The following is a 60,948-nucleotide window of genomic DNA, read 5'->3' as shown; positions in this document are numbered from 1 at the left end:
CGTTCACTCCTCGCCCTCTCCCACAGCGCTCCCCGTCACCCCCCCCACAGTGTTTCCTCCTCACCCCCTCCCACAGCGTTCACCCCTCACCCCCTCCCACAGCGTTCCCTCCTCACCCCCTCCCACAGAGTTCCCTCCACGCCCCCTCCCACAGCCTTCACTCCTCGCCCCCCCCACAGCGTTCCCTCCTCGCCCCCTCCCACAGCGTCCCCTCCTCACCCCCCACAGCTCCTTGCCCCCTCCCACATCCTCAACCCCTCCGCACTCCTCCCACAGCGTTCACTCCTCGCCCTCTCCCACAGCGCTCCCCGTCACCCCCCCCACAGTGTTTCCTCCTCACCCCCTCCCACAGCGTTCACTCCTCGCCCCCTCCCAGCGTTCCCCCCTCACCCCCTCCCTCAGCGTTCCCTCCTCGCCCCCTCCCACAGCGTTCCTTCCTCACTCCCTCCCACAGCGTCCCCTCCTCACCCCCACAGCGTTCCCTCCTCGCCCCCTCCCACAGTGTTCCATCCTCAACCCCTCCGCACTCCTCCCACAGTGTTCCCTCTTCACCCCCTCCCACAGCATTCCCCTCCTCGCCCCCTCCCACAGCGTTCCCCCGTCATCTCCTCCCACAGCGTTCCCTCTTCACCCCCTCCCACATCATTCCCTCCTCACCCCCTCCCACAGCGTTCCCTCCTCGCCCCCTCCCACAGCATTCCCCTCCTTTCCCCCTCCCACAGCGTTCCCTCTTCACCCCCTCCCACAGCGTTCCCTCCTCGCCCCCTCCCACAGCGTTCCGTCTTCACCCCCTCCCACAGCGTTCCCTCCTCGCCCCCTCCCACAGCATTCCCCTCTTCACCCCCTCCCGCAGCACTCTCTCCTGATTGCCCCTCCTGCAGCACTCCATCCTTGCCCCCTCACACTCCCTAACATGAAACTCAGTGTCCTGGAGGCCCTAATTCTGCGCTGGATATCCCGGCAGATACACGGATGGTGATGCCTTCAGCGAGGATAAATATTCCCGAAGATTGACCCCTAGAATCACTCCTCAAACCCATTCCTTCCACACGGGAGGCTCTGGATTTGACCGTTCTTGTTCCCTGTTTAGATTTGGAGTTCCCAGGATTTTATGTCACCGCTGACCCCGAACCTTTGAACTTCCACTCAGTGACGCTCCCCGCAATTCCCTGCGGATGCGCTGGGAATCTGTCAGCGTTCCAAGATCATCTCTCCCCTGCAGGGAGAGCAGGAAGAGGCTTTTTGCCAAAAGCATGGAGGGCAGCTGGAGGCAGGGAGTCTGGTAATTATCGAGTAGAGCAAGCGTTCCCACCATTGTGTCCGATTCTCATCTGCGGAGAAGGACCGTCCCGTCACGCGTTCCCGGGGTCAGACACAGAGTGAAGCTCCCTCTACACCGTCCCATCACACACTCCCGGGGTCAGACACAGAGTGAATCTCCCTCTACACTGTCCCATCACACTCTCCCGGGGTCAGACACAGAGTGAAGCTCCCTCCACACCGTCCCATCACACACTCCCGGGGTCAGACACAGAGTGAAACTCCCTCCACACCGTCCCATCACACTCTCCCGGGGTCAGACACAGAGTGAAACTCCCTCTACACCGTCCCATCACACTCTCCCGGGGTCAGACACAGAGTGAAACTCCCTCCACACCGTCCCATCACACACTCCAGGGGTCAGCCACAGAGTGAAACTCCCTCTACACCGTCCCATCACAGACTCCCGGGGTCAGACACAGAGTGAAGCTCCCTCCACACCGTCCCATCACACTCTCCCGGGGTCAGACACAGAGTGAAACTCCCTCCACACTGTCCCATCACACACTCCCGGGGTCAGACACAGAGTGAAGCTCCCTCTACACCGTCCCATCACACTCTCCCGGGGTCAGACACAGAGTGAAACTCCCTCCACACCACCCCATCACAAACTCCCAGGATGGGAATAACTCCTTAGATTAATATCATACTTCTGTGCATAAGCAATATCTAATTTCGTGAATGCTGTCTACTCCCTCCCTACCCGTTCCTCAACTACTTTCAACCTCCACTCTTCCGAAACTCCTGTGACCCTCCGCATTCTTTCCACTCCTCGAATTCCAGCCCCTGTTCCTCTGATCCCCTCCCCCGCCAATTGACGGCCAATGCCTTGTTCTACCTGGCCCCCACATTATGGGACCCCTTCCCTCTCCTACCGAGCTTCTCTTCTTTTGTACCCTCTTTTTTTCTCGCCATTATCTCCCTGTTTTCTCTATCCTCTCTCTCCCACTCCCTCCTCTAGTTTCTCCCTCACTCTCTCTATCTGTTCACCTTCCTCTCTTCTCTCTCATTCCTCTGCCTCCCTCCCCTTCCTCCCTCTGCCCGTCTTGCCCCCTCTCCCTTTCTCCCTCTCTCTATCTCTCCTTCCCTAATCTCTAGCTCCTCTGTCACTTTTTTTTATTTCTCTCCCCTCTCCATCCCACTGTCTCCTTTCTCCATCTCTTTCTTCCCTCTCTCTCCACTTTCTCCCTGTCCCCTTCCCCTTCCTCCCTCTCTCCTGTATCTCTTTCCTTCCCTCCCATCTCTCCTGTTCCTTACTTCTTTCCTCCCCCTGTCTCCCTCCCTCCCTCCCGCGATCCCAGTGCATGGTGCCAGTCCCTGTGAGAGGGGCGGGGTCTCTTTGCAAACTCCAGGCAGCGGGAGGTGAATTTTCCGCCTGCCGATGAAGTTGGGCTGAATGGTGCGGGGTGAGGGCGGCCGGTGTGTACTGTATTGCGCCTGATTCCGAACTCCGGCAGAAAGCCTTTTCTCCAGGCTCTGCAATTGCCTGTCCCCTCTCGCTCGGATTACAACTTTCCCTTCGAATCGGACGGCGATTCTCTCCGCGCCGGGAGCAGCGCCCAGCCGGGAGGTGAGGGAGACGGGAGCGGCGGTCGTCCCCGAGTCCCGACGCGAGTGTTCGGGTTCGGTTTAACCTGTGGATCCGGCTGGAGAGCCGGGGAGCCGGGAGCGTCAGCGAGCCGGGGTGAGCGGCGGAGGGTCGGAAAGGCGATCACACCAAGGGGGGGGGGGGGGGGTAGGCACGGGAGAGAGGGAATGAGAGAGCACATGTAGATTGAGACAGAGGGGACGGAGATATATCGGGAAAAGGAGACGGGAGAGACTGGCAGAGAGGCACGGGTGGAAAAAGAAAGAGCGAGGGAGAGAGGGGAGTGGGGTGAGAGAGGGGGGGTCACACAGAGCGACAGACACACACGCACAGAGCGGTGCCAAGACCTATTCACAGAGAGACAGGGAGAGGCGAATCTGGGGATTGGGCGCTGACCATGTGGGACACAGAGAGAACCGGGTCGGTGAGAGCGGGGGGAGACGGGGACGGGGACGCGGACGGGCGGTGCCCCGGGGTCACGTCTGGACGGAGGAGCTACCGAGCGGGTCAGCGGGACCAAGGTCCCGGAGAGAGGCAGACCGGATTTGAGGGCGGAGGGTGGAAGAGGGAGGCGACAGGGGACGTCCCGGGAATGAATGGATCCGGGTTACACAGTGTACCTGAGAGGTGGGGGCAATGTGTCGCTGTGTTTGTTGGGGGGTGGGGGGTGGAGCTCAGATTGTGTGTGTTAGTGTTTGTGTGTGAGAAAGAGAGACTCTTACAGTCGTCCACACCTGTTATCCAGAGTTGGGAGCTGGTGTGGGGGTGAGACGGTAGCTGGGGAGGGGGGGGCGGGTTTGCTGGTCAGCTGGAAATGGTGGACGGGGTCACCGTGTCGTTGATGCCTCGCCCCCCCCCACCTCAACCCCCACGGGTCACTGGGGCGGTTGAGAGGGAGAGGTGTGGGGGGGAGTATGGACGGTAGGAGGGAGAGTGGGGAGAAAGGGAGCGAGAGAGATGCTGGGGGGGCGGAAGGAAGAGAGAGGGAGGGTGGAATGACAGGGAGGGAGGACACAGACAGAGATACACAGGTACAGAGAGTGAATGATGGAGACGGGGAGGGATGTGGTGAAAGAGGGTCAGGAGCGGGGGGGGAGACAGTGACGGAGGGAGGTGAAAAGGCATTGAGAGATGGAGGGACTGAGGGAGACGCTGGGGCGGTGAGTGAGGGAAGGACTGGACGGGACTGGGAGTTATAAGATCATGAGGTGCATAAACAGGGTGAAAGCACAGTCTTTTTTTCTGCCAGAGGTGAGAGATTTAAAAGGTATATTAGGGGTAGAGTCTTCATTCAGAGGGTGGTGAGTATTTGGAACGAGCTGCCAGAAATAGTGGTAGGGGAGGTGCACATTAGCAATGTCTAAAAGCATTTGGTTAAATACATGGAGAGGTTTAGAGGGATGTGCTTGCTGGGCAACAGGGTTAGTATGGATGAGTTGGGCTGAAGGGCCTGTTTCTGTGCTGTAAGTCTCTGTGGGTGAGCTGGTGTGGGGTGGGGGAGGGTGGAAACTCCCATAGCTCAGAGAGAGTCTGATCCCAACTCTGTCAATCCTGATTCCCACTCCTGCCCCTCCCCTCGCCAACCCGGACCCAGCGAGTGAACCCTGCCCACCCCAGACCAGCAGACCCGGCCCTTCAGGTCCCACAGGACGGGATGGGGGGGGGGGTTTGCGCGTCTGGGGGGAATCATGGGTGGGACAGGGGCAATAGACAATAGGTGCAGGAGTAGGCCATTCGGCCCTTTGAGCCAGCACCGCCATTCACTGTGATCATGGCTGATCATCCACTATCAGTACCCTTTTCCTGCCTTCTCCCCATATCCCTTCACTCTGTTGTCTTTAAGAGCTCTATCTAACTCTTTCTTGAAAGAATCCAGAGAACTGGCCTCTACTGCCCTCTGAGGCAGAGCATTCCACAGATCCACAACCCTCTGTGTGAAAAAGTTTTTCCTCAACACCGTTCTAAATGGCCTACCCCTTATTCTCAAATTGTGGCCTCTGGTTCTGGACTCCCCCAACATCAGGAACATGTTTCCTGCCTCTAGCGTGTCCAATCCCTTAATAATCTTATATGTTTCAATCAGATCCCCTCTCATCCTTATAAATTCCAGTGTATACAAGCCCAGTTGCTCCAATCTTTCAACATATGACAGACCCACCATCCCGGGAATTAACCTTGTGAATGTACGCTGCACTCCCTCAATAGCAAGAATGTCCTTCCTCAAATTTGGAGACCAAAACTGCACACAGTACTCCAGGTGTGGTCTCACCAGGGCCCTGTACAGCTGCAGAAGGACCTCCTTACTCTAAATCTCGTTGTACTTCCCCTTTTCCTAGCTTGACACCATTCAAATAGTAATCTGCCTTCCTGTTCTTTCCACCAAAGTGGATAACCTCACATTTATCCACATTAAACTGCATCTGCCATGCATCTGCCCACTCACCCAGCCTGTCCAAGTCACCCTGCATTCTCATGACATCCTCCTCACATTTCACACTGCCACCCAGCTTTGTGTCTTAGGGCTTGACGCACTAGGCCCAAAGCCTGGGACTCGTCTGCGCCCTAGTGCTGCCATCAGCTGGGGAAGTGATTCAGAGTTGTGGAGCAGTACAGCACAGAAACAGGCCTTTTGGCCCATCACTAATTTGCTTGTCCACACTTACTCTCTATCCTTCTCTACTGTGTGTCTGTCGAAACGCAGTGAGTGCATCAGATTCCACCACCTCAGAGGGAGATGTCACCCCCCCAATGTGAAACACCCACCCCTCAGATCCCCTTTCATTCTCCTCCCTCCCCTCTTCAAACCACACCCTCTTGCTTTTGATGGCCCCACCAGGGCGAAAAAACAGGCTGTCCACCCGATTGTACCTTTGTCAGCCTCCTTCACTCCAGGGAAAACCCGGAGGGTTGTATATTTACCCAGAGCATTGTATATTTACCAGGAACGCTGTGCAGTTTACCAGAAGCGTTGTATATTTGCTGGGAGTGAAGGGTGTGAAGAATTGTTGAGGATCCCTGCCACCCAGCCTATAATTCCCCCTCTGGGAGGAGGTACAGGAGCATCAGGACTAGGACTGTCAGACTGGGGAACAGCTTCTTCCCTCGGGCTGGGAGACTAATGAATACCCTGCCACCACCGAGGTCTCGTCACTGGGACAGCGAGCTGCTTACTGTCTACCTGTGCTGTGCTGTAAATGCAATTTGAATTATACTTTATTAACTTATTTACGGTAATATTATGTGCTGTGTGTGATGTATGTTTTGTGGGTGCACCGTGGTCCAGAGGAACATTGCTTTGTTTGTTTGTATGTACAGGCAGATGACCATAAACTTGAATTTGAACCGTCCCCAGCCTGTCCGATCTCCTCCCATAGCCAGAGCCCTGCAATCCAGGCGCTGTCCTGGTGAATCTCCTTGGCACAGTCCAGCACGGTCACGTCTTTCTCACAGTGTGATGACCAGAACTGCACACAGCGCTTCAAGTACAGTTTAACCAGTGTTTTATAAAGTTGCAAAATAACATCCAAAGTCTTATTCTCTCTCTATGCCCTGACCCACGAAGACACGCGTGCTCTATGCCCCCTCCAACGCCCTGTCTGCCAGTGCTGCCACTTTCAGGGGAGTGTAGGCTTAAATGCCCAGGTTTCCCTGTTCACCACCCACCACTCACTGTATATGTCTGACATTCCAGAATGTCTCCTCACGTTTGGAATAAATTCCATCTGCAAACACTCCACCCAACTTTCTACCTGGTCCGTATTCTGTTGTCACCTTGGACAACCTTCCTCACGATCCACAAGACCAACAACCTTTGTGTCATTTACAAACTTACCAATCCTACCTCCTACGTTCACACCCGAGTTGTTAATATATATCACAAACAACAAGCGTCCCAGCACTGATTCATTCAAAAAAGCAACTTTCCACCCACCACCCCCTGCCTCCCAGTTTTGGATCCCATTAGCCAGCTCCCTCTCCATGGATACCAGGTGCCTTTAGCTGCTGGGATAGTTGGTAGGGAGGTAGGAAGAGGGGGAGAGGGAGGGGAGGCAAAACTGTGTCACAATCTGTGGTGTCAGGCCCTCCCCATTTCTGTGAGCCTACACCACTCCCATCTCTACCCCCTCTGACCCCTTCACCCCTCCTGTCTCTATAACCCTCTCTGGCCCCTACACTCCTCACTGCCTGTGACCCTCCCCCATCCCTGGCTCCAACACCTCTTCCCATCTCTGTCACCCCTCCAGCCCCTACACCCCTCCCTGTCTCTGTATCCATCTCCAGCCCCTACACCCCTCCCCGTCTCTGAGACCTCCTCCAGCCCCTACACCCCTCCCTGTCTCTGTAACCCCCTCCAGCCCCTACACCCCTCCCTGTCTCTGTAACCCCCTCCAGCCCCTACACCCCTCCCTGTCTCTGTAACCCCCGCCAGCCCCTACACCCCTCCCTGTCTCTGTAACCCCCGCCAGCACCTACACCCCTCCCTGTCTCTGTAACCCCTCCCTCCCCTACACCCCTCCCTGTCTCTGTAACCCCGCCAGCCCCTACACCCCTCCCTGTCTCTGAGACCCCCTCCAGCCCCTACACCCTCCCTGTCTCTCTAACCCCCTCCAGCCCCTACACCCCTCCCCATCACTTGCAGGCTGCCCCCAGCACATCCTCAGACTGTGCTGGTAGTTGCTGGAAAGATACATTTCACTGTGTGAGTCGGCGTGCTTGTGACAAATAAAGCTCACCTTCATTAATCTCTCGTCTTTAACTGAATTCGGCTCTGTGCCAGCAGGTCAGGCAGTGTTAGTGGAGAGTGGGGAAGCTGATTACAGGAGGAAGTAGCTGATCTGATTCAGGGAGAAGGAGAGCAAGTTACCTTGGAGCCGGGAGATCTGTAGACTTTCCCACGGAGAGAAACACCCTCCCACACCCACTGCTCAGGATCGCCTATACCTCAATGCCAGCCTCTCTCACCCCCCCACCCCCAATGGATACAAGCCGAGCCTGTCCAATCTTCACAGGGATTAGTCATTGAGTCGCCCAGAGGCCCTTCAGCCCACCCTGTTACTGCTGACCCATCAAGGTCCATCCTATTTCCCAGTACCTGATCCATATCGTTCTCTGTCTTGGCAATTCAATAGCTCGCCCAGATGCTTCACAAATGCTGTGAGGTAGTGCATTCCTGATTCCAACACCCTCTCAGGTGTGTGTGTGTGTATGTGGGATGGGGGGAGTATTCCCCTTCAAAACCCCCTCTAAACCTCTTTCCCCCTCCCCCCCACCCACCATAGATGTGTGCCTTCTATTTTTTAGACACCTTTTCTCTGGGGAGATGTTCCTGTTGGGCTTCACTAATTGGGAGGTTGAATTCAAGGGCTGTGAGGTAATGTGGCAGCTCTGTAAAACCCTGGTTAGACCTCCCTTGGAATATTGTGTTCAGTTCTGGTCGCCTCATTATAGGAAGCATGTGGAAGCTTTAGAGAGAATGACAGAGGAGGTTTACCAGGATGCTGTCTGGTTTACCAGGATGCTGTCTGGATTAGAGAACTGTCTGGTTTACCAGGATGCTGTCTGGATTGGAGAGCTGTCTGGTTTACCAGGATGCTGTCTGGATTATGGAACTGTCTGGTTTACCAGGATGCTGTCTGGATTGGAGAGCTGTCTGGTTTACCAGGATGCTGTCTGGATTGGAGAGCTGTCTGGTTTACCAGGATGCTGTCTGGATTAGAGAACTGTCTGGTTTACCAGGATGCTGTCTGGATTGGAGAGCTGTCTGGTTTACCAGGATGCTGTCTGGATTAGAGAACTGTCTGGTTTACCAGGATGCTGTCTGGATTGGAGAGCTGTCTGGTTTACCAGGATGCTGTCTGGATTAGAGAACTGTCTGGTTTACCAGGATGCTGTCTGGATTGGAGAGCTGTCTGGTTTACCAGGATGCTGTCTGGATTGGAGAGCTGTCTGGTTTACCAGGATGCTGTCTGGATTAGAGAACTGTCTGGTTTACCAGGATGCTGTCTGGATTGGAGAGCTGTCTGGTTTACCAGGATGCTGTCTGGATTAGAGAACTGTCTGGTTTACCAGGATGCTGTCTGGATTGGAGAGCTGTCTGGTTTACCAGGATGCTGTCTGGATTAGAGAACTGTCTGGTTTACCAGGATGCTGTCTGGATTATGGAACTGTCTGATTTACCAGGATCCTGTCTGGATTGGAGAGCTGTCTGGTTTACCAGGATGCTGTCTGGATTAGAGAACTGTCTGGTTTACCAGGATGCTGTCTGGATTAGAGAGCTGTCTGGTTTACCAGGATGCTGTCTGGATTAGAGAACTGTCTGGTTTACTAGGATGCTGTCTGGATTAGAGAGCTGTCTGATTTACCAGGGTGCTGTCTGGATTATGGAACTGTCTGGATTAGAGAGCAGGTTTTATGATGGTAGGTTGAGTGAGCTAGGGCTTTTCTCTTGGGAAGAAAGAGGATGAGGGTGGCTTGATAAAGGTGTAGAAGATGACGAGAGGCATGGATCGAGCGGAAAGCAAGAGTGGCAATAGCTAATATGAGGGGACATAAATTTAAGGAGTTGGACTGAAGTACGGAGCAGAGGTTCCCACCTTCTTTTTCAGGGACCCCCACTGAGCGGTCCGTTGACCCTAGGCTGGGAACACCTGGTACAGAGGTAAGTTTTTTTACACAGAGAGTGGTGGGTATGTGGGACGTGCTGCCGGGGGTGGTGGGACGAGACTCTTAGAAAAGCAAGAAGATGATAGAAAATAGAGGGGCTATGTGGGAGGGGGGGGTTAAATTGATCTTAAAGTAGGTTACAAGGTTGGCATAACATCGTGGGCCAAAGGCTGTGGGCAGTTCGATGTTCTTGTTCTATGATTATCTCCCTTGTCGTTGTCCCTCATCACTTTCCCCACCTCTGACAGGTCTCCCTCAGCCTCCTCTGCGCCAGGGAGAATGGACCCAGCCTCTCCTGTCTCTCTGTTAGTAAGTCAATGCATTAACTTCATAAACCAATATATTAAACGAGGGATTGGTGGAAGGGATAAGGAGCTGAAGAAGGTGATGGGGGGGGCGTAATGGGTAACTGAGGAGAAGGGAAGGGGGTGAGACGGGATCCAGTAGGGGAAATGGAAAAAAGAGAGAAGGTGGGAAGGGAAGGGGGAGAGATTACTCGAAGGAGAAATCGATGTTCATGTCATCAGGTTGGAGGCTACCCAGATGGAATGTGAGGCAGTGTCTTCTGTAAATACAGCTGATGGTGGGGAAGGATGTGCCCATGATGTGTTGGGCTAGTCAGTGACACCCTGAATCCTCTTACGTCCCTGCGTGATGGAATCACTGTACCAGACCGCGATGTAACCAGTCAGGATACTTTCAAGAGCACTGCTGTAGAAGTTTGTCAGAGGGTTCAGTGACGAGCTGAACCACCGAGGAACATGGACTTCGACTCTGACACTGTCCACCTCGGTCAGGTTCCCCCCGCAACCCTCCTCAGCTTCAGGGACAAGAGAGCCAGCCTCTCCCGACTTTCCACGTAACTGAAGCACTCCGTCCCAGGCTGCACCCTGCGGAATCTCCTCTGTTCCTCCTCCAGCATAAAAACATCCTTAGTGCAGAGAAGATAGTGTAAACTTCCCTGAACGCATGAATATCTGTCCTCACATCAGGAAGCCGTGTTAGTTTGGTTTGGCTTACTGCTGTCAGTGGAAGCAACTTTCGCATACCGTTCACACAGACCAGTTCATCACAGAGGGCACAGCACTGAGCTGGAGTAGTCCAACACAATCACAATGCTACAAACAGTGGGGTTCAAAGGATTTAATTGGATTTTATTGTGTGATGGGTTAATTAAGGACATGGGTCTTTCACCAAAATGAATTCCCTTCACTGTTCACCAGGAATAGTCACTGAGATGAGACTGTACACTGCACAGAGCACAGCAAAGTGGTCTCCACACAGGCAGGACAGTCCAGACACAGAGGGAAACTCCCTCCACACTGTCCCATCACACACTCCCGGGGTCAGACACAGAGTGAAGCTCCGTCCACACCATCCCATCACACACTCCCGGGGTCAGACACAGAGTGAAACTCCCTCCACACCATCCCATCACACACTCCCGGGGTCAGACACAGAGTGAACCTCCCTCCACACCATCCCATCACACACTCCCGGGGTCAGACACAGAGTGAACCTCCCTCCACACCATCCCATCACACACTCCCGGGGTCAGACACAGAGTGAAACTCCCTCTACACCGTCCCATCACACACTCCCGGGGTCAGACACAGAGTGAAGCTCCCTCTACACCGTCCCATCACACACTCCCGGGGTCAGACACAGAGTGAAGCTCCCTCTACACCGTCCCATCACACACTCCCGGGGTCAGACACAGAGTGAAACTCCCTCTACACCGTCCCATCACACACTCCCGGGGTCAGACACAGAGTGAAACTCCCTCTACACCGTCCCATCACACACTCCCAGGGTCAGACACAGAGTGAAGCTCCCTCTACACCGTCCCATCACACACTCCCGGGGTCAGACACAGAGTGAAACTCCCTCCACACCGTCCCATCACACACTCCCAGGGTCAGAGACAGAGTGAAACTCCCTCTACACTGTCCCATCACACACTCCTGGGGTCAGACACAGAGTGAAGCTCCCTCTGCACCGTCCCATCACACACTCCCGGGGTCAGACACAGAGTGAAACTCCCTCCACACCATCCCATCACACACTCCCAGGGTCAGAGACAGAGTGAAACTCCCTCTACACTGTCCCATCACACACTCCCGGGGTCAGACACAGAGTGAAACTCCCTCCACACCATCCCATCACACACTCCTGGGGTCAGACACAGAGTGAAGCTCCCTCTACACTGTCCCATCACACACTCCCGGGGTCAGACACAGAGTGAAGCTCAGAATCAGATTCCGGTTTAATATCACCGGCATATGTAGTGAAATTTGTAAACTTTTCGGCAGCAGTTAAATGCCATATATAATAATAGATTAATAATAGCTGTGAATTACGGTAAGGAGATATATATAAATAAATAAATGGTTAATTTGAATAAGTAGTGCAAAAATAGAAATTAAAGAACAGTAGTGAGGTAGTGTTCATGGGTTCAATGCCCATTTAGAAATCGGATGGCAGAGGGGAAGAAGCTGTTCCTGAATTACTGAGTGTGTCCCTTCAGGCTTCTGTGCCTCCTTCCTGATGGCAGCAGTGGGAAGAGGATATGTTCAGGGTGATGGGGTCCTTAAGGATGAATGCCGCCTTTTTGAGGTGTTGTTCCCTGAGGATGTCCTGGATGCTGGGGAGACCGGTTCCCGGTGCCCGTGATGGAGCTGACTGAGTTTACAACTCTCCGTAGCTTGCTGTGATCCTGTGCAGTAGCCCCCCCAGTTCCCCATACCGGACGGTGATGCAGCCAGTCAGAATGCTCTCCACGGCACATCTGTAAAATTTCACAACTGTTTTTGGTGACGAACCAAATCTCCTCAAACATCTAGTGAAATGTCGTGCCTTCTTTGTAGCTGCATCGATATGTTGGGACCAGGTTAGATCCTCAGAGATCTTGACACCCAGGAACTTGAATCTGCTCACTCTCTCCACTTCTGATCCCTCTCTGAGGATTGGTATGTGTTCCTTCGTCTTACCCTTCCTGAAGTCCACAATCAGCTCTTTCGTCTTACTGACCTTGAGGGCCAGGTTGTTGCTGTGGCACCACTCCGCTAACTAGTATATCTCGCACCCGTACACCCTTCCATCGCCATCGGAAATTCTGCCAATGGTAGTTGTGTTGTCGGCAAATTTATAGGTGCCCTTTGGGTTGTGCCTAGCCACACAGTCATGGGTGTAGAGAGAGTAGAGCAGTGGGCTAAGCACACACCCCTGGGGTGCGCTAGTGTTGATCGTCAGCGGGGAGAAGATGTTATTTCCAATCTGCACAGACTGTGGTCTTTCTGGTGAGGAAGCTGAGGATCCAGTTGCAGAGGGAGGTACAGAGGCCCAGGTTCTGTAGCTTTTCAATCAGGACTATGGGAATGATGGTGTTAAACACTGAGCTATGGTCAATAAACAACATCCTGACAGAGGTTACTTGTATCGTCCATGTGATCCAAGGGCGCATGGGGAGCCATTGAGATCACGTCTGCTGTAGACCTATTGTGGGGTTAGGCAATTTGCAGAGAGTCAAGGTCTGTCCCGAGACAGGTGTTGATTCTAGGCATGACCAACCTCTCAAAGTATTTCTTCACTGTAGACGTGAGCGCTGCTGGACGATAGACATTAAGGCAGCTCACACTGCTCTTCTCGGACACTGGTATAATTGTTGCCCGTTTGAAGCAGGTGGGAACTTCTGACTGTAGCAATGAGAGATTAAAAATATCTTTGAGCACTGCCGCCAGTTGGTTGGCACAGGTTTTCAGAGCCTCACCGGGTACTCCATCAGGACTTGTTATCTTGCGAGGGTTCACCCCCTCGAAAGACAGCCTGACGTCGGCCTCCATGACAGAGATCACGGGGTCACCTGGTGCTGCAGGGACCCTTGTAGATCTAGTTGTATTCTCCCTGTCAAAGTGAGCATGGAAGGCATTGGGCTCGTCTGGGAGTGCAGCATCATGATGTTGGGTTTCGCTTTGTAGGAAGTAATGTCCTGCAGGCCTGCCCAGAGTGGACGTGCATCCAATGTCGCCTCCAGCCTCGCTCAGAATTGTTTCCTCCCTCTTGATTTAGCCCTCTGGAAATCCTACCTGGTTTGCTGGTACAGACCTGGGTCACCAGACATAAATCCCACAGATCTAGCTCTCAGCAGACGCCGAGTCTCCCGGTTCATCCACGGCTTTTGGTTTGGGAATGCACAGCAAGTTTTCGAAGGCACACACTCATCCACACAGGTTTTAATGAAGTCAATCACTTCTGCGGGGTATTCATTCAGACCCTCTGAATACAGTCCAGTCCACCAGTTCAAAGCGTTCCTGTGCTTCCCTTGTCCGTACTGTCTTGGTCCTCACTTCTGGTGCTGCAGTCTTCAGTCTCTGCCCGTACTCAGGGAGTAGAAGTACAGCCAGGTGATCAGGCTCTCCGAAGTGGGTGTGGGATAGCATGGTAGGCACTCTTGATTGTGGTGTAGCAATGGTCCAGTGGGTTGGTTTCTCTGGTACTACAGGTGATTTGTTGGTAATAATTATTTGGAGATTTTCCAAGCTGGCCTGGTTAAAAACCCCCAAAGTGATGAGGAAGGCATCAGGGTGTGCTGTTTCAGGCTGTATAACACATCGCTTAGCACGTCTAGAGCCTGTTTGACATTAGCCTGAGATGCGATGATTACTGTTACCGCGATGATTGTTGAAATCTCATGTGGTAGGTAAAATGTACGACACTTGTTTGCGAGGTGTTCCAGTTCTGGTGAACAGAACTGGGACAGCACCACCATGTTTATAAACTCCCTCTACACTGTCCCAGCACAGAGTGAAACTCCCTCTACACTGTCGCATCACACACAGAGTGAAGCTCCCTCTACACCGTCCCACCACACACACAGAGTGAAACTCCCTCTACACCGTCCCATCACACACAGAGTGAAACTCCCTCTACACCGTCCCATCACACACTCCCAGGGTCGGACACAGAGTGAAGCTCCGTCTACACTGTCCCATCACACACTCCTGGGGTCAGACACAGAGTGAAACTCCCTCTACACTGTCCCATCACACACTCCCGGGGTCAGACACAGAGTGAAACTCCCTCCCCACCGTCCCATCACACACTCCCGGGGTCAGACACAGAGTGAAACTCCCTCCCCACCGTCCCATCACACACTCCCGGGGTCAGACACAGAGTGAAACTCCCTCTACACCGTCCCATCACACACTCCCAGGGTCAGACACAGAGTGAAGCTCCCTCTACACTGTCCCATCACACACTCCCGGGCTCAGACATAGAGTGAAACCCCCTTCTCCCTACCCTAGTCGGTGCTGGGCTTCAGACTGGGGGACATTCAACGCCTTTTCGGTGAGTGTGAAGAACACATTTTTTTGTTATTTTATAGAATATTTTACGACCTACTTGCTACTTCACATTCATATTAAAAATAATCACCCTGGTTCCTGAAATATTTATCACTGCCAAATGAATATTGTAATTTTTTACATATTGGCTGCAGGTAATTATCATAATGTGGTTGTGCATGCATAATTAATCAGTTCAATCCTCCCCAGTCCCTGGAGGGATGTATAATTCACCCAGATCGCTTAATAAAATTTTCAAAAGATAGAACCAGGGAAAGCCGGGAGACACCTTCTGCCATCCTGAGGAATTTCTGTCCCCCTTCCAAATGACCTCTGGACCATGGACCCAGGAATGAAGAGGTGTGTGGGTGGAGACATTCGATGTCAAGGTTCAAAGGGCAAGGAAGGGTTGGCAGACAGTCCCCATCCCTCCCACTCTATGCCCCTCTCCACTCAAAGCCCGGCACCTCCTTTCCATTGCTAGATATTTGTGGGATCCTGCTGTGCGTCCATATCTCTCTCCATGTTATGGGAACGTGTCGTCAGGGTGCCGACTGGGGGGTAGGGGGGAGTACTTGCCAATGCTTTCTTCATTTGGTGGGCCACCTCATCCTTATGTAGGGTGGCCATATTTGTTGTGGGCAGAGTGGCCATTGCTGTCATGATCATGGATACGGTGGCCATATTTGTAATGGATAAACTGACCTTGACTGTCACAGTCATGGATACGGTGGCCATGTTTGTCTTGGGCGCGGGGCAGGCCAAACATGGCTGTCATTGATGGGGCGGTCACCTATCTTCCACATCGGCTGGCCGTCGACATTGTGGACGGGCTGGCTTCCTTGTGGCTGACAAGAGCCAATCTCCTGCCTGGAAGGAAGGGGTTTGAGGCTTGCCTGCGGGAGTGTCCCTTAGCCTGTCGACTGGCCCCAAGAGGCTCCCTGCAGACCAGGCCAAGGTCAGGCCTCAAACCCAGAGCCCCAGATGAGAGACACATTAACACAGTGGCCTCGTAGGCTGACAGCCCAGCAGGGTATGAGGCCTGCATTGCTGAATAGCCTCCTCTTGACTATAGGCACCCCCTTCCTGAGGCCAACATAGAATAGGTTTCACCACGAGGGGAATGAACGAAGGGTTGTAATTTAGAATTTAATTAAATCTTTCTCCCTTCCATGCCGAGGAAAGGTGCAAATTGACATTAACAAATGCCAGACCCTCAAAGCAATTGCTCTTCAATTAGTTTCTGACCATCTCCTCATCATTTGTCAGTCTTGCTGTGTCTGACAGGCACTGAGGCTGGAAGTTAACTGACGTGAAGACTGAGACATAGAAACATAGAAACATAGAAAATAGGTGCAGGAGTAGGCCATTCGGCCCTTCGAGCCTGCACCGCCATTTATTATGATCATGGCTGATCATCCAACTCAGAACCCAGCCTTCCCTCCATACCCCCTGACCCCTGTAGCCACAAGGGCCATATCTAACTTCCTCTTAAACACAGCCAATGAACCGGCCTCAACAGTTTGCTGTGGCAGAGAATTCCACAGATTCACCACTCTCTGTGTGAAGAAGTTTTTCCTAATCTCGGTCCTAAAAGGCTTCCCCTCTATCCTCAAACTGTGACCCCTCGTTCTGGACCTCCCCAACATCGGGAACAATCTTCCCGCATCTAGCCTGTCCAATCCCTTTAGGATCTTATACGTTTCAATCAGATCCCCCCTCAATCTTCTAAATTCCAACGAGTACAAGCCCAGTTCATCCAGTCTTTCTTCATATGAAAGACCTGCCATCCCAGGAATCAATCTGGTGAACCTTCTTTGTACTCCCTCTATGGCAAAGATGTCTTTCCTCAGATTAGGGGACCAAAACTGCACACAATACTCCAGGTGTGGTCTCACCAAGGCCTTGTACAACTGCAGTAGTACCTCCCTGCTCCTGTACTCGAATCCTCTCGCTATAAATGCCAGCATACCGTTCGCCTTTTTCACCGCCTGCTGTACCTGCATGCCCACAGAGGGCCGATTAGAAACTCCCCCTCCCCGCTCCCTTAGGGCGAGCGATTCTGCTCCTCAGGGAGAGGGGAAGGGGAGTTCTAAATGCATCTCAGTAGAAACCTTCCTCAAGTGGCTTCTCCACTAACCCACCCATAGTACGACACGGTCCCTCCTCACCACCCCTCCCACAGCGAGGTACTCCCCCCTCACTGCCCCTAACTCACCTATAGTACGACACGGTCCCTCCTCACCGCCCCTCCCACAGTGCGGTGCTCCCTCCCACCGCCCCTCCCACAGCGCGGTCCCTCGTGTGGGACCAGCTCCCAATACAGGTTTCAAGTATTTGGCTGTGTTCCGTGCCCCATCGACTCCCACCGTGACAGGTACAGGCAGCACCCCCTCCGCGTGCAGACACCCAGACACCCGGTAAAGATGGGCAGTCCCGCGGAGCAGAGCCCCCGACGTTTGCTGCTGAGGCCCGCCATTCTCCACAAAGGCAATGCCCCCAGTGCATGGCATCTCGGAGGGTACAGGTACCTCTGCAGGGTCCTGACTGGGTCTCCTGGGACTGTATTCAGAAGAATGAGAGGGAATCTCATAGAAACATGTAAAGTTATGAAAGGGATAGATAAGGAAGAGGCAGGAAAGTTGTTTCCACTGGTAGGTGAGACTAGAACTAGGGGACATGGCCTTGGGATTTGGGAGAGTAGATTTAGAATGGAGATAATGGAAACGGCTTTTCCCTGACAGCAGGGAATCTGCCAGGGAAGCAGTAGAGGTTATTTGATTAAGTATATTTAAGACACAGTTAGATCAATTTTTGCATAGGTGGGGCATGTTGGGGGTTAAAGGTTGTGAGGAAAAGGCAGGTAGGTGGAGCTGAGTCTGTGGCCAGATCAGCCATGATCTTATTGATGGCCGAGCAGGCTCGACGGGCCAGTTGGCCGACTCCTGCTCCTATTTCTTACGTTCTGACATGGAGAGCCACCAGCTCGGTATGTATTCACACACAGCGACGGAGCGCTCTCTCCGGACGGCAGCAGAGACACAGCTTCCTAGCTCCCTCTGTGCCTGAGGAAGGTGGTGCTGACCCTGGAGAGAGTCCAGCGGCAGTTCACAGGAGCAGTTCTGGGAACGACAGGGTTAACGTACGACGAGTGTTTGAGGCCTGTTCTCGACTGAGTTCAGAAGGGTGTGGGTGGAGAGTGCGGATCTCAGTGAAACCGTCTGGACGCCGAACGGCCTGAACAGAGGAGACATGGAGAGAGTGAGAGAGTGTGGGATCTAGGAGCATGGCCTCTGAATAAAGGGGAATTCCTTCAGACAGAGGGCAGTGAATCCAACCACAAAAAGATGTCAGTACTCCACCCTCTCAAACACATTCTCAGAATCGGAATTATCGCCGACTTGTATGTCATGAAATTTGTCATTTCGTGCCAGCAGTACAATGCAAAGGCATAAAGTTACTGCAAATTACAAAATAAATCAAAAATTTAAAAGACAGGCTATCAAGGCAGCTCACGCCTTCGTGGACCATTCAGAAATCCGCTGGCGGACGGGGAAGACGCTGTTCCTGAGTGAGGGTCTTTAGGCTTCTGTACCTCCTCTCCGATGGTAGTAATGGGAAGAAGGCATGTCCTTCAAGATGGGTGCTGCCTTCTTGGGGCAGCACCTCGTAAAGATGCCCTCGATGGCGGAGGGTGCTGTGCCTGTGATCGATCTGACTGAGGCTACAACCCTCTGCAGCCTCTTGTGATCCTGAGCAGTGATGCCCCCCGCTCAGAATGCTCTGCACCCTACGTCCGTAGGTATTTGTTAGAGTCTTTGCTGACCTATCGAATCTGAAGCTCGTAATGAAGTAGAGCTGCTGGTGTCGCTTCTTCATTCATCCTCTGAGATATTGAAGTGCAGGAACTTGAAGCCGCTCGCCCTCGTTACCGTTGACACCTCAAGGAGGACTGGTGTGTGTTCTTTTCCCACGGTCAGTTCCTTGGTCCTGCTGATGCTGCGCGCAAGGTTACTCTTCGACCAGCCAATCTCTCTCGCTCCTCTATGCCTCCTTGCCACCTTCAGAGGCTCTGCCGACAACGGGGACGTCCTTCATGAATTTATTCCAGTCAAGAGAAAGAAAAAGCAACTGACAGGGCAGGTCCTGGCTTAGATGTACATTGTCCTGAATGGATTGGCCTAGGACTATGTAGGACTGACCAGGGTGGATCATTTGGACCAGAAGGGAGCCCAGACAGCTGCCATTCCTGGCAAAGACCTTGTAATCTGTGTTGACGAGAGACAGTAGACACCAGCTTCTGATGAACAGACAGGACAGGAATGGTAATAAATTTGTGTAAATCAGTGTTACATTAAGCCCACTGCCCTTACTGGGGCACAGGCTGTCGACAGCAGCTCACCAGTCCTCTGTCCTGGGCCAGGCTTTCAAGTTGTCCCCAGGTGGAGCCCATCTTCTTGGGGGATCCTCCCTCTCCCAGGGATGAGGCCGTTGGAGCTTCTGTTGCCGATTCTGTAGTACAGTCATAGTCATACTTTATTAATCCCGGGGGAAATTGGTTTTCATTACAGTTGCTCCATAAATAATAAATAGTAATAGAACCATAAATCGTTAAATAATAATATGTAAATTATGCCAGTAAATTATGAAATAAGACCAGGACTATTGGCTCAGGATGTCTGACTTCCTATGACGCTCTGTGCTGCATCTCGGTGGAATGAGTCTCTGGCTGAATGTACCCCTGTGCCCACCCAGTACATTATGTAGTGGATGGGAGACATTGTCCAAGATGGCATGCAACTTAGACAGCATCCTCTTTTCAGACACCACCGTCAGAGAGTCCAGTTCCATCCCCACAACATCACTGGCCTTACGAATGAGTTGTTGATTCTGTTGGTGTCTGCTACCCTCAGCCTGCTGCCCCAGCACACAACAGCAAACATGATCGCACTGGCCACCACAGACTCGTAGAACATCCTCAGCATCGTCCAGCAGTTGGTAAAGGATGGGGTTTGCTAGCCCAATGGCCAGCCTCCTCCTTTCAGAGCCGGGCTGGGACCATCCATGGCAGGGTTTCAAATCCTTGTACCTGAAGACAAATCAATAGGCTTCGAATTTGGAGGCTAGGCCAGAATCTGTTCTGTCCCAGAGGAAAAGGCTTTGTTACTATGAGTAGGCCACTAGATTAGGTCATAACAGGTCAGTGTTAATCGCAGCCTCTAACAATGACATACCCCTAATTAAACACTTAATAATCCCTCCAACTACAGAAAGACATGAGTCATGTTGCAAAATAAAAACAGCCTTCAAACCTCTCAGAGCAGGAGACCCCACGAGTTAAGACTGCAACTGGGAGACGGCACTATGTCAGGAAGACTGCATCCACCATTGAAAATTCTCACCGTTCAGAAGCCTAGAGTCCCACACCGCCAGCTTCAGGAACAGCCGCTGAGGTTGGGCATGACTGGAACTGGAGGTCACGGGTTAAGGGTGAAATGTTGAAGAGGAACATGAGGGAAATCTTCACTCAGATGGCGGTCAGACTGAGGAATGAGCTGCCAGTCTGAGCAGGTTCGATTACATTTAAGGGAAGTTTGGATAGGTACACGGGTAGGAAAGGTATGGAGGGCTATGGTCCGGGTATAGGTCAATGGGACTAGGCAGCATAGTAGTTTAGCACGGACAAGATGGACCGAAGGGTCTGTTTCTGTGCTGTAGTGCTCTGTGGCTTTACTTTCCTTCAACCGTTCAGTTCTTGGACCAACTGGCACAGTCCTCAGTACAGCAACCTTGTGCCCACTCTGTACTGCAATGGAATTTATTCTTCGAATTGTGTTAATTCTACTCGAAACTGAGCATAACTTACATGTTTTTTCTTGTGAATTGTTGTGTGAGCTGTGAGCCTGTGATGCTGCAGCAAGTAAGTTTTTCTTGTACCCGTGCGTGCACGGACTTGTGCAGATGACAGTAAACCCGACTTGGACAAGGCAAGCGCTGTGACTCAACCTGAGGTTAGGTCTTATTATCCCTCGAGATATGTAAGGTTGTATGATTTCTGTTCTGTGACAAGCCCTGATCCTTAAGCATTTATTGCACAATCAGATTTCAGATTAACTTATTCAACGCACGTACGTGGGAACACACAGTGAAACGTTGCGTTAACAACCGACACAACCGGGGATGTGCCCGGAGGGGGTAGGGGGGCAGTCTGCAAGAGTTGCCACACATTCTGGCGCCAGCACAGTGTGCCCACCATGTTGGCAGAACACAGAACACAACAAGTGACCCTTCCCACCCACACACGGACCATTGTCCGACTCCAGGCTGCCAATCGGAAGTTTTCGGATGACTCTGCCATAGTTGGATACATCAGCAAGGGAGATGAGGCTGAGTACAGGGCTACGGTAGGAAACTTTGTTACATGGTGTGAGCAGAATTATCTGCAGCTTAATGTGAAAAAGACTAAGGAGCTGGTGGTAGACCTGAGCAGAGCTAAGGTACCGGTGACCCCTGTTTCCATCCAGGGGGTCAGTGTGGACATGGTGGAGGATTACAAATACCTGGGGATACGAATTGACAATAAACTAGACTGGTCAAAGAACACTGAGGCTGTCTACAAGAAGGGTCAGAGCCGTCTCTATTTCCTGAGGAGACTGAGGTCCTTTAACATCTGCCGGACGATGCTGAGGATGTTCTACAAGTCTGTGGTGGCCAGTGCGATCATGTTTGCTGTTGTGTGCTGGGGCAGCAGGCTAAGGGTGGCAGACACCAACAGAATCAACAAACTCATTCGTAAGGCCAGTGATGTTGTGGGGATGGAACTGGACTCTCTGACGGTGGTGTCTGAAAAGAGGATGCTGTCTAAGTTGCATGCCATCTTGGACAATGTCTCCCATCCACTACATAATGTACTGGGTGGGCACAGGAGTACATTCAGCCAGAGATTCATTCCACCGAGATGCAACACAGAGCGTCATAGGAAGTCATTCCTGCCTGTGGCCATCAAACTTTACAACTCCTCCCTTGGAGGGTCAGACACCCTGAGCCAATAGGCTGGTCCTGGACTTATTTCCTGACATAATTTACATATTACTATTTAACTATTTATGGTTTTATTACTATTTAATTATTTATGGTACAACTGTAACGAAAACCAACTTCCCCCGGGATCAATAAAGTATGATTATGACTATGATCTCCAGACTTCAGCCACTGGCCTTTGACTTCTGATCCTCTGATTGACCTTTGGGCTTCAGTGTTGGGTATTGACCCCCAGATGGGACCCTGAACCCTAGGCCCACCGACCTCACACCTCCACTTCTCATGGGCATCCTTTCCCAAGATGCACTGACCTGGGATTCTTGACAATAGGTATTGAATGCAGTCTTGGGCTTGTGGTTCAGAGAAGGAGGCTTGTCGCAACTAAAGATGGGCCTGCGTTAAGGGCCAAAATTTTGCACTGGATAATTATTGTCACACGTATTGAGATCCAGAGAGAAACTTTACTTTTACAATAAGATGGACGCTTGACCTCACAATCTACCTCGTTATCACCTTGAACCTTATTGTCTGCCTGATTTGCACTTTCTCTGTAGCTGTTGCACTTTATTCTGCATCCTGTTACTGTTTTACCTTGTTCTCCCTCAATGCACTGTGTGATGATCTAATCTGTATGAACAGTATTAAGCTTTTCACTGTATCTTGGTACTTGTGACAATAATAACCCAACATCAATCCAGACAGATCATGAGGTATAGAATTGCCAGTGGTTGCCTGGAATTCAAGGGTTGCAGGGTAATGTAGCAGCTCTATAAAACACTGGTTAGACCATGCTTGGAGTATTGTGTTCAGCTCTGGTCACTTCATTTATAGGAATGATGAGGGAGCTTTAGAGAGGGTGCAGAGGAGATTCATCAGGATACTGTCCGGATTAGAGAGCATGTCTTATGAGGGTAGGTCGAGTGAGGTCGGACTTCTCTCTTTGGAGTGAAGGAGGATGAGAGGTGACTTGGTAGAGGCGTATAAGATGATCAGAGGTGTCGATAAATGGATGTGCAGACGACGTTTGCTATAGTGGGGTGGGGGTGAGTCTGGGATCAGAGAGCACAGCATCACCGTTTTGAACAGAGATGAGAATCAGGGTCAGCTTTAATATCACCAGCATATGCCATGAAACGTGTTAACTTTACGGCACCATCACCACTATGTTGAAATTGTACAAGGCATTGGTAAGGCCAAATTTGGAGTATTGTGTACAGTTCTGGTCACCGAATTATAGGAAACATGTCAATAAAATTGACACAGTACAGAGGAGGTTTACTAGAATGTTACCTGGGTTTCATCTCCTAAGTTACAGAGAAAGGTTGAACAAGTTAGGTCTTTATTCTTTGGAGCGTAGAAGGTTGAGGGGGGACTTGATAGAGGTATTTAAAATTATGAGGGGGATAGATAGAGATGACATGGATAGGCTTTTTCCATTGAGAGTGGGGGAGATTCAAACAAGAGGACATGAATTGAGAGTTAAAGGGCAAAAGTTTATGGGTAACATGAGGGGGAACTTCTTTACTCAGAGAGTGGTAGCTGTGTGGAACGAGCTTCCAGCAGAAGTGGATGAGGCAGGTTCGATGTTGTCGTTTAAAGTTAAATTGGATAGATATATGGACAGGAAAGGAATGGAGGGTTATGGGCTGAGTGCACGTCGGTGGGACTAGGTGAGTGTGTTTGGCACGGACTAGAAGGGCCGAGATGGCCTGTTTCCGTGCTGTATTTGTTATATGGTTATATGTGCCATACTCTGCCAGAGCCTGGGCGACCACTTTCTTCCACCGCGATCTGTCGGCAGTCAAACCTCTTGCGTCTCCGGCGGGGAGGGTGGTCCACTTCTTGATGTTGTCGATCCAGGTTGTCCTCTGTCTGCCTCGGGAGTGGCTTCCCTTCAACTGTGCCTTCAAGCACAGCGCGTTGCAGTGCGACATCAGTTCCTGAGATGTGTCCAAAATAGCAAAGTTTCCTTTGGATAACGGTTTCCAGAAGTATTGGTTTTGTGCCAATCTTTTCTAGGATGAAATTGTTGGATCTGCTTTCGATGTATGATACCCTGAGGATCGGTCTGTATGTCCACATCTTAACTGCTGTCAGCTTCTTTTCATCAGCTGCTTTTAGGGTCCATGTTTCACAGCCAAACAGGGTTACTGGCCAGACGAGACTCTTGAGGAGACGTATCTTGGTGTCAGTGCTCACAGGTCTATCTTTCCAGATGTTCCAGGGTTTGGTAGTGTTTGTGCGTGCCATTGCAAGCCTTCGCCTTATTTCCTCACAGCATTCGTTTGTGTCATTTAGTTCTGCACCAAGGTATATAAAGGAGGACTCTTGTTCGATCTTGTTGTTTCCGATGCAGATGTCAGCTTGAATTGCAGTTTTGTTTATCACCATAACTTTGGTCTTTTTGCCGTTTATCAGCAATCCAAATTCAGCAGAGACTTTTGCAAGATTATTGAGTAGTGCTTGTAGGTCTTCTGTTGGGATGAGCAGTAGTACAATGAAATAGATGATCAATAAATTTAGAGAAAACAAAAAACTGAGTTTCAGTAAGTATATATATGTCTACTAAATATTTAAGTTAAAATAATTAGAGCAAAAAAAACTGAAATTAAAAAAGTAGTGAGGTAGTGTTCATGGGTTCAATGTCCATTCAGAAATCAGATGGCAGAGGGGAAGAAGCTGTTCCTGAATTGCTGAGTGTGTGTCTTCAGGCTCCTGTACCTCCTCCCTGATGGTAACAATGAGAAGGGGGCATGTCCTGGGTGATGGGGGTCCTTATTGATGGATGCTGCCTTTCTGAGACATCACTCCTTGAAGATAGAGGCTAGTACCCATGATGGAGCTAACTAATTTTACAAGTTTCTGCAAGTTCTTTCGGTCCTGTGCAATGTCGGTGATGCAACCAGTCAGAATGCTCTCTGCAGTACATTTGTAGAAGTTTTCAAGTTTTTTATTTGACACACCAAATCTCCTCAAACTCCAATTGAAGTATAGCCTGTGTCTTGCCTTCTTTATAGCTGTATCAATATGATATAGGTCCTCAGAGATATCGACACCCAGGAACCTGAAATTGCTGTCTGGCGCCACTGAGGATTGGAGTGTGTTATAGTCATAGTCATACTTTATTGATCCCAGGGGAAATTGGTTTTCGTTACAGTTGCACCATAAATAATTAAATAGTAATAAAACCATAAATAGTAATATGTAAATTATGCCGGGAAATAAGTCCAGGACCAGCCTATTGGCTCAGGGTGTCTGACCCTCCAAGGGAGGAGTTGTAAAGTTTGATGGCCACAGGCAGGAATGACTTCCTATGACGCTCTGTGCTGCATCTCAGTGGAATGAGTCTCTGGCTGAATGTACTCCTGTGCCCACCCAGTACATTATGTAGTGGATGGGAGACATTGTCCAAGATGGCATGCAACTTAGACAGCATCCTCTTTTCAGACACCACCGTCAGAGAGTCCAGTTCCATCCCCACAACATCACTGGCCTTACGAATGAGTTTGTTGATTCTGTTGGTGTCTGCTACCCTCAGCCTGCTGCCCCAGCACACAACAGCAAACATGATAGCACTGGCCACCACAGACTCGTAGAACATCCTCAGCATCGTCCGGCAGATGTTAAAGGACCTCAGTCTCCTCAGGAAATAGAGACGGCTCTGACCCTTCTTGTAGACAGCCTCAGTGTTCTTTGACCAGTCCAGTTTATTGTCAATTCGTATCCCCAGATACTTGTAATCCTCCACCATGTCCACACTGACCCCCTGGATGGAAACAGGGGTCACCGGTACCTTAGCTCTCCTCAGGTCTACCACCAGCTCCTTAGTCTTTTTCACATTAAGCTGCAGATAACCCTGCTCACACCATGTTCCCTCAGCTTACCCTTTCTGAAGTCCTCAGTCAGCTCTTTAGTCTTGCCGACATTGAATGCAATGTTGTTGCTGTGACACCACTCAACTAACTGGTATATCTTGCTCCTGTACACCCTCTCGTCACCGTCTGAAATCCTGCCAACAATGGTTGTGCCTTCAGCAAAGTTATTGATGACGTTTGAGCTGTGTCTAGCCACACAGTCATGGGCGCAGAGAAAGTCGAGCAGTGAGCTGAGCACACATCCCCATGGTATGCCAGTGTTGATTGTCAGCGAGGTGGAGATGTTAACTCCTGATTCTGGTTTTCCAGCTGCGATGTCAGTAATTCAGTTGCAGATGGAGGCACAGAGGCCCAGGTTTTGTAGCTTTTTGATCAAGACTGTCGGAATGATGGTGTTAAATGCTGAGCTATGGTCAACGAGCTATTTGCATTTTTATGTCAGGATGCTGCTTATTGACTATAGGAATTTCTTTTTTTTTTGGCCTATGCGTGAGCGTCTGTGTGCATGTGCGATGTTGGCGGGACGATGTCGTTTTCATGCCTTTACGAGGCGCGGAGCAAGAGACAGACTGTGTGGCTCGCCACTCCCCACACAGACATTTCGCAGTATTTTCCCCTTTTTTTATCTTACGAGGTTGAGTCGCGATGGCGACTCAACCCGGCACGGGTGGAAAGCGTAGTCGAGAAACCGGGTTCAAACCTGGGAACCTTCGTTCCGGAGTGCGACACTGATGTCACTGCACCACCAGCCAGCCCTGACTATGGGAATTTCTTTGGCCAAATGACGGTGAATCGGTGGATTGCATTGCCACAGACAGCTGTGAAGGCCAAGTCATTGAGTACACCTAAAGCGGAGGTTGATAGTCAGGCCATCAAAGGCTACGGGGAGTAGGCAGGAGAATGGGGTTGAGAGGGATAATAAATCAGCCGAGATGGAATAGCAGAGCAGACTCGATGGGCCGAGTGGCCTGATTCTGCTCCTATGTCTTTTGGTGCTTTGGTGGACAGCCAGCGACGTTTTCCTCAGGGCGGAAGTGGCTAAGAGAAGAGATCATACTTTTAAAGTGATTGGAGGGAAGTATTGGGAGGATGTCAGGGGTGAGTTCTTGAGACAGAGAGTGCTGGTTGTATGGAACGCCTGGCCAGGCATGGTGGTAGAGGAGGAGACAGCAGGGACTTGTTGGTAGGCACCAGGATGATAGAAAATTGGAAGGCCACATGGGAGTGAAGGATCAGATAGATTAAAACAGGTTAAAATGCTGGCACAATGTTGTGGGCCGAAGGGCCTGTACTGAGCTGTATAGACATCCGTTAGTCTCGTGAGACCATGGATTTGCGCCTTGGAAGGTTTCCAGGGCAAGGTTGTATGGAAGACCAGCAGTTGCCCATGTTGCAAGTCTCCCCTCTCCACGACACCGACGTTGTCCAAGGGAAGGGCACGAGGGCCGATACAGCTTGAACCAGTGTCATCGCAGAGCAATGTGTGGTTAAGTGCCTTGCTCAAGGACACACATGCTGCCTCAGCTGAGGCTTGAACTGGCGACCTTCAGATCACTAGACGAACGCCCCTAACACACGGTGTGCTGTACTGTTCTATGCTCTGTGTTCTCGCCCTAGGTGATGCCTGTCCAGTGATCGGAGATTCCCCTCCCCGGGCACGATGCCCTCCGGGAAGCTGGCGCTGGAGCTCGGACTGCTGGCTTTGGCCCTCCTGTGGGCACCGAGACCAGGGGCTGTGAAGGCCGAGTTCCCCAAGGATCTGGAGCCGATCAACGTCGTACCCGGGCACGGTGGGTGGGCTGGGGAACCGCTGGGGCGTGAGTGAGGTCGATGGGTGTGGGTGAGGGGCTGTCGCGAGGTGCGGGGGGGGTGTCAGATGTGATGTGTGGGTGGGGTATCAGTGGCTGCGGGTTTCAGGAGGTGGGGGTTGGAGGTGTGAGGATTTAACGGGGTGAGGACTGAGTGTGGTGGGCTGAATGACTGAGGGGATTAGGGTGTGGGGGGTGAATGGGTGGGTGGAGAGGTGAATTTGGTTCAGAGGGTTGATGGGGAAAAGGTGAGCATCACTTGAGCATCAGCAGAGGTTTTGGGGGGGGGTGGGTAGTGTTGTGTCATGGTACTCTCCCCGCTGTCCCTCCACCCGCAGCCCACAGCTGCATCGCACGAGCTGGGATCTTTCTGTGCTGACTCTGTCCCTCTCTCCCCCTCAGTATTGCGGGGATACCCGGTGTTCCGAGGACTGATACCAGAGAATGGGAGCGCCTCGCCAGGATTGCACCTCCAGCGCTTGCTGCGTGTCAACCAGACGCTCTACGTAGCGGTGAGGTGAGAGGGTGAGGGTGGGTCTCTCCATCGAGTCTGAGTGATGGTTGTGAGGTGAGAGGGTGAGGGTGGGTCCTGCCCATCGAGTCTGAGTGATGGTTGTGAGGTGAGAGGGTGAGGGTGGGTCCTCTCCATCGAGTCTGAGTGATGGTAGTGAGGTGAGAGGGTGAGGGTGGGTTCTCTCCATCGAGTCTGAGTGATGGTAGTGAGGTGAGAGGGCGAGGGTGGGTTCTCTCCATCGAGTCTGAGTGATGGTAGTGAGGTGAGATGGTGAGGGTGGGTCCTCTCCATCGAGTCTGAGTGATGGTAGTGAGGTGAGAGGGTGAGGGTGGGTCCTCTCCATCGAGTCTGAGTGATGGTGGTGAGGTGAGAGGGTGAGGGTGGTCCCTGCCCATCGAGTCTGAGTGATGGTAGTGAGGTGAGAGGGTGAGGGTGGGTCTTCTCCATCGAGTCTGAGTGATGGTGGTAAGGTGAGAGGGCGAGGGTGGGTTCTCTCCATCAAGTCTGAGTGATGGTAGTGAGGTGAGAGGGCGAGGGTGGGTTCTCTCCATCAAGTCTGAGTGATGGTAGTGAGGTGAGAGGGCGAGGGTGGGTTCTCTCCATCGAGTCTGAGTGATGGTAGTGAGGTGAGAGGGCGAGGGTGGTCCCTGCCCATCGAGTCTGAGTGATGGTAGTGAGGTGAGAGGGCGAGGGTGGGTCCTCTCCATCGAGTCTGAGTGATGGTAGTGAGGTGAGAGGGCGAGGGTGGGTTCTCTCCATCGAGTCTGAGTGATGGTAGTGAGGTGAGAGGGTGAGGGTGGTCCCTGCCCATCGAGTCTGAGTGATGGTGGTGAGGTGAGAGGGTGAGGGTGGGTTCTCTCCATCGAGTCTGAGTGATGGTAGTGAGGTGAGAGGGTGAGGGTGGGTCCTCTCCATTGAGATGATGGTGTCTGGTGTGCAATGTCCCAGCGTTCGTACTACACTCCCATCCCTCCGGGAGTAACTCACAGAATCAGATTCATTATCGCTGTATTTTGTGGCAGCAGTTCAGTTAAATAAATTATATCAGACATAAAATAGATTAAAATATGAAATGTATACCGCGTATATCGAAGCAGTGCAGGAGGAGAGGTGGTGTTGATAGGTTCAATGTCCACTCAGAGATCTGCTGCGGGGGTGGGGGGGGGGGGGAAGAGACATTCCTGAACCATTGAGCGTTGATCTTCCGGCTCCTGTACCTCCTCCCCGACGGTAGTAATGAGAAGGGGGGCATATTCCGGGTGGTGGGGGTCCGTAGTGATGGGTGCTGCCTTTTGAAGATGGCCTCGAAGCTGGGGAGGCCAGTGCCTATGGAGAGCTGGCAAGTTTACAACTTTCTGCAGCTTTTTCCCATCCTGTGCGGTGACTGTTCCTCCCCAGACGGTGATGCAGCCGGTCAGGATGCTCTCCAAGGCACATCCGTAGAAATTTGCGGGTGTCTTTGGTGACAGACCAATTCTCCTCAAGCTCCTAATGAGATATTGGCGCCGTTCTGCCTTCTTTGCAATTCCATCAGTATGTTGGGCCCAGGATAGATTTTTCAGAGATGTTGACACACAGGAAACTTGAACCTGCTCACCCTTTCCACTTCTGATCCCTCTCTGAGGGCTGGGGTGTATTCCCTTCAATTTTCCTTGCTGGACTCCACAATCAGTTGCTTGGTCTTACCGATGTGACATTAGTGACATTAGCAAGAATGCCGTCCCCTGGGTGAGCACCATGGTACTGCAACGGTTAACACCACACCTCCCTGTGGAATGTGTAGGTTTCCTGCCACAGTCTAAAGACTGTGGTTAATTGTCCCGTGATGAGGCTGGGGCAGAGGGCAGAGGTTCCCAGTCTTGCGCCTCGGAGCCTTACCATTCACCGGGGGCTCCCTGGGCTAGGGTTAAATCCAGGGTCGCTGGGCAGCACAGCTCGAAGGGCCAGAAGGGCGTGATCCTCACTGTATCCCAAATAAATAAATAATAAACGTAATTCCCACGGGGAATTCCATGGGCTCCGGAGGGGGGGGGGAACCGTGGGAATTCCATGGGCTCAGGAGGAAGGGGGGAACCGTGGGAGTTCCATGGCCTCAGCAGGGAGATGGGAACCATGGGAATTCCATGGTGTCAGGAGGAAGGGGGGAACCGTGGGAATTCCATGGTCTCAGGAGGAAGGGGGGAACCGTGGGAATTGCATGGTCTCAGGAGGAAGGGGGGAACCGTGGGAATTCCATGGCCTCAGCAGGGACCTGGGAACCGTGGGAATTCCATGGCCTCAGCAGGGAGATGGGAACCGTGGGAATTCCATGGTCTCAGGAGGAAGGGGGGAACCGTGGGAATTCCATGGTCTCAGGAGGAAGGGGGGAACCGTGGGAATTCCATGGCCTCAGCAGGGAGATGGGAACCGTGGGAATTCCATGGTCTCAGGAGGAAGGGGGGAACCGTGGGAATTCCATGGTCTCAGGAGGAAGGGGGGAACCGTGGGAATTCCATGGCCTCAGCAGGGACCTGGGAACCGTGGGGATTCCATGGCCTCGGCAGGGAGATGGGAACTGTGGGAATTCCATGGTCTCAGGAGGAAGGGGGGAACCGTGGGAATTCCATGGTCTCAGGAGGGAGATGGGAACCGTGGGAATTCCATGGTCTCAGGAGGAAGGGGGGAACCATGGGAATTCCATGGCCTCAGCAGGGAGATGGGAACCGTGGGGATTCTATGGCCTCGGCAGGGAGATGGGAACTGTGGGAATTCCATGGCCTCAGCAGGGAGATGGGAACCGTGGGAATTCCATGGTCTCAGGAGGAAGGGAGGAACTGTGGGAATTCCATGGCCTCAGCAAGGAGATGGGAACCATGGGAATTCCATAGGCTCAGGAGGAAGGGGGGAACCGTGGGAATTCCATGGGCTCAGGAGGGAGATGGGAACCGTGGGAATTCTATGGCCTCAGGAGGGAGATGGGAACCATGGGAATTCCATGGGCTCGGGAGGGAGATGGGAACCGTGGGAATTCCATGGGCTCGGGAGGGAGATGGGAACCGTGGGAATTCCATGGCCTCAGCAGGGAGATGGGAACTGTGGGAATTCCATGGCCTCCGCAGGGAGATGGGAACCGTGGGAATTCCATGGCCTCAGCAGGGAGCTGGGAACCATGAGAATTCCATGGGCTCAGGAGGGAGGTGGGAACGTGGGAATTCCAAGTCCCAACATCAGGGCTCCATGGGAATGGGAGCAGCTGAGTGAGCACACCAGGAGCTGGAGTGAGGTGGCCCGGAGCCGAGGTGTGGGTGGAGCGCGGGAGGTGATGGGACGTCCAGTGCTGTCTGCTTCCGAGCTGCATCCTCCCTCATCACTCTCCGCCTTCCCCTCTCCCCCACAGGGATCACGTCTTCTCCTTTGACCTGGGCCACAGTTCACAGGAGGGTCTCGTCCCCCACAGGGTGAGTACTGAGCATGGATCGGGGGTAATTGGGCAGGTTAATCATTGGGGTTGGAGGGGAAGGGGGGAAGGGGGAGGTGGAGGAAGGGGAGGGAGGAGAGGATTAGAGGGGAGGGGTGCGGACAGGGCCAGGTGGATGGGGAAGGAGACCTATCGGCCCAGAGCACCATGCTATCACTCTGCGAGGCCGTCCCTCGTTCCTGCGCAGGACGAGACATCACCAGGGGCTGCATTTCTCCTTGCAGGTGCTGAAGTGGAAAACGCGGAACAGTGACATACAGAAGTGTGCGATGAGGGGGAAGCGGCCGGTGAGTGAGGGGGCGCGGAGGGAAGGGGGACGTAGGGGACAGCGACAGGTGGGGGGCAGGGAAGCAACAAAGGCAAGGGAGGAGGAGGGTGGAGGGGCAAGAGGGGATATGGGGCGGGGGATGGTAGGATATGGAGGGTAGGGAGGTGGGGGTTGTGAGGAGACGGGTGGGAGGAGGAGCGAAGGTGGAGAGGGGAGGGGAGTAGTGTGGAGAGGTGGGGATGAGACGGGAGAGAAGGAAGGAGGGGAGAAAAGAGGGAGATGTGAGTGGTCAGGGAGGAGGGATATGGGAGGGGAGGGAGGGATCTTGACGAGAAGTGGCCAAGGGAGTGAAGAGTGAAAGGAAGGAGGAGGAGGGGGCTGAGGTGGGTGAGGGAGGGGACGAGATTGGGGTGAGCAGGTGAGAGGAATGGAGAGAAGAGGAGAGTAGGGATGTTAAGAGGGAGAGAGGAGAGGAAGGGGGAGGGAGGGGCGGGGCATGAGTGTGCAATGAAGGGCAGGTTGGAGGGGGGAGAGGAGGGAACAGGAATGGAGGGGAGGGGTGTGTGGGTAGAAGACAAGAGGAGGGAGGGGAGGGGAGAGGCTGGTTGTGGTCAGGGACTTTGGATTGGGGGTGGTTTCATTGGGAGGAGAGGATAACGGGTAGGTTCAGAGGGAGGGTGTTTAGGAAAGAAGGAGGGGCCAATGGATTGAGCTGCGGGCCAGGCTGCGGGCCGGTCATTGTGAGAGGATTGTGGGTAGGGTCAGATGAGGGGGCAGGTCAAGGAGAGGGGCTAATGGGCAGAGCCAGTGGGGTGGAGCCATAGGAGGAGGGGTTGTGGTTGGGGCCAGGGAAGGAGAGCTGAGACGGAGGCTATGGTCAGTGGAATGGGTGGGGGGGGAAGATCCCGGGACGGGAATCTCCCTGACGTCGTGTCTCTCTGCCCATCTCCAGGACGAGTGCCACAACTTCATCCGGGTCCTGGTGCCGCAGAACGATCGGACTCTCTTTGTCTGTGGGACCAACGCGTTCAACCCCGTCTGTCGGAATTACAAGGTGAACCCAGGCACCAGCTCATGAGATGCACACAACAAACTTCCTCCAACACGCACCGTTTCTCCCAGTACAACACACTTACCCACACACGCAACGTGCTTCCTCAAACATCGAACTCCCTTCCCCTGCATGCAGCACATGACCTCTAACACACAACACACACACTCTCCAACATGCAACGTGCTTCTTCCTACCACAACATACAACACGCGTCTTCCAACACACAAACATGTCCTCCTGCACTCAGCCGTGTCCTCACAGATACAGTGCATGTTCTCAGACACATAACACACATGGGACGGGGAGACCAGGTGCGCCAGGATCCTATTTCTGCTCCTTGCCTCCTGTGTTTTATCTGAGAGAGCATGGGTTTCCTCTGGGTACTTGGCTAACTCCCGCAGTCCAAAGCCGCACCAGTTAGTAGGTTAAACTGTCCCGTGATTCGGCTCGGCTCGGGTGAAATCGGGATACGCTGAGTGGCACGGCTTGAGTTTCCACACTGTATCGCTAAATAAATCCCAGCTGTGATGAGTGGGCAACACGGTCCTGCGCACGGACAGGGGGACTCGCGCAACCAGCAACGACCGCCTTGCAAAGCGGGCGTGTCCACAGAGCGCAGGCTCGGGAATGACACAGAGCGCGGGCTGGAACGGGGAGAATAGGGAGCACACACTTCTCACTCTCGCTCCAGTCGGATCAGCAGGGTGCCAGCACCCACGGGCCTCTCATTAACCCGAGCATAGGGTCACTGAGAGTGATGCGTCATGGGAATAGCCCCTTCAGCCCACCCAGTCTGTGCTGGCCACCAAACCATTCCCTTTCACCCCTTACTCGCACACTAGGCGGTGATTTACGTCGCCGGGACGTGGGGGGGCGGGGGCTGCCAGAACCAGCCAGGGGAAACCCTGGCAGTCAGAGGGAGACCAGGGCGACTCCAACCTCACAGGTACACACATGGGCGCACACACAAAACACAAACAGCACCTGAGGTCGGAATCGAACCCTGGTTTCCCCAGCCGTGAGGCAGTGGTTCAGTTGCCCTTGCGATCAGGTAAAGCAGTGCAGTTTCAGGAGGGTATGGCCAGCAGCAGCATGGTCTGGCTCACCAGTCAGACCTGTCCCGGTCCAGTCCGGTGATCCCGCCTCTGTTCCGAGCGACTTGAATCACTTCCTCTCTCTCTCTCTCCCCAACAGATGAGTTCCTTGTTGCAAGAAGGCAGGGACATAAACGGACAAGCTCGATGCCCCTTTGAGACCAAGCAAACCAACGTCGCCCTCTTTGCTGGTGGGTATCAGGTGGGGGGGGGAAGAAGGAGGGGCTCAGAGACGAGGATTGTGTAGGGGCCCCGGGGTGGGGGGGGTGTTACAGAGAAGTGGAGGGTTGGGGGCCAGTGGAGGTCATAGAGACAGGAATGGGCGTAGGGTCAGAGGGAGTTACAGAGACAGGGAAAGGTGTGGGGTCTGGAAGGAGTTTACAGAGACAGGGAGGGGTGTGGTGCTGGTGCTGAGGGTACGTGAGGGGTACTACTCACCATGTGTCTCTCTCTGTGATCTCGCCCAGAGGGAAACCTGTACTCGGCGACGATGGCAGATTTCCTGGCCAGCGACGCGGTGATCTACCGGAGTCTGGGGGACAAGCCCGTCCTCCGTACGGTGAAGTACGACTCAAAGTGGTTGAAAGGTAAAGGTGCCTCTAAAAGCCTCCCCTCCCTGCTTCCCCCCAGCAAGCCACACAAAGCATCCTGTCTGGATGCATCATGGCTTGGTACGGCAACTGGCCTGCCTGTCACAGCTCTTCTTTCACTGAACCTCGGTACCAATTTACCTCCTTGCAAAACCAAAATAGACCCTTGGCCTCTCTCTCCATAGAACCCCTGAGTTTCATGCTCTGAGACTGAGGGTGAGGCCCATCTGCTCCAGTGCTGGTAGGTCCCATCAACAGTTCTCCCTTGAGTAGCTATTGGCCTTGATTTTCCACCTGTTTGGAGCCTAGAACCTGGGTCACCACTTCAACATACATCAAAGTTGCTGGTGAACGCAGCAGGCCAGGCAGCATCTGTAGGAAGAGGTGCAGTCGACGTTTCAGGCCGAGACCCTTTGCTCGGCCTGAAACGTCAACTGCACCTCTTCCTACAGATGCTGCCTGGCCTGCTGCATTCACCAGCAACTTTGATGTGTGTTGCTTGAATTTCCAGCATCTGCAGAACTCCTGTTGTTCACCACCTCAACATGAAGCGTCAGTCAAACAGGAGAGAAATTTCTTCACCAAGCTCAATGAATCCTTGGAATTCGAGTCACTTCGCACGGGAACAGGCCCTTCAGTCCAACTCGCTCGTGCTAACCAAGATTGCCATCTGGGCCCTTCTCACCTGCCTACGTTTGGCCTTCTAAACTTCTCATTTCCAAGTACTTGTCCAAGTACCTTCGAGATGTAGTTTGCACACCTGCCGCAACCACTTCCTCTGGCAGCTCAATCCAAACGCTGATCACCCTCTGGGTGAAGAAGTTGCCCCTCAAGTTCTAATTAAACTGCTCCTCTGTCACTTGCGCCCTCTAGTTCTCAATTCCCCAACTCAGTCTCTATTTGTGCCCCTCAGGATTATGCACCCCTCTATAGGTCACCCCTCGTCCCGACACTCAAGGAGTAAAGTCCTTACCTGTTGAACCTCTTTCCACGACTCGGTCCTGGCAATGTCCTCCCAGTACTTCCCAGCTTGATGGCATCTTTCCTAGAGCAGGGTGACAAAACCAGGACTGAACTCTTCAAGTGCGCCCCCACCAACGTCCTATACAACTGCAATATACATCCCAACTCCTGTACTCGGTGTCCTAATGGGTGAAGGCCAGCGAGACAAATTCCTTCTATGTCTACCTGGTGCATAAGGGCTAAACCTCCGAGTTAAACATAGACAGAGACTGACCTTCCAGCCCATGATTCTCTGCTGAGCTGATCAAGCTAATGAGACCTAATTAGTCTAAAGTCTTCTGCCTGCACCAGGAATCTTATCCCTCCAATCTCTGCAAATTCATGTGTCTGTCCTGTACACCTGTATCGAATCTGCCTCCACCATCACCTCTGGCAGAGCATTCCAGGCACAAACCACTCTCTGTGTAAAAAAAAACACTTGCCCCTTCTCACGTTCAAAGCACATCTCTTCAGTCAAGTGTTTCAACATCAGTCACTGAAAGTAAGCATGCAGGTACAGCAGGCAGTGAAGAAAGCTAATGGCATGCTGGCCTTCATAACAAGGCGAGTTGAGTATAGGAGCAAAGAGGTCCTTCTGCAGTTGTACAGGGCCCTGGTGAGGCCACACCTGGAGTACTGTGTGCAGTTTTGGTCTCCAAATTTGAGGAAGGACATTCTAGCTATTGAGGGAGTGCAGCAGAGGTTCACGAGGTTAATTCCCAGGATGGCAGGACTGCCATATATTGAAAGATTGGAGCGACTGGGCTTGTATACTCTGGAATTTAGAAGGCTGAGAGGGGATCTGATTGAAACATATAAGATAATTAAGGGATTGGACACACTGGAGGCAGGAAGCATGTTCTCGCTGATGGGTGAGTCCAGAACCAGAGGCCACAGTTTAAGAATGAGGGGTAGGCCATTTAGAACGGAGTTGAGGAAAAACTTTTTCACCCAGAGAGTGGTGGATATATGGAATGCTCTGCCCCAGAAGGCTGTGGAGGCCAAGTCTCTGGATGCTTTCAGAAAAGAGATGGATAGAGCTCTTAAAAATAGCGGAATCAAAGGTTATGGGGATAAGGCAGGAACTGGATACTGATTGTGGATGATCAGCCATGATCACAGTGAATGGTGGTGCTGGCTCGAAGGGCCGAATGGCCTACTCCTGCACCTATTGTCTATTGTCTAACTATGGGAAAAAGATATCGGCCATCTAATCTATCTGTGCCTCTCATAATTTTATAAACCTGTCTTTAAATTTATTCACTCTCTCTGTAAACCTATGCACTCTAGCTTTAGATCACAAGCCCCACCCCACAACACTGGGGGAACGACTGTGACCCTCTACCCTATCTACACCCTTCATGATTTTATAAATCTCAAAAACATCACCCTTCAACCTCCTTTCAGCACCAGGATAAACAGCCCCAGTGGGTCCAGTCTCTCCTTATAACTCGAGAAGATTTGTACCACACATACATGGAGCGTGTGGGTCTGCAGCCCCTTTTTGCCTATCTGTGAGGGCTGCTTCTCGCCCTCTGGTTGCCCCTTAGCCCCGCCCCATTTATATATGGTCATCCAGTAAGGAGGGGGGCATGGAGGGATGAGGATGTCCTTGTCAACTTGCTCCTGAGGCTGGTGAAAACAGCCATCCGTGGCTCCTGGAAACGGGTGGCGGAGGGATCTGCCCGGGCAGACTGCCTGGCAATGTTTAGGGAGTATGTCCGTGTCTGGGTAACCACTGAGAAGGAACACGCGCTGTCCACGGTGACCATGTAGGCGTTCTGGGACTGTTCGGCTCCGCGGGGGATTAGCGCCATCATTGACAGAGGTGGAAACATTTTAGATTAATGTCATTTGTCTAGTAGTGGTGTAGTAATTGTGTTAGTCACTGGTTTGTATATATTGGAGCACTGAATTTGGAATAAAGATACTTTGTGAAAATTATTATATATATACAACTGAAGTCCAACAGTCCTGGTAACAACCCCATAAATCTTTTTCTCTCCAATAACAATTTAATAACATTCTTTCTATAACACGGTGACTAGAAATGTACACCACTGCAAAGACACACTCCCGGGGTCAGACAGAGTGAAACTCCCTCTACACCGTCCCATCACACACTCCCAGGGTCAGACACAGAGTGAAACTCCCTCTACACCGTCCCATCACACACTCCCGGGGTCAGACACAGAGTGAAACTCCCTCTACACCGTCCCATCACACACTCCCAGGGTCAGACACAGAGTGAAACTCCCTCTACACCGTCCCATCACACACTCCCGGGGTATAGGTTGGACGCAGTGCGAGAGTAACCCTTCGGCATATCTCTGCACTTATCTATCTGACAAACCAAAGCTCATTTTTCTCTTCACTTCCAACCCCGGCTTCTTACTCACTCTCTCCCTCCGAATCATTCTCCTTCTCCTTATCTCTCCCTCAGTTCCTCACACTGTCTACCCCTCTCCTCACACTCTCTCTTCTTCTTCTTCCTTCTCTCTCTCCCTCCCCTGCTCCATCTCCACTCTCATCCCTCTCTGCCTCCTCATTATCATCCTCTCTTGCTCCCTCTGCTTCTAACTTAGTCTACCCCTCTCTCTCCCTCTAGCTCCCACTCTTCCTTCTCTCCTCTCCTCTCTCTCTGTCTCTCTCTCTCTCTCGACAGTTGCCTTGGCAACAAGACCTGTGGCAGTAGGCCTTATTGACATATTTCTCTCCTTCTCTGTTTTGTCCAGAGCCGCACTTTGTGCATGTGATCAACTATGGCCACTACGTGTATTTCTTCTTCCGAGAGATGGCCATGGAATACACGGCACTGGGACGGGTAGGTAACGCAGTGATGTGGCGGAGGCTTTTGAGTCAGGAGTCAGAACTATGGCCAAGGTCTTCTTGTGGGAATTGGTTCTGGGTCCAGTTAAGGTCAAAGTGGAGCTTATTGTCATTTTGTTTACTGTGCATACTCCAGTGCATGAGGTAGAATTGTTAGGTGGGAGGGCTCATTGGACCCGTCCAAACTGCAAGAAAGAGGTGTACGGAAGTCAGTGAGATAGGTCGGCTGGTTGAGTGGTTTCGCAACAACATCCCTGCACTCAGCATCGGCAAGAACTGGGAATTGATTGTGGACTTCAGGAAGGGGAAATTGGGAATACACACACCAGTCCTCACTGAGGGGTTGGTCACCGGTGGAAAGGGTGAGCAGCTTCAAGTTCCTGGGTGTCATCATCTCAGAGGACCGATCCTGGGCGAAGACGGCACGCCAGCAGTTATTCTTCATTAAGAGTTTGAAAAGATTCGTCATATCGCCGCATATCCTTGCAAATAACGACAGACGTACGGTGCAGATCATTCTGACTGTTCGCATCAACATTCGGTGTGGAGGATCCGATGCTCAGGATCAGAAGGGGCTGCAGAGGGCTGTAGACTCAATCAGATCCATCACGGGCACAACCCTCCCCTCCATCAAGCACATCTTCAAGGGATGGTGCCTTGAGAAAGTGGCATCCACTACTGAGAACACTCACCATCTGGTGACAGAGACAAGAAGAGGTGTAGGGGCCAAAGGGGGTGACAGAGACGGGAAGGGGTGTAGGGGAGGGGGTGACAGAGATGGAAAGGGATGTAGGGGCCGAAGGGGGTGACAGAGATGGGGAGAGGTGTAGGGGACACAGAGATGGGGAGAGGTGAAGGGGTCACAGAGATGGGGAGGGGTGTAGGGGGTCACAGAGATGGGGAGGGGTGTAGGGGTCACATAGATGGGGAGGGGTGTGGGAGTCACAGATGGGGAGAGGTGTAGGGGTCACAGAGATGGGGAGGGTTGTAGGGGGTCACAGAGATGGGGAGGGTTGTAGGGGGGTCACAGAGATGGGGAGGGTTGTAGGGGTCACAGAGATGGGGAGGGGTGTAGGGGGTCACAGAGATGGGGAGAGGTGAAGGGGTCACAGATGGGGAGGGGTGTAGGGGGGTCACAGAGATGGGTGAGAGGTGAAGGGGTCACAGATGGGGAGGGGTGTAGGGGTCACAGATGGGGAGGGGTGTAGGGGGGTCACAGAGATGGGTGAGAGGTGAAGGGGTCACAGATGGGGAGGGGTGTAGGGGTCACAGATGGGGAGGGGTGTAGGGGGGTCACAGAGATGGGTGAGAGGTGAAGGGGTCACAGATGGGGAGGGGTGTAGGGGTCACAGATGGGGAGGGGTGTAGGGGGGTCACAGAGATGGGTGAGAGGTGAAGGGGTCACAGATGGGGAGGGGTGTAGGGGTCACAGAGATGGGGAGAGGTGAAGGGGTCACAGATGGGGAGGGGTGTAGGGGGGTCACAGAGATGGGGAGGGGTGTAGGGGTCACAGATGGGGAGGGGTGTAGGGGTCACAGATGGGGAGGGGTGTAGGGGGGTCACAGAGATGGGGAGGGGTGTAGGGGTCACAGAGATGGGTGAGAGGTGTAGGGGTCACAGATGGGGAGGGGTGTAGGGGGGTCACAGAGATGGGTGAGGGGTGTTGGGGTCACAGATGGGGAGGGGTGTAGGGGTCACAGAGATGGGGAGAGGTGAAGGGGTCACAGATGGGGAGGGGTGTAGGGGGGTCACAGAGATGGGTGAGAGGTGAAGGGGTCACAGATGGGGAGGGATGTAGGGGTCACAGATGGGGAGGGGTGTAGGGGGTCACAGAGATGGGTGAGAGGTGAAGGGGTCACAGATGGGGAGGGGTGTAGGGGTCACAGAGATGGGGAGAGGTGAAGGGGTCACAGATGGGGAGGGGTGTAGGGGGGTCACAGAGATGGGTGAGAGGTGGTGGGGTCACAGATGGGGAGGGGTGTAGGGGGGTCACAGAGATGGGTGAGAGGTGAAGGGGTCACAGATGGGGAGGGGTGTAGGGGTCACAGAGATGGGGAGAGGTGTAGGGGTCACAGATGGGGAGGGGTGTAGGGGGTCACAGAGATGGGTGAGAGGTGAAGGGGTCACAGATGGGGAGGGGTGTAGGGGTCACAGATGGGGAGGGGTGTAGGGGGGTCACAGAGATGGGGAGGGGTGTAGGGGGGTCACAGAGATGGGGAGAGGTGAAGGGGTCACAGATGGGGAGGGGTGTAGGGGGGTCACAGAGATGGGGAGAGGTGAAGGGGTCACAGATGGGGAGGGTTGTAGGGGTCACAGAGATGGGGAGAGGTGAAGGGGTCACAGATGGGGAGGGGTGTAGGGGGGTCACAGAGATGGGTGAGAGGTGAAGGGGTCACAGATGGGGAGGGGTGTAGGGGGGTCACAGAGATGGGGAGAGGTGAAGGGGTCACAGATGGGGAGGGGTGTAGGGGGGTCACAGAGATGGGGAGGGTTGTAGGGGTCACAGAGATGGGGAGAGGTGAAGGGGTCACAGATGGGGAGGGGTGTAGGGGTCACAGAGATGGGGAGGGTTGTAGGGGTCACAGAGATGGGTGAGAGGTGTAGGGGTCACAGAGATGGGGAGGGTTGTAGGGGTCACAGAGATGGGGAGAGGTGAAGGGGTCACAGATGGGGAGGGGTGTAGGGGGGTCACAGAGATGGGGAGGGGTGTAGGGGTCACAGATGGGGAGGGGTGTAGGGGGGTCACAGAGATGGGGAGGGTTGTAGGGGTCACAGAGATGGTGAGAGGTGAAGGGGTCACAGATGGGGAGGGTTGTAGGGGGGTCACAGAGATGGGTGAGAGGTGAAGGGGTCACAGATGGGGAGGGTTGTAGGGGTCACAGAGATGGGGAGAGGTGAAGGGGTCACAGAGATGGGTGAGAGGTGAAGGGGTCACAGATGGGGAGGGTTGTAGGGGGGTCACAGAGATGGGTGAGAGGTGAAGGGGTCACAGATGGGGAGGGGTGTAGGGGTCACAGAGATGGGTGAGAGGTGTAGGGGTCACAGAGATGGGGAGGGGTGTAGGGGTCACAGAGATGGGGAGAGGTGAAGGGGTCACAGATGGGGAGGGGTGTAGGGGGGTCACAGAGATGGGTGAGAGGTGTAGGGGTCACAGATGGGGAGGGGTGTAGGGGGGTCACAGAGATGGGGAGGGTTGTAGGGGTCACAGAGATGGTGAGAGGTGAAGGGGTCACAGATGGGGAGGGTTGTAGGGGGGTCACAGAGATGGGTGAGAGGTGAAGGGGTCACAGATGGGGAGGGTTGTAGGGGTCACAGAGATGGGGAGAGGTGAAGGGGTCACAGAGATGGGTGAGAGGTGAAGGGGTCACAGATGGGGAGGGGTGTAGGGGGGTCACAGAGATGGGTGAGAGGTGAAGGGGTCACAGATGGGGAGGGGTGTAGGGGTCACAGAGATGGGTGAGAGGTGGAGGGGTCACAGATGGGGAGGGGTGTAGGGGGTCACAGAGATGGGTGAGAGGTGAAGGGCCGAAGAGGGCGGCAGAAGGTCCCAATCACTCTCATGCTTCTCACAGGTGGTCTACTCCCGGGTGGCGAGGGTCTGCAAGAATGACAAGGGCGGCTCCCCGAGGGTGCTGGAGAAGTATTGGACGTCCTTCCTGAAGGTGCGTCTAAACTGCTCAGTCCCGGGAGAGTCCTTTTTCTACTTTGATGTCCTGGAGTCGATGACAGGAGTAGTGGCCATTAATGGCAGTCCCACCGTTATTGGAATCTTCAGCACTCAATCCAACAGGTAGGTATATCTGTCTACACACCGACTGGCTTGCCTTTCCATGTTGGGAGTGTCACTCTGTCTGACCCTGGGAGTGTGTGATGGGACGGTGTAGAGGGAGTTTCACTCTGTGCCTGACCCCGGGAGTGTGTGATGGGACAGTGTGGAGGGAGTTTCACTCTGTGCCTGACCCCGGGAGTGTGTGATGGGACAGTGTGGAGGGAGTTTCACTCTGTGCCTGACCCCGGGAGTGTGTGATGGGACAGTGTTGTTGATGTTTCTTTGCCTTTCCCAGTATCCCAGGTTCTGCCATCTGCGCCTTCTCCATGGAGGATATTGGGAATGCCTTCAATGGCAGATTCAAGGAGCAGGGATCAACGGATTCCTCCTGGACTGCCGTCCCCGAGGACCGGGTGCCAAAACCAAGGTAGGTCCCCTCACCTCTGTGATCCTGCGGTTTCCCCTGGGTGCTCCAGTCCGCCCCCCCCCCCCACCACAGCCCTGGGGTGGGTTAATTGCCTGCTCTAAATCACTGCCCTCGGTTGTGTTGGGGGGTAGTATTTGGGGGAGAGCTCATGGTTTAATGAGGGAAGAATGAGATGGGAATTGGTATCTTTGGTTCAGTATTGTCACATGTACCGTGGTACAATTAAAAACCTTGTTTTGCGTGTCATCCACGCAGTTCATTTCATCGCATCAGGGGAAAAGCCATGACAAAGTGTAGAGTAGAGTGCGGTGGGGCAAAGTGCGAAGGCTGTCACGAGGTAGATTGTGAGATCAGGAGTCCATCTTATCCTATTAGGTAACCATCCAGTTGTCTTCTATCAAAGTACTAGAGGCAGACATCCCACCCTGCAAAAACTCATTTCAGGGAGGTAGCACCATCAATTTGCGGGAGACTCCCGGAACCTCCGGGAGAGGTGGGATGTCTGCAATAGAGTAGCTCCTTAGCAGCTGGCCGGCTAGTTTAAATAACGTTAGCTATGCTAATGAACGAATGACACCTGTTAAACTCACCTCAACAGTCTTTTACAGTCTTAACCCACCATGGGCAATAGAAAAGTCACTGTTGCAAACAGAGCAGCGAGCAACACTGTCATTATTTTTGACCCCTATTAGGCAGGGGTACACTTTAGTGTAGTCTGGGGTGATGTACGTTTTATATTTTTTTGGAACACTCTGCCATCGCGCGCGCTCTCTCTCTCGTGGTCACTCGTGCGCTCTCTCTTGCTTTTCTGTCGCTCGCTCTCAAAAAAATTGATTTCCGTGATATTGTATATAATTTGCGGGCATCAGGGAGCCACTATTAATATGCAGGAGACTCCCGGAAGTTCCGGGAGAGGTGGGATGTCTGTAGAGACTGCCTGTCAGCCCGGTAGTACGTGCTTTTTTATATCTTCTGCCCGATGGGAGAGGGGAGAGGAGACATGTCCGGGGTAGGTGGGGTCTTTGATTCTGCTGGCTGCTTTCCTGAGGCAGTGAGAAGCGTAGACAGAGGCAATGGAGGGGAGGCTGGTTTGTGTGACGTGCTGATCTGTGTCCACATCTCTCTGCACTGTACTGTGGCCACAGGCAGAGCAACTGCCACTCCGAGTCGCGATGTATCCGGTTAGGATGCTTCCTGAGGTGAATCTCTCAAGTTGGTGAGGGTCAGTGCGGCTTAGGCTCAGTAGTGACTTGACAGGCCAAACGGCCTGTTTCCATGTGGATCTCTGTCGGCGGAGGGCTTGATTCTCTCGAGGGACAGTTTGGGAGCCCATGGGATCAGAGGAAGAACGAACACACACACACATATATATATATACATATATATACACACACACACACACACACACACACGCACACTCGCGTGCAAACCTGGGTCTCTGGGGCTGGACGGCCACGGTTCTTTGCACTCTGGCTTTTGACGGTTTGGCTGAGGCTTATCTCTCCGCTCTCCGCTCTGCCAGGCCCGGGTGCTGCTCAGGATACGGAGAGGGAGAGGCCTACAAGAGCTCCAGTGAGTTTCCTGATGAGAGCCTGTCCTTCATCAAGTCACACCCACTCCTGGACGACGCGGTGCCCCAGGTCACAGAACGGCCATGGGTGACCTGGACCCATGGCAGGTGAGAGCCGCTACGGTGAACGTTCGCTCCTGTAAATGGCCGGCACTCACGAGCAGGATTTGGAATTGGAATCGATATTGATAATCGGTTTGTCACCCAGACAGGTCGTTCCCTATATGTCAGTACATCGGGGTGGTAGGAAAGGGAAACAATGCAGAACGGAGTGTTGCAATTACGGAGAGGGCAGTGCAGGCAGAAAGCAATGTGCAGGGGCCACAATGAAGTAGATTGGGAGATCAGGTGCTCCTCTTTAGCGTGTGAGAGGTCCGATAACGGCGGGGTAAAAGCTGTCCTTGAGCCTGCTGGTCCGTCTATTAGGCTTTTGTATCTTCTGCATGACGGGAGGGAGGGGAAGAGAGATTGTCCGGTCCAGGGTGGAAGGGTCTTTGATTATCTTGGTTGTTTTACTGAAGCAGTGGGACACATAGGCAGAGTCCATGGAGGGGAGGCTGCTTTCCGTGATGTCCGCAACTCCCTGCATTTTCTTACGGTTTGGGGCAAAGTAGTTATAGGATGCTTCCTGTGGTGTGTCGATAAAAACCGGTGAGGGTCATCACAATAAAAAAAACAGAGGGCTCTGTAACCCAAAAGGGCTGTCTTGTGCAAACAGCAATCCCCATTTGTGTTCTGCCTCTTGGAGTTATGAGGGCTGTCTGGAATTGTAAGGGGGCATCTGGACTTGCAGTGGGTATCTAGACAGTCATTGATTTCAGGTCTGAGGATGGGGGTGTCTGGACCTACTGAGGAGATCGGAGAGGGGTGAGGAACCCCACACTATGGTTTAGAATGAGTCTAGAGCTGGGGGTTAAGGAGGGATGATGGTGGGGGAGGAAGAGTTAGTTACTGCCGATCAATGGAATGAATGGTCTCTCCCCACCTAACCTTTTTGGTCCTTCACCGCCCCCCCCCCCTTTACAGGGAGCGACTGAGTCAGCTGGTGGTAGACACGGGGGCGGGACCCCACCAGAACTACACAGTCCTCTTCCTGGCCACCGAGGCTGGTCGGCTGCTCAAAGTCCTGCTCCAGACACAGACGGGCGGCCAGACAGAGGCCCTGCTGCTGGAGGAGATGGACGTGTACAACCCCAAGAGGTGAGTGGTGAGGGGGGAGGATCAGTCTCAAGCTGAACCCCATCTCCCCAGACATGTGTTTCTTCGATCTCGTCTAGCCGTCTCTTAATCCCCATCAGGCCATCCTTGGGATCCCGACTGTCTGGCCAACCCTGGAACCCTGTGTCCCTGACTCTGAGATCTAGTCCAGCTGATTCTGAGATTTGCGTCTAGGTCATGTCTAGCCATCTCTGAGACTCCATCTGGCTCCCATCCACCTGTCTCTGAGGCTCCATCTAACTTCATCCACCAATCTCTGAGACTCCATCTAACTTCATCCACCAATCTCTGAGACTCCATCTAACTTCATCCACCAATCTCTGAGACTCCATCTAACTCTATCACAAATCTCTGAGACTCCATCTAACTTCATCAACCCGTCTCTGAGACTCCATCGAATTACTGTCTAGAGGTTCTGTCAAGCTCCATCTACTCCATTCTAGCCATCTCTGGTGCTCTATTACACCTTTCCTCTCTAGCTGTCCCTCTGACCCTGTCTCATCGGCTCCGGGACCCCATCTAGCTGCCCTGCTGCTGTCTTTGGGATCCTGTCTCCCCGACCCTGGGATCCTGTCTAGCCACTACTCTCTTCTTTCCCATTTCTGGGAGTCTCTCTCATCGGTTTCGGAGACCATGTCTCAGACATTATTTTTAAATAAAGCGTGTAACAGTCCCTTGCAGCCCACCAATTCAACCCCAGCCTAATCACGGGACAATTAACCCACTAACCCCTACTCCCCGGACTGTGGAAGGAAACCGGAGCAGACAGAGGAAATCCATGTGTTCGTGAGGAAAACGCACAGACTCCTTACAGGTTCGAACTCCAATGCCCCAAGTTAGAATAACATCGCGCCAACCACTATGTTACTGTGGCGCTCCGTCTCCCGAAACCTGTCTCTGGTCTCCAGGACCATGTCTAGCTGTTTCTGGAACCCCATCTTCCTGTCGCCAGGACCATGTCTAGCCATCTCTGGAACCTCATCTTCCCATCTCCAGGACCATGTCTAGCCATCTCTGGAACCCCATCTTCCCGTCTCTGGGTCTCCATCTTCCTGTCTCCAATACCATGTATAGCCATTTCTGGAACCCTATTTAGCCAAGTTTCCCCATTTGTGACTTTGTTTCCAGCAAAGATGTGATAACAGCACATTTGGAAAGCGGTGAAATCATCGGACAAAGTCAGCATGGATTTGTGAAAGGAAAATCATGTCTGACGAATCTCATAGAATTTTTTGAGGATGTAACCAGTAGAGTGGATAGGGGAGAACCAGTGGATGTGGTATATTTGGATTTTCAAAAGGCTTTTGACAAGGTCCCACACAGGAGATTAGTGTGCAAACTTAAAGCACACGGTATTGGGGGTAAGGTATTGATGTGGATAGAGAATTGGTTAGCAGACAGGAAGCAAAGAGTGGGAATAACGGGACCTTTTCAGAATGGCAGGCAGTGACTAGTGGGGTACCGCAAGGCTCAGTGCTGGGACCCCAGTTGTTTACAATATATATTAATGACTTGGATGAGGGAATTAAATGCAGCATCTCCAAGTTTGCAGATGACACGAAGCTGGGCAGCAGTGTTAGCTGTGAGGAGGATGCTAAGAGGATGCAGGGTGACTTGGATAGGTTGGGTGAGTGGGCAAATTCATGGCAGATGCAATTTAATGTGGATAAATGTGAAGTTATCCACTTTGGTGGCAAAAATAGGAAAACAGATTATTATCTGAATGGTGGCCGATTAGGAAAAGGGGAGGTGCAACGAGACCTGGGTGTCATTATACACCAGTCATTGAAAGTGGGCATGCAGGTACAGCAGGCAGTGAAAAAGACGAATGGTATGCTGGCATTTATAGCGAGAGGATTCGAGTACAGGAGCAGGGAGGTACTACTGCAGTTGTACAAGGCCTTGGTGAGACCACACCTGGAGTATTGTGTGCAGTTTTGGTCCCCTAATCTGAGGAAAGACATCCTTGCCATAGAGGGAGTACAAAGAAGGTTCACCAGATTGATTCCTGGGATGGCAGGACTTTCATATGAAGGAAGACTGGATGAACTAGGCTTGTACTCGTTGGAATTTAGAAGATTGAGGGGGGATCTGATTGAAACGTATAAAATCCTAAAGGGATTGGACAGGTTAGATGCAGGAAGATTGTTCCCGATGTTGGGGAAGTCCAGAACGAGGGGTCACAGTTTGAGGATAAAGGGGAAGCCTTTTAGGACTGAGATTAGGAAAAACTTCTTCACACAGAGAGTGGTGAATCTGTGGAATTCTCTGCCACAGGAAACAGTTGAGGCCAGTTCATTGGCTATATTTAAGAGGGAGTTAGATATGGCCCTTGTGGCTACAGGGGTCAGGGGGTATGGAGGGAAGGCTGGGTTCTGAGTTGGATGATCAGCCATGATCATAATAAATGGCGGTGCAGGCTCGAAGGGCCGAATGGCCTACTCCTGCACCTATTTTCTATGTTTCTATGTTTCTATGTTTCTCCACACTGACCCCTCCCTGGCTGCTTGTGTCCTGCAGGTGTGGCTCGGGGAGAGAGGATGGCCGCCCGCTGGCCATGGAGTTGGATCGGGACCACCACGCCGTGTATCTGGGCTTCAGGGGCTGCCTGCTCCGCGCCCCCCTCAGTCGCTGCCACAGCCACAGTCACTGCCGCAGGTGAGAGGGTGGGGGCAGGTAGGACCCCCGCTGGGCCTCATTCCTCCCCTATTCTCCCTCCTACCCACTGCAACCCCCTCCCTTTCCCTCCCCCCACCTCCTCCCTCCACCCTAAACCCTTGCACTCCTCCACCCCTCCCTCACCCCACAAACCCTCTCTCCCTCCTGCAACCTAAACCCCCTCCCTATCCCTCTCTCTGCCTCACACCTCCTCCCCTCCCTCCCGCACATTCCTTCCCTGTGTCTTCCGGAGGTGGGGGAGGAGCCACACCCTCTGTGGGTGGGGGAGAGGCATCCCTGTTGTTGGTGGTGGGGGGGTCCATGTTGGTGGAGGGAGCAGATTGAAGGGACGATGGGCTTTGAGTTGGGGGGGCCACTGTTGATTGCAGAAGGAAGAGGGGGTAGGGGAGGACAGGAGCGGTATGAGGGGACGGGGTGACCCCGTTGGTGCGGGGAAGGGTGCGGGGGTGATTGAGGGGGGGGAATGCCCATTAGTGGCCAAGGGAAGCCCTTATTCCCCTTCCCCCCGCCATGGACATCTGCACCTTCAACTGTCTGAACCCCAGCTCTGGGACCCTGTCCCTTCAGATCCGTGACCCAGGTTTACACTATCCAGGGATCGGGGCCTTTCATCAAAATTCAGAAATAATGAAAAATATACCGATGAATTTTCTCATTTGTGGTCACTACATTCACCAGTGTAGATGTGTTTTCTTAAAACCACTGCACTTAAACCCCCTGAGGTGGTGCTGAGGGGCTTCCCACCCAACTCTGCCCCTCCAGACTGTGTTTCTGCCCCAGCTTCCCCCTGCGGCGGCTGCACCGAGCTTCCGTGCGTCCCTCAGCACTGACCGATTCATTTATTTACTTAGTGACGCGGCTGGGAGCAGGCCCTTCCCACTCAGCAGCCCCCGGGAAAGGACACATTCCGCGGGACGGACGTACTGACTGCTCTCAGTGGACGCTGGGATTGAAGGCTGAACTCTGGCGGCCCGAGCTGTAGTAGCGTTGCGGGAGTTGCTAGGCTGGACCGTGCCGGTCAGCAGCGTTCCTCTACGGATCTCTCAACATGCTGGCGGACCAAAGACAACCTTCAGGCAGCACTGGATGTCTGGCTCGGTGGGAACTGTCCGTAGATCAGAGGGTCCTCTGTTAGGCGGCTGCTGGGGGTGAACCGAGACACACCCCTCCTTCTGCCTTTTAGCAAATCCACAGTAACCATCTCTTCCCCAAGGCAGCATGTATAGAGGGTGCTGTGTTGACCGTATGGGGAAGGCCTCTCACCCCGCCAGGGGCAGCCAATGTTTGCGTACAGAATGATTTGCAGGTTCCATCACTAGCTGGCGCCGTCTGCCTCTCAAGGTCTGGGCTCCCACTCAACCCCACTCATACTGAGTGTTTTTCTTCTCTTCCAGAGCATGCTTGGCCGCCAGGGACCCGTACTGTGGCTGGCTGAAGGTGGGCCACTGTGGAACTCTGTACCCCGGGACCAGGTCAGTGGGAGGGCAGCTCCTCCGCATTGGACACCGCACTGCCATTTTGTCTAGCTCGTGTGGGTGGCCCACGCACCCTGTTGGGGTGGGGTGGTTCAGCGTTCTGCCAGGAGAATCGCCTGCCTCACAGACGGGGCTGGCCATTCTGTCTGACATCTACCCTATCATTGCTGTGGTCAGCCATTTTGTGAAGTCACCTTCCACCTGTGGTGTCCACCAGTTAGCCATTTTGTGAAGGTCCTGTGACACCTGTGGCATGCGCATGTCAGCCATCTTGTGAATATCTCCTGCTGCCTGTGCCTGCCATCTGTTGGCCATTTTGTGAAGGTCACTCTCCACCAGAGAGGTCAACATTCAGCTATTTTGTGAAGGTCACCTTCCATCTGTTGGCCAGTACATTAAGGTCTCTTACTGCCCGTTGTGCCAACTTTGTGAAGGTCTCCTACCATTCATGGTGTCCATCAAATCGGCTGTTTTGAGTGGGGTGTCTGCTGCCAGGTTGGCCATGTTGAATGGACCGGGGTGACAGGAGTGCTGCCCCCAACCCATCTACTCCCACCCCACTAAATTCCATCCCCGCCGGCTTTACCACCCCAATTGTCAGACATCCCCCTCATTCACGGACTTATCTCTCGACAGGAGTGGCTTTGAACAGGATGTGGAACGTGGGCACCTCTGGGACCGGGAGCAGTGTGGAGGTGAGTTCAGGTACCATCGGGGCAACAATGCCAGGAGCAGGGGTGGGGTCCTGACAACCAAAGCAACGGATCTCCACCTCACCTTCTGGTCCTCAGGCTCCTCCCACCTCTGACCCCTCCTCACTGTCCTGATCTTCCGAGTTTCAGAATGAGATTGAGATACATCTATCACATGTCCCAAAAAACAGTGAAACCTGCCATTTATGTTCCACAATAACACAACCTGATGTGCTGGGGGCAGCCCGCAAATGTCACCAACTTAGCATGCCCACAATGCCCAGCAGAACAACATAGAACACAACCAGAATCAAAACAACAACAGCAAAACAAGCCCTACACGGACAATCCTCCAACTCCAGGGCAGGTCTCTGGGCCTCCAATCTCCTGGGCATTCCTCTAGGCCTCTGATCTCCTGGGCAGGACGCTGGGCCTCCAATCTCCAGGGCAAGACGCTAGGCCTCCAATCTCCAGGGCAGGACGCTGGGCCTCCGATCTCCTGGGCGGGACGCTGGGCCTCCAATCTCTAGGGCAGGCCTCTGGGCCTCCGATCTCCAGGGCAGGCCTCTGGGCCTCCGAGCTCCTGGGCAGGACGCTGGGCCTCCGATCCAGGGCAAGCCTCTGGGCCTCCAATCTCCAGGGCAGGCCTCTGGGCCTCCGATCTCCAGGGCAGGCCTCTGGGCCTCCGAGCTCCTGGGCAGGACGCTGGGCCTCCGATCCAGGGCAAGCCTCTGGGCCTCCAATCTCCAGGCTACAAGTAATGCCTATTACTTGGAGGGTGCCCCATCACACTCCTGACCTGTGCCTTATAGGTTGGGGGGAGAGGTGATGTGGCGGATGTTGAGTACGTGGACGGGGGAGAGATCTTGAGGTGCCAGGAGATGAGTTACTCACTGCAGGACCCCAGCCTCTGACCTGCTGTTGTAGCCCTGGGGTTTCTGTGGGCTGTCTGGCTGGGGTTCCTGGTCTCCAAAGGGGCAGGGAGATGTCTGTATTGTCCAGTTGATATCACTGCCTGTGTCCCCCTCTCACTCTCACTCTCACTCTCTCCCTCTCCCCCCCGTTATCCCACAGCCTCACCCCCCTCCATCCAAGGTAGCCTACAGGACTCATCCTATGGTGAGTTTGCAAGACATTGCCCTACGCAGTTCGACGGGGGGGTTGCGTGCGGAGGGAAGGAGAGGTGTTTGGTGAGGAGTGGTGGCAGGGTGATGGGGCAACTCCAGGTGGTGGAGTGGGGTATTAAACTGGCAATTTGCAACCTGCTGGGGTTGGCATGTGGGTGCGAGGGTGGTGGATGGGTCAGGACAGGTGGCGGTGGTTGGAGGAAGGGAGATGGTGGGTGCAGGAGAGTGGGAGGGGGGTGGTGAACGGTCTGTCCCTCAGGAGCAATGTAGGACCCTGCTGGGACAGGCGGGAGGAGGAGTCGGGCAGACGTCTGGGGCAAGGAGACAGACAGCCTTAGAAAACTGATGGGTCTCTTCTCCTTTGCCCCCAGGGGTGGAGAGGGCGAAAGCCGGGAAGGCCGCTGGGCACCGCGTCCACCTGAACTTGCTGGCGGCGGCTGCCGTCTCGGCCTTCCTGCTGGGGGCCCTGCTCTCGGCGCTGGCCTCCTCGTGCTACTGGCGGAGGGCCGGTGAGGCGGAGCTAATGGGCCCAGAGGGGACCAAGGCCCATGCGGAAGCCTCCAGGATCTACGCCAGCCTGCTGGTCGACCGTGGAGGACGCGGCACCCACCCGGAGCTGACCTGCTTGCCCACCCCGGACGCCACACCCGACCTCCCGTCCCGGAACCTGAGACCCTTGCGGGGCCGCTGGGACGTGCCTGCAGCCGGGACGGGGGGCGAGCGGGACCCGCGGCTGACCGGCCTCACTGCCCACGGCCTTCCCTTCATCCCTAGTGCTGTGGTGCTGCCCAACAATGCGCTGGGCCGCCAACCCTCGCCAGCAGTGCCCTGCGCCCTGGTGGAGGAGGAGCAGAAGGAGAAGATCCGGGGGCCGCTGTGGGACCCTCCGCCCCCGCCCTTACCCCGCCGGCCACCTGCCGAGGTGGTGGACGTTGGCACGCTGGACTCACTCCTCCAGCGGCTCCACCAGATGAACCTGGAGGTCTTGGGCCCAGCAGGAGCTCAAGAGAAGGACCTTGGCCCCGTTGTCAGGGGTGACGAGGAGGAAGGAGACGATGAGGACGAGGAGGATGAAGAGGAGGAAGAGGAGGAGAAGGAGTGGAGAGGGAGGGCTGCCTACCACGCGGCCGCCACCCTGCCGAGAGATGGGTGTGCCCGTCAAGGACCGACGCACGGGCGTGCTCTCTACACCTTCCCCAAGACCGGCCCCGAGCGGGACAGAGCCCAGTGCCGCAGTCGGTCGACCGCCCCTGAGCTTGGCCCCTCACACCAGTCCGCCACCGAACTCCCCCCACCCGTGCCCCGCCATGGACTGCGGCGGGCTGAGACCCCAGAACCCTCGCCTCCCCTCTCACCACATTCATAGCCCCTCCGGGGAGAGCAATTTCTCCAGGCCTCCAGCCCTGAAACGAGGTGAGGGGGAGTGAGACGTCCTCATCCCACCCTCTCCCCACCACAGCTCCCCTTTCCCCTCCCCTCCCCACCGTCCCTATTCCCTCTCCTCCCTCCACCCACTCCACCTCTACCACTCTCCTTTCTTCCCCTTCCCCCTCACCCCTCCTAGCTCCTTCCTCAGCCTCCCCCTTCCCTCTCCCACAGTCTGACCCTCCCCTCACTTTCCCACCTGGCATCTTCCCTTTCTGACCTGAAATCTCCTTTACCCCTTCACTGCCTCCATCTCCTCCAGTTCATCTTCCTTCCTCCTCCAACTCCATCTCCCCTCCCCCTCCTTTCCCCCTCCACCTCCTGCCTACTTCCCCAACAGTCCCGAAACCCCTCGCAACCCCCGCCCTCAGCAGGCCACGACCCCATGACCTTTGGACCTGACCATCTCTCCGGCTCACAACTCTGCACGATGTCGGTGAGGAGACCCATGGGCTCTGAGGACCAGGAGAGAGGGTGGGCCAGTGGCAGCCTTCCCCAAAGCCAGAACGCCCTATTCTGAACATCCTGGACCTGTCACTGTTGCTTCTGTGTAAATATGTTACAGGAAAATGTCTTTTTTTATTATTATTGTTAATGTTGTTGTTATTTAAAGAGAATTATTGTAGTTTTTTCTGATACTGTGGACTCTGTCTGGATGCTGGGGTGCTTGGGGACAAGATGGCTACCAGCTGGGGAAGGTGCAGATTCTGAGGAAAAATTACTGGGACTTGTCAGAGAGTTAATGAGAACTACCACACAGAAACAGAACACTACTGCACAGAAACAGAGCACTATCCCAAAGTTACAGAGCATTACACCACAGAAACAGAACACTACACCACAGTTACAGAACACCACCACAGTCACAGAGCACTACACCAAAGTTACACAGCACTACCGCACAGAAACAGAACACTACCACACGGTTACAGCTCTTCATCCCATCTAGTTTATTCTGCCTAGTCCCATCGACATTGATCTCTACCCAAAACACAGCCCACCATAACACTCAATCCATGTACCTAGTCCCATCGATCATACCCGGACACAGACTCCCATACACCCCATTCATGTTCCTATCTCATCGATCTGTACCCAGACACAGACCCCCATACATCCCCATCCATGTACCTAGTCCCATCGATCTGTACCTGAACACACCCTCATCCACACTTACAGAACCATCTGAGTGAAGAATTTTCCTGAGGTTCCTCTTAAATATTTCCCTTTCATCCTGAATCTAAAACCTCTAGTTCTAGTCCCACCCAACCTGTGGAAAAAGCCTGCTTGCATTTACCCTATCTATACCCCTCATGATGTTATACAGCTCCATCATTCTCCTATGCTCCAGAGGAATAGAGTCTCAACCGTTCCCTATCACTCAGCTCCTCAAGTCCCGGTATCATCTGGTAAATCTTCTCTGCTCTCTTTCAATCTTATTGATATCTTTCCAGTACGTAGGTGACCAGAACTGCACACATTACTCTATTTGGCCTCAGCGACATCTTATACAATTTCAACATAACTTCCCAACTCCCGTACTCAATACATAAATTTATGAAGGCCAATGTGCCAAGAAACTTTCTTTACGACCCTATCTACCTGTGACGCCACTTTTAAGGAATTATAGCACTATGTTCCCAGATCCCTTTGTTCTACCACGCTCCTCAGTGCCTGACTATTTACTGTCTAAATCCTACCCTGGTCGGTCCTCCCAAAGTGCAATACCTCACACTTGCCTGCATTAAATTCATCTGCCACTTTTCCCAGCTGGTCCCAATCCCACTGCAAGCTTTGATTGCCTCCTCGCTGTTCACTACAGACCAGTCTTGGTGTTCTCCACAAGTTTACTGATCCGGTTTACCACAATACCATCCAGATTGTCAATATAAATGACAAACAACAAAGGACCCTGAAGGACACTACTAGTTACAGACCTTCACTTAGAGAGGAAACCTCTCTGGCTTCTTCCACAAAGCCAATGTAGAATCCAATTTATTACCTTATGTTGACTGCCGAGCGACTGAATCTTCCTGACCATCTTCCCATACGGGACCTTGTCACATGCCTTCTAAAGTCCATCTAGACAACACACACTTTCCTGATAACTTCCTCGAAAAACTATAAGATTGCTTAGACATGACCTACCACGGACAAAGCCATGCTGACTATCCCGAATCAGTCCCTGTCTGTCCAAATACTTAATATCATGACCCTTACAATCCAATAACTTTCCCACTACTGATGTCAGGCTCACTTGCCTAGAATTTCCTGTCTTATTCTTAGAACCTTTCTAAAACAACGGGATAACATTAGCTATCCTCCAATTGTCTGACACCTCACGCTTAGTTAAGGATGTTTCAAATACCTCTGCCACGGCCCCTTCAATTTCTGCGCTAGCTTCCCACGGGGTCCGAGGGTTCATCTTATCTGTCCACCCTAATTTGCCTCAAGACAGCAAACACCCCCTCCTCTGTAACCTATATGTGGTACTTGCCCTCGCTGCTGCTTTGCCCCACATCTATAGACTCTGTGTCCATCTCCCGATGCAAAGAAATCCATTTAAGATCTCCCCCATCTGTTTGGGCTCTATGCATAGATGATCACACGACCTTCAGGTGGACCAGTATTGACCCTTGCTATACCTTTGCTCTTAATATATCTGTCCAGACCCTGGGGACTCACCTTCAACTTGTCTCCTAGAACAAGCTCAAGCAATATTTTATCCCTCCTGATTTCACTCTTAAGTGTTCTCTTGCATTTCTTATACTCCTCAGGAACCTCTTGTTCCTACCTGCTAGGCACCTCGTTTTTCTTAAACAGGGCCTTGATATATTTCAAAAACTAAGGTTCCCTAAACCTGTTGGCCTTGCCTTGTATTCTAACAGGAACATACAAACTCTGTAATCTTAATATTTCATTTTGGAATTTACCAAGCATGGCTTTGTCAGAGAACAACCCATCCCAATCCACACGTGCCAGATCCTTTCTGATGTCATCAAAGTTCACCTCTCTGCCCATTCAGGACCCTCATTGGCCACCCGTGCTGATTGGTGGATGGGCTGGGCTTCCTGCTACCTGATTGGGTAATCTCAGTTCTCCCTCACGCCTCAGCTTCCAATGGGCGAGGGAGATTGGGGAGCAGGGTGTTGGTGGGAGAAGTTACTGCACTAGATTCCAAACTCTCTGGCCTTAAGCTGTGAGTCCCTGATGTGCCTCACGGCCGATGAGAGGTGCTCCCTCTCTTCTGAGGCAAAGATGTGATAGAGTGCGGCAAGATCCCATGGGTTGACAATGGCCAAGCAGGAGGGGATGAGGCCCTCCGCTGGTTGAGGTCAACCATGGATGTAGTGTCCTAGCTGTCTTTGTAAACACATGCCTGGGCAGTATGATACAGAAAGTAAGCTGTTGACCATGCAGTGGGCTCCCCCTCTCCACACAGCTGATGAATCCAAAGGAACGGCAGAGACCGATAGATACAGTTTGGCACCAGTGGTGTCACAGGAGTTGTTAGTCAGCATTAAACTCAACGTGGGACTGCTTTAGGGACTCCAGCTCTGGATTTTTCCTCGGAATTTACCTCCAAATCCTTCCCCAGGAGTGGGTGTAGAAACAAGGCAGCAGAGGTTTGAGATCGCTTTTCGTTCTCCTAGATGAGCTGCCAACTACGGATCACAAGCCCAATGACAGATGGGAGACCCCACCCCCCACAGCATTATCTCCCCCTCCCCCTCCCAATGTCCACCTCTCCCTCTGACCATCTCTTTCCCTCTCCCCAATCCCTTCCCTCCCCCAATCCCCATCCGCCCTCAAACCCATTCTCTCGCTGCCTCCCACCCTCTCTCCTTCCCCCCTCATTTCCCCTTCTCCCCTCCCACATCAATACTAGCATCATCATCCCTCCTTTTCCTTCAATTTCTCTCTTCCAGTCACAGTCCACTGTTGGCCACTCTGGTGGAGGGGCTGGAGAGGTCTCGGCTCATCCCAAGGGAGGTGTAGGGGGTGGGCCCTCTCTCTGAGACCAGGGCTAAGAGGCCTGCAGCCTGAGGCCTACGGTTACCGGGGAAACCAGGTTCCAGGCCGGAATCCCAACCTGAGCAGTGCCATAGGAGGGACACTGAGGTGGGAGAAGCAGTGAGGTCGGAGGACAGTGAGGAGTGAGCGCTGTCAGGCAAATACTGTCGATTTTGTTCCCATTGGGAGCTTGTTGTGTGCAGATTCCGGCATGGACCAGAATTCACAATGATGTGAGGGCAGAGGGTCCTGGATGGGTCAGGCGCTTCACAAAGGAGCAGAGAGTGGCGGCTCGCCTCTGCCACCTGCAGGACATCCAGTGCACAGCAGGCAGTAAACCAGAGGGGCGGGGGAGAGACAGAAAAATAGTCATAGTCATTGTCATACTTTATTGATCCCGGGGGAAATTGGTTTTCGTTACAGTTGCACCATAAATAATAAATAGTAATAAAACCATAAATAGTTAAATAGTAATATGTAAATTATGCCAGGAAATGCCCAGGACCAGCCTATTGGCTCAGGGTGTCTGACCCTCCAAGGGAGGAGTTGTAAAGTTTGATGGCCACAGGCAGGAATGACTTCCTATGACGCTCTGTGTTGCATCTCGGTGGAATGAGTCTCTGGCTGAATGTACTCCTGTGCCCACCCAGTACATTATGTAGTGGATGGGAGACATTGTCCAAGATGGCATGCAACTTGGACAGCATCCTCTTTTCAGACACCACCGTGAGAGAGTCCAGTTCCATCCCCACAACATCACTGGCCTTACGAATGGGTTTGTTGATTCTGTTGGTGTCTACTGCCCCAGCACACAACAGCAAACATGATCGCACTGGCCAGCACAGACTCGTAGAACATCCTCAGCATCGTCCGGCAGATGTTAAAGGACCTCAGTCTCCTCAGGAAATAGAGACGGCTCTGACCCTTCTTGTAGACAGCCTCAGTGTTCTTTGACCAGTCCAGTTTATTGTCAATTCGTATCCCCAGGTATTTGTAATCCTCCACCATGTCCACACTGACCCCCTGGATGGAAACAGGGGTCACCGGTACCTTAGCTCTCCTCAGGTCTACCACCAGCTCCTTAGTCTTTTTCACATTAAGCTGCAGATAATTCTGCTCACACCATGTGACAAAGTTTCCTACCGTAGCCCTGTACTCAGCCTCATCTCCCTTGCTGATGCATCCAACTATGGCAGAGTCATCCGAAAACTTCTGAAGATGACAAGACTCTGTGCAGTAGTTGAAGTCCGAGGTGTAAATGGTGAAGAGAAAAGGAGACAAGACAGTCCCCTGTGGAGCCCCAGATTTGCTGATCACTCTGTCGGACACACGGGGAGAGATACAGAGAGACACGGAGAGATTTGGAGAGATACGGAAAGACGCGAGGAGAGATATAGAGAGCAACACTCACAATACGCTGGAGGAACTCAGCAGGTCGGGCAGCATCCGTGGAAACGAACAGTCAACGTTTCGGGCTGGAACCCTTCATCAGGACTGAAGAGGGAAGGGGCAGAGGCCCTATAAAGAAGGTGGGGGGAGGGTGGGAAGGAGAAGGCTGGTAGGTTCCAGGTGAAAAACCAGTAAGGGGAAAGATAAAGGGGTGAGGGAGGGGATAGGCAGGAAAGGTGAAGAAGGAATAGGGGAAAACACAATGGGTAGTAGAAGGAGACGGAACCATGAGGGAGGTGATCGGCAGCTGGGGGAGGGGACAGAGTGGCATAGGGATAGGGGAAGGGAGGGGGTGGGAATTACCGGAAGTTGGAGAATTCTATGTTCATACCACGGGGCTGGAGACTACCTCGACGGTATATGAGGTGTTGCTCCTCCAACCTGAGTTTAGCCTCATCATGGCAGTAGAGGAGGCCATGTATGGACATATCCGAAAGGGAATGGGAAGCAGAGTTGAAGTGGGTGGCAACCAGGAGATCCTGTCTGTTGTGGTGGACGGAGCGGAGGTGATCGACGAAGCAGTCCCCCAATCTGCGTCGGGTTTCACCGATGCCCGCACCGGGAGCACCGGATGCAATAGATGACCCCAACAGACTCACAAGTGAAGTGTTGCCTCACCTGGAAGGACTGTTTAGAGCCCTGAATTGTGGTGAGAGAGGAGGTGTAGGGACAGGTGTAGCACTTGCGCTTACAGGGATAAGTGCCGGGTGGGAGATCCGTGGGGAGGGACCGATCCCTGTGGAAAGCGGAGAGAGTGGAGAGGGAGAGATGTGCTTAGTGGTGGAGTCCTATTGAAGGTGGCAGAAGCATGCTGAGGTCTTCAATTTCATCGACTTTACTTCAAACATCCACCCAGCCCTCAAATTCACTTGGTCTATCTCGGACACTTCTCTCCCCTTTCTCGATCTCTCGGTCTCCATCTCTGGAGACAGACTGTCCACTGACATCTTCTACAAGCCCACTGACTCTCATAACTACCTCAACTATACCTCTTCCCACCCCACCACATGCAAAAATGCCATTCCCTTTTCCCAGTTCCTCCATCTCCACCGCATCCGCTCCGAGGATGAGGCTTTCCGTTCCAGGACATCTCAAATGTCCTCTTACTTTAAGGATCGTGGTTTCCCTTCTGCCGTTATCAGTGATGCCCTCACTCACATCTCCTCCATTTCCCGCACTTCCGCCCTCACCCCATCCTCCCGCCACCACAACAGGGACAGAGTTCCCCTTGTCCTCACCTACCACCCCACCAGCCTCCAGATCCAGCACATTATCCTCCGCAACTTCCGCCACCTTCAACGTGACCCCACCACTAAGCACACCTTTCCCTCTCCACCCCCTCCACTTTCCGCAGGGATCGATCCCTCCGTGACTCCCTGGTCCACACGTCCCTCCCCACGGATCTCCCACCCAGCACCTATCCCTGTAAGCGTAAGTGCTACACCTGTCCCTACACCTCCTCTCTTGCCACCATTCAGGGCCCCAAACAGTCCTTCCAGGTGAGGCAACACTTCACTTGTGAGTCTGTTGGGGTCATCTATTGCATCCGGTGCTCCCGGTGCGGCCTCCTCTACATCGGTGAAACCTGACGCAGATTGGGAGACGATTTCGTTGAGCGCCTCCGCTCCGTCTGCACAACAGACAGGATCTCCCGGTAGCCACCCACTTCATCTCTGCTTCACATTCCCATTCAGATATGTCCATACATGGCCTCCTCTACTGCCATGATGAGGCTAAACTCAGGTTGGAGGAGCAACACCTCATATACCGTCTGGGTAGTCTCCAGCCCCTTGGAATGAAGATGGAATTCTCCAACTTCCAGTAATTCCCTCCCCCTCTCTTCCCCCATCCCAGTTTCACTCTGCCCCCTCCCCCAGCTCCCTATCACCTCCGTCATGGTTCCGTCTCCTTCCACTACCCATAGTGTTTTCCCCTATTCCTTCTTCACCTTTCCTGCCTATCACCTCCCTGCTTCCCCTCCCTCACCCCTTTACCTTTCCCCTTACTGGTTTTTCACCTGGAACCTACCAGCCTTCTCCTTCCCACCCTCCCCCCACCTTCTTTATAGGGCCTCTGCCCCTTCCCTCTTCAGTCCTGACGAAGGGTTCCAGCCCGAAACGTTGACTGATGGTTTCCACGGATGCTGCCCGACCTGCTGAGTTCCTCCAGCGTGTTGTGAGTGTTGCTTCGACCCCAGCATCTGCAGAGTATTTTGTGTTTGAGATATAGAGGGACGCGGAGAGAGATTCGGAGAGATGCTGAGTTCCTCCAGCGTTTTGCAAGAGTTGCTAGGACAAAAGTCACGTTGGAATGTTCACTCCATCCTCCATCCTGGGATAACCGCACTTGGAGGTTTGAACAGGAGATGGCAGCAACGTTACAGGGAATTTGTCACTACAACCCTGACCCCGCTGAGAATCAGTGTGTGTGTGTGTGTGGGACCGTCCCCCAGTGAGAGTCTGTCATAGAACATAGAACATAGAATAGTACAGCGCAGTACAGGCCCTTCGGCCCACAATGTTGTACCGACCCTCAAACCCTGCCTCCCATATAAGCCCCCACCTTAAATTCCTCCATATACCTGTCTAGTAGTCTCTTAAACTTCACTAGTGTATCTGCCTCCACCACTGACTCAGGCAGTGCATTCCACACACCAAC

General features: G+C 53.1%; 1 protein-coding gene across 6 annotated transcripts; it reads left to right on the top strand.

Moving 5' to 3' along the window:
* The first annotated feature begins 2,652 nt into the window (after positions 1-2,652).
* LOC134337468 (semaphorin-6D-like) lies at positions 2,653-53,435 on the top strand. Of its 6 annotated transcripts, none has more exons than XM_063032538.1 (19): positions 2,653-2,890; positions 9,820-9,880; positions 27,447-27,619; positions 28,040-28,154; positions 31,528-31,588; positions 31,833-31,895; positions 32,829-32,930; positions 34,125-34,215; positions 34,492-34,611; positions 38,352-38,440; positions 42,018-42,235; positions 42,510-42,641; positions 44,164-44,319; positions 45,238-45,411; positions 47,950-48,087; positions 49,503-49,580; positions 50,220-50,278; positions 51,350-51,394; positions 51,774-53,435. In XM_063032538.1, the coding sequence occupies exons 3-19, from the start codon at positions 27,490-27,492 to the stop codon at positions 52,766-52,768; spliced, it is 2,766 nt and encodes a 921-aa protein (XP_062888608.1). In that variant the 5' UTR covers positions 2,653-2,890; positions 9,820-9,880; positions 27,447-27,489; the 3' UTR covers positions 52,769-53,435. The 6 variants fall into 6 exon arrangements, with proteins under 6 accessions (XP_062888608.1, XP_062888599.1, XP_062888581.1 ...); XM_063032529.1 differs by having other exon boundaries at positions 2,653-3,004; XM_063032511.1 differs by lacking the exon at positions 9,820-9,880 and having other exon boundaries at positions 2,653-3,004.
* The last annotated feature ends 7,513 nt before the right edge of the window (positions 53,436-60,948 follow it).

This window comes from Mobula hypostoma, chromosome 2 (assembly GCF_963921235.1).
Source record: "Mobula hypostoma chromosome 2, sMobHyp1.1, whole genome shotgun sequence".
Classification (NCBI taxonomy): domain Eukaryota; kingdom Metazoa; phylum Chordata; class Chondrichthyes; order Myliobatiformes; family Myliobatidae; genus Mobula; species Mobula hypostoma.
This window is presented reverse-complemented; position numbering and strand designations above follow the sequence as displayed.

Coding starts and splice junctions, on each gene's coding strand:
- LOC134337468 (XM_063032538.1), top strand. CDS start 27,490: ATGCCCTCCGGGAAGCTGGCGCTGGAGCTCGGACTGCTGGCTTTGGCC. Junction 32,931..34,124: donor CCGTCTGTCGGAATTACAAG/GTGAACCCAGGC, acceptor TCTCCCCAACAG/ATGAGTTCCTTGTTGCAAGA. Junction 49,581..50,219: donor ACTCTGTACCCCGGGACCAG/GTCAGTGGGAGG, acceptor ATCTCTCGACAG/GAGTGGCTTTGAACAGGATG.